We start from the raw sequence: 67,880 nt of genomic DNA, 5'->3' as shown, positions 1-67,880 counted from the left end.
TTATATGCAAAAAGAAACAGATACACACTTTTCATCACACGAGTGCTGTCAACCCAACACATGTGGACAATATCAGCCAGCAGGTGACTTCATGACACTGGTATTGTTTTGTTGTGCCTTGAAAGAAAGGGGATGTGGTCCAAGCTACGGTTCCAGGAGTAGTGAAGGAAACTCTTATTTCCCACTACAATATTTTTCCAAGACTCACAAATGTTATTAAGCTGTCGAAAATGTACAGATGGCCTTGAAAGCTTTATTGAAGGCAGCTGTGTTCCAAAATAAAGCAGACAAAAGTGGGTTTTGTGTACTGTATTTAAACATGAAGGTCATCTGATTAGTGATAATGATCATTTGTTGTTCTATATAGCAGGGGTTCTTAAACTTTCTGACCCAAGGGCCCAACTTTTCCACTACAGAGTGTCATGTCTGTGTTGATCATGTTTTTGTTTGGCCATGTGCTGTTTGTTTTTTGGACGCTTTTTAGTTCCTGGTTTCACTCTCTTGTTTTGTCACCGTAGCAACCATTAGTTTTCACCTGTCACGTCACGCACCTGTTTCACGTTTTGAGTCACGCACCTGTTTTCACTAATCATGTCACTATTATTTAAGCTTCGAGTTGCCTGGCTGTCTTGCTGGCAACATCACTCTTTATGATCACTCTTCTTCATGCCATGTTTACAGTCCCATGTCAAGTAAGTTTTTGTTTCATGTTTATAGCTTTTTGCCTTTGTGCAAGTCTTTTGTTTTCATTAGCCAAGTTTTGTACCTCCGCCCTTGTGCGCGCCTTTCGTTTGTTCTTTTTTGATAGTGTTTAATAAATCATGTACTCACATTCCCGTCTCGCCCGAGCCAACTTTCCGTTGCCTTCCAGAAAAACAAAACCCAAGGACCAAGTCTTGACACAGAGGGGCCCACTCCAATACTATCACCAAGATAGTCATCTTATTCTTGATTTTTATAAATATATAAACCATAGGCTTAGGTCGGGCTGATTAGAAAAATAAGTACTAACCAAATATACTGCATAAGATGGAACTCATAATAGTTGACCAAAAATAACTGTGCATACAATTTGTTGTGCTAAAATAAACTAAAACAATAATGAAAACCTAGCTTCACCACTTAGTCATATTTTTTGCGCCTTAGAAACTTCTATGACTTTAGCCCCAGAATGATTGTGTTTGTTTTAGATTGTCATTACTGCCACAAGTGGTGAAAATATGTATTACACACGGTACACACATCCACACGTACATTCACGGTACAAACATCCATATACACATACTGTACATATACGCATACATACATTCATGCATATAATCACGTTGCATGAAACATATATTAACGTTGTTCCCCTAGGGCAGGGGTCGGCAACCCGCGGCTCTCTTTAGCGCCGCCCTAGTGGCTCTCTGGAGCTTTTTCAAAAATGTATGAAAAATGAAAAAAGATGAGGGGAAAAAATATATTTTTTGTTTTAATATGGTTTCTGTAGGAGGACAAACATGACACAAACCTCCCTAATTGTTATAAATCACATTGTTTATATTAAACATTAGAGATGATAAATGCGTTAAAATGTAATATCGGAGATTATCGGTATCTTTTTTTTTTTTATTATCTGTATCGTTTTTTTAAATTTTTTTATTAAATCAACATAAAAAACACAAGATACACTTACAATTAGTGCACCAAACCAAAAAACCTCCCTCCCCCATTTACACTCATTCACACAAAAGGGTTGTTTCTTTCTGTTATTAATATTCTGGTTCCTACATTATATATCAATATATATCAATACAGTCTGCAAGGGATACAGTCCGTAAGCACACATGATTGTGCGTGCTGCTGGTCCACCAATAGTACTAACCTTTAACAGTTAATTTTACTCATTTTCATTCATTACTAGTTTCTATGTAACTGTTTTTATATTGTTTTACTTTCTTTTTTATTCAAGAAAATGTTTTTTATTTATTTATCTTATTTTATTTTATTACATTTTTTTTAAAGTACCCTATCTTCACCATACCTGGTTGTCCAAATTAGGCATAATTATGTGTTAATTCCACGACTGTATATATCGGTTGATATCGGTATCGGTATTTAAAGAGTTGGACAATATCGGAATATCGGATATCGGCAAAAAGCCATTATCGGACATCCCTATTAAACATGCTTCACTGATTCGAGTATTTGGTGAGCGCCGTTTTGTCCTACTAATTTTGGCGGTCCTTGAACTCACCGTAGTTTGTTTACATGTACAACTTTCTCCGACTTTCTAGGACGTGTTTTATGCCACTTCTTTTTCTGTCTCATTTTGTCCACCAAACTTTTAACGTTGTGCGTGAATGCACAAAGGTGAGTTTTGTTGATGTTATTGACTTGTGTGGAGTGCTAATCGGGCATATTTGGTCACTGCATTAATGCAAGCTAATCGATGCTAACATGCTATTTAGGCTAGCTATATGTACATTGCATCATTATGCCTCATTTGTAGCTATATTTGAGCTCATTTGGATTCCTTTAAGTCATCTTAATTCAATTTATATCTCATGACACACTATCTGTATGTAATATGGCTTTTAATTTTTTGCGGCTCCAGACAGATTTGTTTTTGTATTTTTGGTCCAGTATGGCTCTTTCAACATTTTGGGTTGCCGACCCCTGCCCTAGGGGAAACCGGGTAAAACATGGCACACTAACCTATGGTTAGTATAACAATCTACAAGGTTAATAAAGTTTGCTTCTCTTTTTTACCCTCCATTTATCTGCTTTCTTTTGTATTGCAAGTTATTACACTTATGTACTGTTGCATTTGCAACAATTGTATTGTTGATAATAGAGGTAATTGTTGTTATTATTCATTATCAATACTGCTATTTATATTGGTATCTGTATTGCTCCATTTTTAGTGTAATAATGTTCATTGTCATTTCTGTGTTATTAATATTTACTTTACGAAATGCTTCTTTGCTATCACTTTTCCTATCATATTTGTACATATCTTATCTGCTGATGTTGTTCTGTTGTTGTTGTGGTGGTTATTGTTGTTGTTGTCTCTTGTCACCGCAATTTCCCCCTCTGTCTTCATTTTTTTTCTCTTTCCATCCCCTCCTGCTCCGGTCCGTCTGCACCAAACAATAATATAAATCCATTTAATAAAGTCAAATACAAATAAGGCAACAAGAGAAGTATCCCACACTTCTCTTTTGTAAAGTAAATCTGTACAGCAGATATGGGCATCTACATCACCTATAAGATTTGCATGAGTAGCTGGACGGGCCCAAAAGTAAAATAAAAAAGTGTATTACTATACAACTGAGTACCTCTGCGACCCATACGAACCACAGCTGAAAAAACAAATATTTTTTGGCGGCTCTCTCGGGGACGCTCGTTATTTGGGCCGCGGCCCTATGGTTAAGATACACTGCTATACAACATATTGAGCTCAGCTACATATTTATATGACATCAGTAGAAACATTTAACAGTCAGTACATTTCTATGCACTAAATTAGTCTGATTTCTCAAATAATTTCTTCTATTTCCACATGTGGATGTAAAGTCCCACCTAACGTGCTATTTCTTTAATTTGACTGTTGACCATATGCTATGTGCCTCTCATACTCTAGGGGGCGATTGTGGTCATTACAGCTTATTTTGCTCTGTGGAAATGTAGGTGCAGGAAGAGAATGCTCCATGCTGATACAAACCCTGTTTCCATATGAGTTGGGAAATTGTGTTAGATGTAAATATAAACGGAATGCAATGATTTGCAAATCATTTTCAACCCATACTCAGTTGAATATGCTACAAAGACAACATATTTGATGTTCAAACTGATAAACATTTTTTTTTTTTTTTGCAAATAATCATTAACTTTAGAATTTGATGCCAGCAACACGTGACAAAGAAGTTGGCAATAAATACTGATAAAGTTGAGGAATGCGCATCAAACACTTATTTGGAACATCCCACAGGTGAACAGGCAAATTGGGAACAGGTGGGTGCCATGATTGGGTATAAAAGTAGATTCCATGAAATGCTCAGTCATTCACAAACAAGGATGGGGCGAGGGTCACCACTTTGTCAACAATTGTGTGAGCAAATTGTTGAACAGTTTAAGAAAAACCTTTCTCAACCAGCTATTGCAAGGAATTTAGGGATTTCACCATCTACGGTCCGTAATATCATCAAAGGGTTCAGAGAATCTGGAGAAATCACTGCACTTAAGCAGCTAAGCCCGTGACCTTCGATCCCTCAGGCTGTACTGCATCAACAATCGACATCAGTGTGTAAAGGATATCACCACTTAGTCTCAGGAACACTTCAGAAACCCACTGTCCGTAACTACAGTTGGTCGCTACATCTGTAAGTGCAAGTTAAAACTCTCCTATGCAAGGCGAAAACCGTTTATCAACAACACCCAGAAACGCCTTCGGCTTCGCTGGGCCTGAGCTCATCTAAGATGGACTGATACAAAGTGGAAAAGTGTTCTGTTGTCTGACGAGTCCACATTTCAAATTGTTTTGGAAACTGTGGACGTCGTGTCCTCCGGACCAAAGAGGAAAAGAACCATCCGGATTGTTATAGGCGCAAAGTTGAAAAGCCAGCATCTGTGATGGTATGGGGGTGTATTAGTGCCCAAGACATGGGTAACTTACACATCTGTGAAGGCGCCATTAATGCTGAAAGGTACATACAGGTTTTGGAGCAACATATGTTGCCATCCAAGCAATGTTACCATGGACGCCCCTGCTTATTTCAGCAAGACAATGACAAGCCACGTGTTACATCAACGTGGCTTCATCGTAAAAGAGTTCGGGTACTAGACTGGCCTGCCTGTAGTCCAGACCTGTCTCCCATTGAAAATGTGTGGCGCATTATGAAGCCTAAAATACCACAACGGAGACCCCCGGACTGTTGAACAACTTAAGCTGTACATCAAGCAAGAATGGGAAAGAATTCCACCTGAGAAGCTTAAAAAATGTGTCTCCTCAGTTCCCAAACGTTTACTGAGTGTTGTTAAAAGGAAAGGCCATGTAACACAGTGGTGAACATGCCCTTTCCCAACTACTTCGGCACGTGTTGCAGCCATGAAATTCTAAGTTAATTATTATTTGCAAAACATTTGAACATCAAATATCTTGTCTTCGTAGTGCATTCAACTGAATATGGGTTGAAAAGGATTTGCAAATCATTGTATTCCATTTATATTTACATCTAACACAATTTCCCAACTCATATGGAAACGGGGTTTGTAATATAACGCATAGCTGTCACTCGCAAGAGAGCTTGGATTTAACGGATAACTATAACTTTCGACAGCTATTTCGTGTTACCTCTGCCAGGAGGTCATGTAATTATTGCCGTTGGTTGTCTGTCAGGTAGTTCATTAATTAGTCAGTTAGCAAAACAACTCAAAAAGGTATGGGCTGATTTTCATGAAATTTCTAGGAGGAGGAACAGCTAATTAGATTTTGCGCCTGATCCAGTTAATTTCTCCTACGTTACATGACGTTTACGTTACAAGCTTCAACTTATGTGTGTGTACGCTAGCTTCCTCGCCTCCACCCGCAGAGACAAGGACAGTGGATGACTGACAAGAGGCTTCATTCACTCTGTTTATTTAATTCCAAGATACAGTCGTGGTCAAAAGTTTACATACACTTGTAAAGAACATACTATCATTGCTCTCTTGAGTTTACAATAATTTCTACTACTCTTATTTTTTTGTGATAGAGTGATTGGAGCACATACTTGTTGGTCACAAAAAACATTCATGAAGTTTGGTTCTTTTATGAATTTATTATGGGTCTACTGAAAATGTGAGCAAATCTGCTGGGTCAAAAGTATACATACAGCAATGTTAATATTTGGTTACATGTCCCTTGGCAAGTTTCACTGCAATAAGGCGCTTTTGGTAGCCATCCACAAACCTCTGCTTGAATTTTTGACCACTCCTCTTGACAAAATGGGTGCAGTTCAGCTAAATTTGTTGGTTTTCTGACATGGACTTGTTTCTTCAGCATTGTCCACATGTTTAAGTCAGGACTTTGGGAAGGCCATTCTAAAACCTTCATTCTAGCCTGATTTAGCCATTCCTTTACCACTTTTGACGTGTGTTTGGGGTTATTGTCCTGTTGGAACACCCAACTGTGCCCAAGACCCAACCTCTAGGCTGACGATTTTAGGTTGTCCTGAAGAATTTGGAGGTAATCCTCCTTTTTCATTGTCCCATTTATTCTCTGTAAAGCACCAGTTCCATTGGCAGAAAAACAGGCCCAGAGCATAATACTACCACCACCATGCTTGACGGTAGATATTGTGTTCCTGGGATTAAAGGCTTCACCTTTTGTCCTCCACACATATTGCTGGGTATTGTGGCCAAACAGCTCAATTTTTGTTTCATCTGACCACAGAACTTTGCTCCAGAAGGTATTATCTTTGTCCATGCGATGTCAGATGAAACAAACATGTAGTTGTTTGGCACCAACTTGGTCAAGAGGAGTGGTCAAAAATTCAACCAGAAGCTTGCCAGAAGCTTGTGGATGGCTACCAAAAGCGCCTTATTGCAGTGAAACTTGCCAAGGAACATGTAACCAAATATTAACATTGCTGTATGTATACTTTTGACCCAGCAGATTTGCTCACATTTTCAGTAGACCTATAATAAAATAGTAAAAGAACCAAACTTCATGAATGTTTTTTGTGACCAACAAGTATGTGCTCCAATTATTCTATCACAAAAAAATAAGACTTGTAGAAATTATTGGAAACTCAAGACAGCCATGACATTATGTGCTTTACAAGTGTATGTAAACTTTTGACCACAACTGTGGATAACTCAAAAGGTTATGGATTCAACTTGCAGAAAATGTCAGATGTTGTGGCTGATCTGGAACACAGTTTGGATTCAGGACTGTTTTACTATCAGGAGGTAGGCCCAGGTGAGGTCTGTCCTCTATAAGTGCTTTTCTAGTTGGTCATGTTTTAATTTACTGTATTTAAAAGTGCTTTGTTTCTTGTAAATATGCTGATCATCAGAGACATGGAAAAAGATCCCCACTAAATTTATGCAGTCATGTTGGTCTTCTGGTACGTACATACCTCGGTTTTAGGGTAATGGTTCGGTTTATTTCCGGTGCAGTAAGGTACCATAATGCAAAACATAAAACTGCTTAGCTTTTGTGCAAACTGCTTCAATTATTTTTTATATGACATATAAAAAAAATGCACAATTCTAGGAGGTGGTTACAGAATAAATACAAATACCGTATTTTTCGGACTATAAGTCGCAGTTTTTTTCATAGTTTGGCCGACTTATATATGTTTTTTTCCTTCTTTATCATGCATTTTCGGCAGGTGCGACTTATACTCTGGTGCGACTTATACTCCGAAAAATACGGTAGGTCCTCAAAACCAGGTGACAAGCAGAAAACCCAGGTGTGCAAGCAATCTCAGGGCATTCAATTGATCGCAGCAATTTATTTGGATGATTAAATGTTGTGATTAGTCAGCAAAAGTTGTGTCCACAGTCCAAGCATTGCGTTACCGTAAGCGAAGCATCTGATGCAAGCAGGATTGTTTTGTGTACAGTTTTTCTCTATCAGCAATAAGCCATTTACTGGAAGTTTATCCCTCCCAGTAAACAGGATGAGTAAGCAGTCAAGCAGATAAACACAAGAACCACTTCATGCAAGATTGTTGCCCATAAATGGAACACACATACAGATTGAATCGTACACAAATTAGACAAGGAGATAACTTATCAAATACAGGAATTAGAATCGTTCCTGTATTTTAAGACCCATCAAAGACTCATCAAAGCAATGAAATGGAACCAGTAAATAATTGATAACATGGTTATTAAAGTTATTTACTCCTTTTCTTTTGTTTTCTCAATGAGCAACTTACATGAACAGTGATTAGAGCTTATGAATTTAAGTGAAAAAAGAAAAACCTACAAATTCAGAAGGCTTTAATGCCTCACCTGGTGTAAACCACACCGCACGTCACGGACATACCGCAATCCCAGTTCAATATTCCTCACTGAAGTGATGGAGGAGAAAATAATGATATTGTGAAGAAATTTATAACATCAACTGATTGTAAGGGAAACCATACGGTTTTGTTAAAGGGGAACATTATCACCAGACCTATGTAAGCGTCAATATATACCTTGATGTTGCAGAAAAAAGACCATTTTTTTTTTTTAACCGATTTCCGAACTCTAAATGGGGGAATTTTGGCGAATTAAACACCTTTCTAATATTCGCTCTCGGAGCGATGACGTCACAACGTGGCGTCACATCGGGAAGCAATCCGCCATTTTCTCAAACACCGAGTCAAATCAGCTCTGTTATTTTCCCTTTTTTCGACTGTTCTCCGTACGTTGGAGACATCATGCCTCGTCGGTGTGTTGTCGGAGGGTGTAACAACACGAACAGGGACGGATTCAAGTTGCACCAGTGGCCCAAAGATGCGAAAGTGGCAAGAAATTGGACGTTTGTTCCGCACACTTTACCGACGAAAGCTATGCTACGACAGAGATGGCAAGAATGTGTGGATATCCTGCGACACTCAAAGCAGATGCATTTCCAACGATAAAGTCAAAGAAATCTGCCGCCAGACCCCCATTGAATCTGCCGGAGTGTGTGAGCAATTCAGGGACAAAGGACCTCGGTTGCACGGCAAGCAATGGCGGCAGTTTGTTCCCGCAGACGAGCGAGCTAAACCCCCTATCGACCCTAGCTTCCCTGGCCTGCTGACATCAACTCCAAAACTGGACAGATCAGCTTTCAGGAAAAGAGCGCAGATGCGGGTATGTCTGCAGAGTATATTAATTGATGAAAATTGGGCTGTCTGCACTCTCAAAGTGCATGTTGTTGCCAAATGTATTTCATATGCTGTAAACCTAGTTCATAGTTGTTAGTTTCCTTTAATGCCAAACAAACACATACCAATCGTTGGTTAGAAGGCGATCGCCGAATTCGTCCTCGCTTTCTCCCGTGTCGCTGGCTGTCGTGTCGTTTTCGTCGGTTTCGCTTGCATACGGTTCAAACCGATATGACTCAATAGCTTCAGTTTCTTCTTCAATTTCGTTTTCGCTACCTGCCTCCACACTACAACCATCCGTTTCAATACATGCGTAATCTGTTGAATCGCTTAAGCCGCTGAAATGCGAGTCTGAATCCGAGCTAATGTCGCTATATCTTGCTGTTCTTTCCGCCATGTTTGTTTGTGTTGGCTTCACTATGTGACGTCACAGGAAAATGGACGGGTGGTTAAAATCGGGCACTTCGAAGCTTTTTTTAGGGATATTGCGTGATGGGTAAAATTTTGAAAAAAACTTCGAAAAATATAATAAGCCACTGGGAACTGATTTTTAATTGTTTTAACCATTCTGAAATTGTGATAATGTTCCCCTTTAAAAAAAAGATTATCAAGAATATCTCAGTTCAATCAATGTACAGTCGTGGTCAAAAGTTTACATACACTTGTGAAGGACATAATGTCATGGCTGTCTTAAGTTTCCAATAATGTCTACAACTCTTATTTTTTTTGTGATTGGAGCACAAACTTGTTAGTCACAAAAAAAGTCATGAAGTTTGGTCCTATGTGAATATAATTATGGGTCTACTGAAAATGTGACCAAATCTGCTGGGTCAAAAGTATGGTAGGTATGTCAACTTTTGAGCACGACTGTACATCAGTCATTTATCATTTCAATCAGGTCAATTCCCACAGACAATAAAAAAAGGTAAACTAGTAAAGTAACCATTTAGCAATACACTACGACACTTGTAATCTATTGAAACAAAGCCGCATTCGTCTGTGCACATTTTTTATAAATATAACCCTTACGGACAGCAGTAATTAAACTTTAGAGGAACTGCATTCTCTTTGTTCCAGTTGCATAAACATTTATTTATGAGCTACAAGCAAAGAAGACATGTCAGCATAATTTAGTGGGATGTTGTGCGAAGAGTAATGATATAAAATGTGTACAAAATAAATCTTTTGAGGTTACTTGGGGTAAATAATGAACCGATTAAGTATAATTCATCAATCACATAACCTCTTTGAAACATAAGTGTGTTGCCCGAAAACAGTCCAATTTTCTTGTGGAATTCTTACCATGCAAACTTGGATAAAATACTTGTTGACTACTGCTGGTAAGTCAGCATTCCTTGTCAATCATGAGAGGATGCATGAAATATGCATTGACCTAATTATACATAAGCTAGACTGGATAGATGCTGGTTGAAATTAATCTGTAAATTAACTGGACCACGGTATGAAAACAGTCTCTCTATTTAATAAATGACCACAAAGAATAATAAACAGCATCTATTAATTGTATTGGATTAATGTGTGTATCGTTTTAGGTAATTTTTTTCCTTGGTGCCCTGCCTGCCTGAATGAGTGTCCCCCGCTTCATCTGCGACTTCCACTGTCACTATCGGACATTGAATCTCTTGCAATCGTCCACCAGCTTTCGCATTCTTTGAGCCCTTCTTTGAGCTCTTCTCTGAGAGTAAATCAGTTTCATCGCAGTTCTGAGAGGACTGTCCTGCGTGTCTCTTCAGGATCCCGGCGTCATCAAACAGCTCCTTGTGGCTTTTGACAGTCGCAGTCGGGACAACGGAACTAACGGTCGGACTGTTGCAGACGTTTGAAGCTCCGCCAGGCCTGCTGGTGGTCATGTCAAACACCTCCAGTCTGTTTTGCGACTCGTCCGTGAAACATTTAGGGGAATACTTGAAGGCGTTTCCCTGGTAAGCAAAGGGGGAGCTTGCGACTTGGCTGTGGTATTTGCCCTTCATCATTCCCAGCACCTCATAGCGGAAGCTGGAGATGTCCTGCTTGAGCTCCTGTTGATTAATAATCAAGTATGAGCAATTGCTGTGGTTACGAAGAACAAACTGCCCTACCTTGAAGTTCTCCTCAGTCAACCCTTCTTCCGTCTTTGCGTCTCTGATCTTCGCAGCTACATATCTTTTTACTAGGTTTCTCAAAACCCCCTGAAAAAATACACACCACTGATGTTGATGTTTTAGTAAAATACATTCCTGTGAACAATGGAGCCATCTAACCTGATACTGATGGTTTATTCGGACGTTGTCTGCTGCTCGTCTCTGAAATTAATAACACAAATTGCCCATCAATGATGTACTTTGTGTCTAGTATCAGTTTGTAACTGGTAGTGCTTGACCTCAAACTTCCCAAGAACTAGACTTATCTGATATAGCAATAAACGTTTTTAAAGGGGAACACTATCACAATTTCAGAAGGGTTAAAACCATTAAAAATCAGTTCCCAGTGGCTTATTTTATTTTTCGAAGTTTTTTTCAAAGTTTTACCCATCACGCAATATCCCTAAAAAAAGCTCCAAAGTGCCTGATTTTAACCATCGTTATATACACCCGTCCATTTTCCTGTGACGTCACATAGTGATGCCAATACAAACAAACATAGCGCATAGAACAGCAAGGTATAGCGACATTAGCTCGGATTCAGACTCGGATTTCAGCGGCTTAAGCGATTCAACAGATTACGCATGTATTGAAACGGATGGTTGTAGTGTGGAGGCAGGTAGCGAAAACGAAATTGAAGAAGAAACTGAAGCTATTGAGCCATATCGGTTTGAACCGTATGCAAGCAAAACCGACGAAAACGACGCAACAGGGGAGAAAGCGAGGACGAATTCGGCGATTGCCTTCTAACCAACGATTGGTATGTGTTTGTTTGGCATTAAAGGAAACTAACAACTATGAACTAGGTTTACAGCATATGAAATACATTTGGCAACAACATGCACTTTGAGAGTGCAGACAGCCCATTTCAGGCGCGCTAAGAACATATATTTTTCCACGATTTCAGCACTCAGGTTAACCATACCTAAATAGACACAAAATACTGCATTACACAAGACTACCCGAATGTACTCGAATGATTGAAAAAAAGAAATGTTTTTAAGCTAAATTATTGGTAAACACAGTTTATGTATAATAATTTACGTAAAACCGCGAGTAATGAATAAAGTTTTCATCAATTAATATATTCTGTAGACATACCCTCATCCGCTCTCTTTTCCTGAAAGCTGATCTGTCCAGTTTTGGAGTTGATGTCAGCATCTGCTTTGAGTGTCGCAGGATATCCACACATTCTTGCCATCTCTGTCGTAGCATAGCTTTCGTCGGTAAAGTGTGCGGAACAAACGACTGACCATTTCGTCGGCTTTCCCCACAGCCTCGTATTTTGAACAAATTTCGTCCAATTTCTTGCCACTTTCGCATCTTTGGGCCAATGGTGCAACTTGAATCCGTCCCTGTTCGTGTTGTTACACCCTCCGACAACACACCGACAAAAGTGAGAAAATGGCGAATTGCTTCCCGTCGCTCCGAGAGCGAATGATAGAAAGGCGTTTAATTCGCCAAAATTCACCCATTTAGAGTTCGGAAATCGGTTAAAAAAATATATGGTCTTTTTTCTGCAACATCAAGGTATATATTGACACTTACATAGGTCTGGTGATAATGTTCGCCTTTAATAATAATGGATTTGGTCTCAGTGCTTGACCTCAAACATCCCAAGAAATAGACTTCTCTAATGTAGCGATAAACTTTTGGAATCAGAAAGGATACGACCTTTTGAAAACTTTGAGACTTTGTTCACACTTGTAGTTTGGTACTGTGATCCGGACCAAAACATTAACAAAAGGTACTTGGCAGACACTTTGTTGTGGTTAGCTTTCACAAAGATACAAATGTTTGGCTGTCCAATACCCGAGACTGTAGACAAAAACTGGCACAACTGCCAACTGAATTATTTGAAAAGTTAGGTGTACAAAAATGGAAATGCCATTGAAACCATGGTTTCTTCTAACTGAACCAAACATGACAAATATAGATACCTCACTGCTAATACACCCTAAGAGTCAGAACAACTCTATGAAAATGAAACAAAGTAACTTACCCCTAAACTTTCGAAGGTTTCAAGTCTTTTTAGGCTTGGCCTTCTGAATAATCGTGCTTTTATCCACTCTGTCAGGTAATAAAAGGATTTAGGACTTGGTATTATATTGAACGGCGATGGCAAAGTCCCTCCCTCTTCAAAGTAGCTCATCCATAATTTAGTTCTGGCAAATTTCCACTCGATATCTGCGTGATCCTTGAAAGAAAACAACAGCAGAAATGTAAAAAACCCACAGAGACAAACAGATGTGGTTATACAATAGACCAGCTATACTCACTGCAATGTGCTGGTAGGAGTTGTTCATCATTGCAATGAGCATGTTGAGCAGCACTACCAAAGAGATTATGTTGTACGCGCCGAACATGGTGGTTCCGACAAACTCTGTGAACCTATGGTCCGGCTTCACTCGTGTCACGTAGAGGGAAATCAGGCCAAAGATAGACCAAAACAACGACTGCAGTGTATCAAATAACCTGGAAAATAAGTAAACGTTCATCTAATATGACCCGCTGATAAACAAGGGTGTTTATTTGCGTAATGCACTTGTACCGTACGTTGAGAAAGCGTTGTTTTGCCTACTACAGCGGATACCCCAGCAGTCTCTACCTTCGTCTGTTTTGTAGTAAAAGTAGAGTTGGTTGAGGCCATTGGCGAAAGCAAGCAGTACGAGGCAGTAGATGAAGAGGAACTTGAGGATGTCAAGAAGCATGCGGCCAAGCGAGATCTGCAGGGGGCCCAGGTGGGAGTTGGCGGTGAAAAGGCAAATGAGGCGCAGGGAGCTGAAGATGTTGGCGATGGCGAACAGCGCTTCGGCTATTAAGGTCGGGTGCAACATATGCCAGCTGCCTCGGGGTTTTTGCCCGCTATACTGGAAGATAAATCCAGGCTATCATCAATGATACTTGTAGTTAGATGCTCATACACACTGTGATCAAACACAGTCTTGTAGTCCTCCCTACCTTTGCATAGGCGACTATCTTCAGGGAAATGGTTGCAAGATACAATGAGTTCATGATGAAGTCCATTATGTTCCACCAGTCATCGATGTAGTCTTGGAAGCCGCTATCCCACATCTGCTTGATCTCCGTCCATATGAATCCTTGAAGACACGAGCAGAAACATGTTTCTATCGCTGCCATGAAGAAACCAAAAGGTGAACAGCTTAGACTATTTTGTTTACCAAGTACCCAGGGCAGGATCATCCACTCCACCCAGGTGGGCGCCGGACCCTGAAAGTCGTGTTCTGAGGCGGCAGTGTGCTGCGATGCCAAGAGGAGCAGCAAGAGGAACGTCAAGTAGGAAGCGGTGTGACAGATGAACTTGATGAAGGGCTTGCGGATCAATAGGCCGTAGCGGCTCTTGGGAGAGACCATGTAGAAGATGGAGAGCAACGGGAAGAGGAGCCCGATGAGGATGCACGTGATGAGCTTCATTGCCCAGTGACGCCTCCTCCAGCCCGGGAACTCGTCATACCACCGGGAGGCCAGCAGCTGCTGACAGTTGGGCTGGGCGACAAACTAAAACCAAGATTAGAAAATAGATAACTGGAAGTGTAATGGTTCTGTATGCGAAGACTGACTTTCTCCATGATGATCATTTTGACCTAGTTTTTGTTTATCATATCGGTTATCTGGAAGTCTCTGCAGAGAGTAGTGAGGACTAGGGATGTCCGATAATACTGGACTGCCGATATTATCGGCCGATAAATGCTTTAAAATGTAATATCGTAAATTAGCGGTATCTGTTTTAAAAAGTAAAATGTATGACTTTTTTAACGTCGCTGTGTACACGGACGTAGGGAGAAGCACTGAGCGCCAATAAACCTTAAAGGCACTGCCTTTGCGTGCCGGCCCAGTCACATAATATCTACGGCTTTTCACACACACAAGTGAATGCAAGGCATACAGGTCACACTGAGGGTGGCCGTATAAACAGCTTTAACACTGTTACAAATATGCGCCACACTGTGAACCCACACCAAACAAGAATGAAAAACACATTTTGGGAGAACCTTCCGCACCGTAACACAACAGAACAAATACTCGGAACCCCTTGCAGCACTAACTCTTCCGGGACGCTACAATATAGACCCCCGCTATCCCCTAAACCCAAACCCCGCCCACCTCAACCTCCTCATGCTCTCTCAGAGAGAGCATGTCCCAAATTCCAAGCTGCTGTTTTGAGGCATGTTAAAAAAAAGAATGCACTTTGTGACTTCAATAATAAATATGGCAGTGCCATGTTGGCATTTTTTTTCCATAACTTGAGTTGATTTATTTTGGAAAACCTTGTTACATTGTTTAATGCATCCAGCGGGGCATCACAACAAAATTAGGCATAATAATGTGTTAATTCCACGACTGTATATATCGGTATCGGTTGATATCGGAATCGGTAATCAAGAGTTGGACAATATCGGCAAAAAAGCCATTATCCGACATCTCTAGTGAGGACGGCAAAAAAGATCATCAGGACTCCACTTCCTCCTATCCGGGAAATCGCAAAAAGCCGCTGCCTGACCAGGGCTCAGAAAATCTGTAGGGACTCCTCCCACCCCCACCAAGGACTGTTCTCACTGCTGGACTCTAGAAAGAGGTTCCTTAGCCTGCGTAGCAGAACCTCCAGGTTTTGTAACAGCTTCTTCCCTCAGGCCATAAGGGTCTTGAACGCATCATAATAATCCCCTCAATTCCCCCCCTAAAAACGGATTAACTCGCTGGATTATAAAGACAATATAACATACATCCATAAACGTGGATGCATATGCAAAAGTGCAATACATTTATCTGGACAGTAATCTATTTATTTATATCTGCACCTTATTGCTCTTTTATCCTGCACTACAACGAGCTAATGCAACAAAATGTCGTTCTTATCTGTACTGTAAAGTTCAAATTTGAATGACAATAAAGGAAGTCTAAGTCTTATCGCATGACCAAACATTGCGTGTCATTTGTTTTATGATGTGCGACTGCCAAATAACCCGCCATCAGGCCAAAGATGTTGTTTTCCTGTGTGTAGTGTTTTAGTTCTTGTCTTGCGCTCCTATTTTCGTGGCTTTTTCTCTTTTTTTGGTATTTTCCTGTAGCAGTTTCACGTCTTCCTTTGAGCGATATTTCCCGCATCTACTTTGTTTTAGCAATCAAGAATAATTCAGTTGTTTTTATCCTTCTTTGTGGGGACATTGTTGATTGTCATGTCATGTTCGGATGTACTTTGCGCCACAGTAAGTCTTTGCTGTCGTCCAGCATTCTGTTTTTGTTTACTTTGTAGCCAGTTCAGTTTTAGTTTCGTTCTGCATAGCCTTCCCTAAGCTTCAATGCCTTTTCTTAGGGGCACTCACCTTTTGTTCATTACTTGGTATAACATATTGTCAGTTCTAAAGTTAAACTTAAAGTACCACTGATAGTCACACACACACACTAGGTGTGGTGAAATTACCCTCTACATTTGACCCATCCCCTTGTTCCACCCCCTGGGAGGTGAGGGGAGCATTAAGCAGCAGCGGTGGCCGTGCTCGGGAATCATTTTGGTGATTTAACTCCCAATTCCAAACCTATAATTTCTTTAATATTTCTATAATATTCTAGAACCTATTAAAGCGAGGGTTCTTAACCTTTTTGACCTCACGGCACAACTTTTCCACTACCAAGGGGCCCAAAGTCCACCTAAATATTAACACTGAATTAGTAACCTTATTCTTGATTATATTCATATTCAATAATTATTTCCAACCTACTTACAGTTTACAACCTTGTCAAATGATATGAAACCATGTGTTAATCACAAAAAATATTATTTTTTTAACACAAAAACCTGAGGCTAAGGTCAGGTTGATCAGAAAAATAAGTACTAACTCGAGATGTCTGATAATATCGGCCGATAAATGCTTTAAAATGTAGTATCGGAAATTATCGGTATCGTTTTTTTTTTTATCGGTATCGTTTTTTTTAAATTTTTTTAATTTGTATTAAATCAACATAAAAAACACAAGATACACTTACAATTAGTGCACCAACCCAAAAAACCTCCCTCCCCCATTTTCACACAAAAGGGTTGTTTCTTTCTGTTATTAATATTCTGGTTCCTACATTATATATCAATATATATCAATACAGTCTGCAAGGGATACAGTCCGTAAGCACACATGATTGTGCATGCTGCTGGTCTACTAATAGTACTAACCTTTAACAGTTAATTTTACTCATTTTCATTAAATACTAGTTTCTATGTAACTGTTTTTATATTTTTTTACTTTCTTTTTTTATTCAAGAAAATGTTTTTAATTTATTTATCTTATTTTATTTTATGAATTTTTAAAAAAAGGACCTTATCTTCACCATACCTGGTTGTCCAAATTAGGCATAATAATGTGTTAATTCCACGACTGTATATATTGGTTGATATCGGTATCGGTAATTAAAGAGTTGGACAATATCGGATATCGGCAAAAAGCCATTATCGGACATCCCTAGTACTAACCAAATGTACTGTATAAGAAAGGACTCATAAATAACTGCCAAACATTGTTTTACATATAATCATGTTGTGTTAAAATAAACACAATTAATACTGAATATGTTTCTGAACTAAACTGTCAATAAAATGAAAGTGTGAATAATAATACAGCTTTACCACTTTATTCATAATTTTTGCGCTTAAGAAACTTCTCTGACTATCTCCTGACTTCTTCTGTTTGTTTGATATTGTCATTACTGCCACAAGTGGTGGGAATGTGTATTACAATTGAGTACCGCTGCGGCCCATACGGACCACAGCTGAGACACAGATATTTATGGAGGCATTCTAGGGGGCCCAACAATGGTCCCCTATGGTTAAGATACACTGTATACAGTATGGAATCAGGACTCAAAATCAGATCAGCTCTGAGGCAAGGAAAATGGATCGGGATAGGAGGCCAAAAATGTTGATCGGGACATCCTTAAAAAAAGTGCTTTGTGTTATTTATTTTTAGGCATACTTGCCAACCCTCCCGGATTTTCCGGGAGACTCCCGAAATTCAGCGCCTCTCCCGAAAACCTCCCGGGACAAATTTTCTCCCGAAAATCTCCCGAAATTCAGGCAGACTCAGGTCCTCCACAATATAAAAAAGCGTACCTGCCCAATCACGTTATAACTATAGAATGATGGAGGGCGAGTTCTTGGTTTCTTATGTGGGTTTATTGTTAGGCAGTTTCATTAACGTCCTCCCAGCGTGGCAACAACACACAACAACAGCAGTCACTTTTTTGTATACCGTAAAGCAGTTCGTCTGCGTAAACAGCAATGTTGTGACACTCTTAAACAGGACAATACTGCCATCTAGTGCATTTGATGAAAGCACTTTTGTGCGTGCCACACATCAATGCATCATCAGAGAGGGTGTTCAGCATGGTTAGAAAAATAGTGACAGAGAATAGAACAAGGATGGACAATTCAACCCTTAACTCAACAATGAGTAGATGAGTGTTATGTGTGTGTATATGTGTAAATAAATGAACACTGAAATTCAAGTATTTATTTTATATATATATATATATATATATATATATATATATATATATATAATAAAAAAATAAAAAAATAAATATATATATATATATATATATATATATATATATATATATATATATATATATATGAAATACTTGACTTGGTGAATTCTAGCTGTGAATATACTCCTCCCCTTTTAGCCACGCCCCCGTCCCACCCCGACCACGCCCACCCCCACACCCTCCCCCTACCTCCCGAAATCGGAGGTCTCAAGGTTGGCAAGTATGTTTTTAGGAATGGATTAATGGGATTTACATGATTTCTTATGGGAAAATTGCTTCAGTTTGTATACTATTCAGTGTTTGGCAGACCTTTTGGAATGGATTATTACTAAAATTCCTAAAACATAGAGAAGGGGAAGGATTAAATTCAGTTTTGGTTGTGTTGAATTGGGCAAGTGTAAACGTGGTTTACTTAATGTACGTTTGTAACTTGTTAAGCATGTGCGGATAAAAATGAACCACACCATAAACATGCGCAACTGTTCGTCGTCTCTTTTATTTCTTAAAATGCGGTTTTTCATCCCCTGCTTTCTGACATTTCATAAAAGCATCTTCAAGACATAGTTTGGTGCTGACGGGAGTTCAATTCAACATAACCTCGTTAGAGCTAAGTGGATCCACATAATGGGGTGGACCATGAGGTCTTCTTTCCACGCCATGCTTCCTATCAGACGTCGGGAGCAGCCAAATTGCATGTTGCGGAACACTGTACACTGTACAGTCTGTGACGCCAAGCGTAGGATTTTTTTGGATTAGGATTTATATCTGTTCTTTGCAGCATTTGTTTAAAAGTAATTCTTGATAGCAGGATGTGAGAATGAAAAATGGAAACATACAATGATGTGGATCACCACTAAGTGCTTGTAATGGTCTGTAACCACCTGCCACGTCCCAGAGAACCACACTAGCAACCTGTAAAAAGTATGTGGTTATCATTAGTACTGCACTAAACATCATCCGTAGTACGAACAGGAAACTTTTAATGTACTGGTTTGCTGTTAGCTTACTTTTTTTTTGATGAATTGTACCCAATTTTTTGTCTGCTTTTCCTATCAAGAGTCGCCTTGTTTTGTTCTTTTACGCGGCATACTATTTCACCCCGAGTACAACAGGTACTTCGGGATATGAAGTTGGAATGGATTAATGGGATTTACATGATTTCTTATGATTTCTTCTGTGATGCAGCTCGTACCTTAACATGCATCGTGCATTGAAATGAATTGAAATCGGCCCTTGCCGGAGTTGCCCCCACCCCTAAAAAAAAACCAATAACCGCACATTAACATGTAACATGCCTTTTAAATTGGGATACAAATAAACTTTTAGATACATATTGTTTATTAAACAAGGAAAGTCACCTGTAAAGCAGTTTTTTCAAGACGATAATCTTGACTTTGAACACACTGGAACTCTCCTGAAGGAATCAATAAAGTACTATCTATCCATCTATCTATCTATCTATCTATCTATCTATCTATCTATCTATCTATCCCTCCATCTATCCATCCCTCCATCTATCCATCTATCTATCTACACACGAGTGAATAAAGTTCATACTTAGTCAACAGCCATACATGTCACACTAAGGGTGGCCGTATGAACAACGCCAACACTGTCATAAACCTGTGTCATATAGTGAAACCACACTAAAGAACAACGACAAACACATTTTGGGAGAATATTTGCACCGCAACACAACATAAACACTACAGAACAAATTCCCTGCAGCACCAACTCTTCCAGGTCGCTACAATATAACAAACACCATTGGTGGATGTACATCTAACATCCACTATAATGATACCAAGTACAGGAGCGTATCTAGTGGGGTGTGGGAAAAAATCGATTCGAATTCGAATCGCGATCCGCACGTTGTGCGATTCAGAATCGATTCTCATTTTAAAAGAATTGATTTTCTTTGAATTTTTTTTAATTGTTTTAAATTACCGTATTTTTCGGAGTATAAGTCGCACCGGAGTATAAGTCGCACCTGCCGAAAATGCATAATAAAAAAGGAAAAAAACATATATAAGTCGCACTGGAGCCCGGCCAAATTATGAAAAAAAACTGCGACTTAGAGTACGAAAAATAAGATACAGGTGCGTATATAGTAGGGGTGTGGGAAAAAATCGATTCGAATTCGAATCGCGATTCTCACGTTGTGCGATTCAGAATCGATTCTCATTTAAAAAAAAATCTATTTTCTTTTCATTTTAAATTTTTTTTTTTAAATTACCGTATTTTTCGGAGTATAAGTCGCACCGGAGTATAACTCGCACCTGCCGAAAATGCATAATAAAAAAGGAAAAAAACATATATAAGTCGCACTGGAGCCCGGCCAAACTATGAAAAAAACTGCGACTTAAAGTCCGAAAAATACGGTACAGGTGCGTATCTAGTAGGGGTGTGGGAAAAAATCGATTCGAATTCGAATCGCAATTCTCACGTTGTGCGATTCAGAATCAATTCTCATTTTTTAAAAATCGTTTTTCTTTGAATTTTTTTAAATTTTTTTAAATTATTGTATTTTTCGGAGTATAAGTCGCACCGGAGTATAAGTCGCACCTGCCGAAAATGCATAATAAAAAAAGCAAAAAAACATATATAAGTCTCACTGGAGCCCGGCCAAACTATGAAAAAAACTGCGACTTAGAGTCCGAAAAATCAATTCAACAAAACAATACACAGCAATTCCATAACAATGCAATCCAATTCCAAAACCAAACCCGACCCAGCAACACTCTGAACTGCAATAAACAGAGCAATTGAGAGGAGACACAAACACGACACAGAACAAACCAAAAGTAGTGAAACAAAAATGAATATTATCAACAACAGTATCAACATTAGTTACGATTTCAACATAGCAGTGATTAAAAATCCCTCATTGACATTATCATTAGACATTTATAAAAAAAATAAAAATAAAAGAACAATAGTGTCACAGTGGCTTACACTTGCATCGCATCTCATAAGCTTGACAGCAAACTGTGTCCAATCTGTGTCCAATATTCTCACAAAGATAAAATAAGTCATATTTTTGGTTCATTTAATAGTTAAAACAATTTTACATTATTGCAATCAGTTGATAAAACATTGTCCTTTACAATTATAAAAGCTTTTTACAAAAATCTACTACTCTGCTTGCATGTCAGCAGACTGGGGTAGATCCTGCTGAAATCCTATGTATTGAATGAATAGAGAATCTTTTTGAATCGGGAAAAAAATCGGTTTTGAATCAAGAATCGTGTTGAATTGAAAATAAATCGATTTTGAATCGAATCGTGACCCCAAGAATCGATATTGAATCGAGTCGTGGGACACCCAAAGATTCACAGCCCTAGTATCTAGTTGATACTACGATGGATATTCTTTAGCATCACAACATTTTCCTGGCACTGAACCTGCAAAAAATAGTTCCTCTCAGGTTTCTCAGTGTTTCCATTTTCACACTTAGCACTATTTTGTAACACTGTGTTGGGCGTTTCTTACATATTCCTTATTTTAGCACCGTCATTTTAAGAGGTTATTGGTAAGTGTTCAATGTGATTTTAGTGTTGTTTTTTTTTATGGATGTGTTGACAAGTCATTAAAAATATAAATAATTGTCAACATCAACCAATATAAAACACTTATATCGTGATACAGTTTTCTATATTGCCCAGCTCTAATTACTACATACCTGGGTTCAATTGTATCACTTTCTGCGGGTGTAATTGCCAAGCATGAGCATTTTTGTCCATATATAAACCATGAACAACATATTTTATTAACTACAAATGGTTCTTTATTAGGCCAATCCAAAAAAAAACAAAAAACGATTCTTGTAAATAATATAATGTTCTCCGAGTCATTAAAATATTATGAGTTTCATCACTTATTTGTCATTACCCCCAATTATCCAATCGCCATGGGGACTGGGTTGGCGGGTGTAATGCATGACATTCAGAACCCGCCTGGCAATTACATGTCCCTCAGGACACCTCAGCCCATTAAGGCCCATTTGTGGCTCATCTTGACGCCGTTCTTCTCCTCAAGGCCACATTGTTGTTCTTCAGTGCATCACTTTTATGTTTCTGTCCCTTTCAGGAGCAATAGCTAATGTTTTACAGCATTTTGCTCATAAAAACGTAGCGAGAATAATGGCTAATTGAGGCTAATGCCACATTTATTCACCTGACTTTGACTTGCATCTTCGTAAAGTGGATATACAAGTTGTTTTTTTTTATAGCAGTGTTCCTTAACCATAGGGCCAGGCCCCATTGTTGGGCCGCCAAAAATATCTGTTTCTCAGCAGCGGTACTCAGTTGTAATTAGAGATTTACGATATTATCGGCCTGCCGATATTATCGGCCGATAAATGCGTTAAAATTTAATATCGGAAATTATCAGTATCGTTTTTTTTATTATCGGTATCGTTTTTTTGTTGTTTTTTTAAATTAAATCAACATAAAAAACACAAGATACTCTTACAATTAGTGCACCAACCCAAAAAAAAAAACCCTCCCCCGTTTACACTCATTCACACAAAAGGGTTGTTTCTTTGTGTTATTAATATTCTGGTTCCTACATTATATATCAATATATATCAATACAGTCTGCAAGGGATACAGTCCGTAAGCACACATGATTGTGCGTGCTGCTGGTCCACTAATAGTACTAACCTTTAACAGTTAATTTTACTCATTTTCATTAATTACTAGTTTCTATGTAACTGTTTTTATATTGTTTTACTTTCTTTTTTATTCAAGAAAATGTTTTTAATTTATTTATCTTATTTTATTTTTTTTAATTTTTTAAAGTACCTTATCTTCACCATACCTGGTTGTCCAAATTAGGCATAATAATGTGTTACTTCCACGACTGTATATATCGGTTGATATCGGTATCGGTTGCTATCGGTATCGGTAATTAAAGAGTTGGACAATATCGGAATATCGGATATCGGCCAAAAGCCATTATCGGACATCCCTAGTTGTAATACACTTTTACACCACTTATGGCAGTAATGACTATTTCAAAAGAGCTAAAGTCATAGCGAAGTTTCTTAAGTGCAAAAATTATGACTAAAGCAACAAAGCTGTATTTTCATCCATCCATCCATTTTCTACCGCTTATTCCCTTTGGGGTCGCGGGGGCGCTGGAGCCTATCTCAGCTACAATCGGGCGGAAGGCGGGGTACACCCTGGACAAGTCGCCACCTCATCGCAGGGCCAACACAGATAGACAGGCAACATTCACACTCACATCCACACACTAGGGCCAATTTAGTGTTGCCAATCAACTTATCCCCAGGTGCATGTCTTTGGAAGTGGGAGGAAGCCGGAGTACCCGGAGGGAACCCACGCAGTCACGGGGAGAACATGCAAACTCCACACAGAAAGATCCCGAGCCCGGGATTGAACCCAAGACTACTCAGGGTTCAATCCCGGGCTCGGGATCTTTCTGTGTGGAGTCTGTATTTTCATTTGCACTTAAATTTTATTGACAGTTTAGTTCAGAAACATATTCATGAATAATTTTGTTTATTTATTTTAGCACAACATAAATAAATGTATGTACATTTGTTTTCCGTCAGTTATTTATAAATCACCTCACATTTATTTTTATTTTTATTGTCTGCATTTTAATTTTGCTTTTATTTTCTTTCATTTCACTTTGTTGTCTGTGAAGCACTTTGAGTCTGCCTTGTGTATGAAAAGCGCTATACAAATAAAGTTGTCTTGCCTTGCCTTGTGCAGTTTGTTTGGTCAGTACTTATTTTTCTAATCAGCCTGACCTAAGCTTAAGAATTATGTGATAGATAAATAATAATCTTTGTAATTAACACAAGGTTTCATATCATCTGACAAGGTTGTAAACCAGGGGTGTCAAACGTACGGCCCGAGGGCCGGATCAGGCCCGTGAACAGGTTTAATCCGGCCCGCGGGATGAGTTTGGTAAGTATAAAAATTAACTTGACATTTTTGAATGAAAGAAAGAGCTGTTCTCAATGTGTCCACTGGATGTCGCCATAACAATACTTTGTATCTGTCACGAAGGCGTGAAGGTAGGATTTGATTTATTTAAAATAAATCACCCAACTACCAAAATACAGGCAAACAACAAAAAGGCAAGCGTGCCTATCACACGGGAAGCTAGGACTTAGCATAGGCTATGGCATGGAACAAACAAAACTTACTTGGCATAAGTGTGACGCAAACAATGAAGCCAGGACGAGTGATCAACAAAGGCAGGCTTAAAAAGTGGTCTCTTGATTACAAACAGGTGTGTCCCGAACGCAAAAGGCAGGTGAAAATCATAAGTCGCCATGGAAACTAAAACAAACAAGGGTGCACAAAAACAGGAACTAGTGGAGTCTTAAAACTAACAGAAAATAACAAAAACATGTTCCAGACCACAGATCATGACAGTATCTTTGTAGACGATGCTACATATGTACAAAATAAACCACATGATGTTAGTCGAGGAAAATGATTACACTACATAAATAACATAATGTAATTTGATTCTGATTAGAGATGCCTGATAAATGCGTTAAAATGTAATATCGGAAATTATCGGTATCGTTTTTTTTATTATCGGTATTGTTATTTTTTTGTTTTGTTTTTTTGTTTTTGTTTTTTTTATTAAATCAACATAAAAAACACAAGATACACTTACAATTAGTGCACCAACCCAAAAAAACCTCCCTCCCCCATATATATATATATTCACACAAAAGGGTTGTTTCTTTCTGTTATTAATATTCTAGTTCCTACATTATATATCAATATATATCAATACAGTCTGCAAGGGATACAGTCCGTAAGCACACATGATTGTGCGTGCTGCCGGTCCACTAATAGTACTAACCTTTAACAGTTAATTTTACTCATTTTCATTAATTACTAGTTTCTATGTAACTGTTTTTATATTGTTTTACTTTCTTTTTTATTCAAGAAAATGTTTTTAATTTATTTATCCTATTTTATTTTATGAATTTTTTAAAAGTACCTTATATTCACCATACGTGGTTGTCCAAATTAGGCATAGTGATGTGTTAATTCCACGACTGTATATATCGGTTGATATCGGTATCGGTAATTAAAGAGTTGGACAATATCGGACATGCCTAATTTTGATATTATCTGTTTTAGCTTGATAGATTGAAAATGAACACCAATGAGTTAACGACAAATAAAGACAGAATACAATTAGCCGCAACATGTAAGTGTAAATGAAACAACAACTTTATGATTCGTACAATTTCAGAATGTGCTTGTTCTATTTTTAAACAAAGAAAACAATCTGAAGTGGTCTTTATTTTTAAGTTATCGTGCCGTGATTTTACCAGGGAGTAGACTTTTCTCCATGTGGCCCCCGATCTAAAATGAGTTTGACACCCCTGTTGTAAACTGTAAGTAGTTTAGGGTAACACTTTAGTATGGGGAACACATATTCACCATTAATTAGTTGCATGTTAACATGCAATTTAGTAACATATCGGCTCTTAATTAGTCATTATTAAGTACTTATTAATGCCTTATTCTGCATGGCCTTATTTAGCCATTAACTAAGAGTCTTCCCTCAATAACCTCAGAATTATTGCTTATTAGTAACCCGAACCCGTATATGTTCCCCTAGTGCGGGGGTCGGCAACCCGCGGTTCTAGAGCCGCATGCGGCTCTTTAGCGCCGCCGTAGTGGCTCTCTGGAGCTTTTTCAAAAATGTATGAAAAATGGAAAAAGATGAGGGGAAAAAAATATATTTTTCGTGTTAATATGGTTTCTGTAGGGAGGACAAACATGACACAAACCTCCCTAAGTGTTATAAAGCACACTGTTTGTATTAAACAAGCTTCACTGATTCGAGTATTTGGCGAGCGCCGTTTTGTCCTACTAATTTTGGCGGTCCTTGAACTCACCGCAGTTTGTTTACATGTATAACTTTCTCCGACTTTCTCGGACGTGTTTTATGCCACTTCTTTTTCTGTCTCATTTTGTCCACCAAACTTTTAACGTTGTGCATGAAAGGTGAGTTTTGTTGATGTTATTGACTTGTGTGGAGTGCTAATCAGGCATATTTGGTCACTGCATGACTGCAAGCTAATCGATGCTAACATGCTATTTAGGCTAGCTATATGTACATATTGGATCATTATGCCTCATTTGTGGGTATATTTGAGGTCATTTAGTTTCCTTTAAGTCATATTAATTCAATTTATATCTCATGACACACTGTCTGTATGTAATATGGCTTTTAATTTTTTGAGGCTCCAGACAGATTTGTTTTTGTATTTTTGGTCCAATATGGCTCTTTCAACATTTTGGGTTGCCGACCCCTGTCCTAGTGTCCAAATAACTCTAAATTACCTAGTTTAGATATAATTATTGAATATGATTAAAATCAAGAGTATGTCTCCGCCACTGTGCGCGCTTTTCGTTTGTACTTTTTTAATGTCAAGACTTGATCCTTGGGTTTTGTTTTTCTAGAAGGCAACGGAAAGTTGGCTCGGGCGAGACGGGAATGTGAGTACATAATTCTTTATTACTATCAAAAAAGTTCAAACGAAAAGCGCACACAGTGGCGGAGAACAAACTATGAAACCACAATGACTATAGCACAAAGGCAATTAACTAAGAACACGGTACAAAACACTTACTGTGGCATGGTACTGTGAACATGGCTTGAGAGGATAAATAGTGTGCAGAGCATAAATGCGGATGTCGCCAGGCTGACCAACAGAAAAAGAAAAGCTTAAATAACAGACATGATTAACGAAAACAGGTGCGTGACGTGACAGGTGAAAACTAATGGGTTGCTATGGAAACAAAACAAGGGAGTGAACAACCAGAAACTAAAGAGTCCAATAACTAAACAAAACAAAACATGACTAAAACAAAAACATGATCAACACAGACATGACAAAAACTAAATTATTTACAATTGCAGACACAAGGTTTCGTGCAGCTTCACTCATTGTAAAGGAATACGGAAGTCCACGCAGGAGAAAAATGACTACAAAGATGGTGTCTGGGTTTTTCTTATATATATATATAAATACTTATTAAGTCTTTCATACATATATATATGCTGTATATATATACTGTGTGTATATATATATATATATGTATATATATATATATATATATATATATATATATATATATATATATATATATATATATATATATATATATATATATAAGGTCGCAGAGAAAATGCGGACTGGATTTTGAGTGATGTCGGCATTTTCTATATGAACAAGTGGAATGGATTGGATACTGACGCACTAAAGGGGCTCTCTACCTTACGCTAGGAAGTGAGGGGAAACTGAGTGAATAATGACAGGTTATATGATTATTTATTTAAACTCGTATTCGGGCAACTTTATAATGAATATGTCGGCATGTATTTGTAAACATTTTTTTTTTTTTTTTTTTTAACACCAAATTATTTAGGGGGGCTGAAGAATATTTTAGGGGGGCTTGACCCCTCCTAAAATAGGCCTAGCAACGCCAATGGTATGATTATTAATTCAGTGTATTTAAGTGGGCCCCTCCGTAGTGGCAATAATGTTAAGAACCCCTGCTTGAAAGCATCTTCTTACCTCTTTCTGGGAGTATTTGATAGCTAACTTCACCCTGGCCAGATCGTTGCCGTTCTCATCCAGCAGGGGGTTGATGTCGTCACGGTGGTTGAGGATGATTTCCAGCTCTTTGGAGCTCCTGGTTTGGTCCAGGAGGGCCTTGGCAAACTGCTCACACAATTGCGACAGCTCTTCGTACTCGGACTTGAACTCGTTCTCCACCCTGCTGAGCTCCTTCAGCTCCCAGCTGAGCTGAAAGGACGTGAGGAAAGGGTCCTCGCTGGAGAGTGCGATCAGGGACGGGCTGGCCAGCGCCTTGTAAACGTTGAGGCGGGAGTGCGAGTGGCGCAAGCCGTCCACGTCCGGGCTGGACCCGCACTCCAGGCAGTTGCAGAGCACGGCGTGCGGCTGCGGTATGGACACGCCTCGCTGCACCAGCAGTTTGATGATCTCGTAGTTGTTGGTGTGGGCTGCCAGGATGATGGGAGTGATGTCTGGGGTGAAGTTTGAAAACTGTTTGTCCAGCAGGATTGGGGGGACCTTTACAGAAGACACAGAAACATTAGTGGGGTCAGAGTTCACTGATGTTTGGGCTAGATCCTAGTGGCTCCTTGGACCTCTTTCAGAGATGTGTGAAAAAGGCAAAAGATGAAGAAAAAAATATATTTTTTGTTTAAAGGGGAACATTATCACAATTTCAGAAGGGTTAAAACCATTAAAAATCAGTTCCCAGTGGCTTATTTTATTTTTCGAAGTTTTTTTCAAAATTTTACCCATCACGCAATATCCCTAAAAAAAAGCTTCAAAGTGTCTGATTTTAACCATCGTTATATACACCCGTCCATTTTCCTGTGACGTCACACAGTGATGCCAATACAAACAAACATGGCGCATAGAACAGCAAAGTATAGCGACATTAGCTCGGATTCAGACTCGGATTTCAGCGGCTTAAGCGATTCAACAGATTACGCATGTATTGAAACGGATGGTTGTAGTGTGGAGGCAGGTAGCGAAAATGAAATTGAAGAAGAAACTGAAGCTATTGAGCCATATCGGTTTGAACCGTATGCAAGCGAAACCGACAAACGACACGACAGCCAGCGACACGGGAGAAAGCGAGGACGAATTCGGCGATCGCCTTCTAACCAACGATTGGTATGTGTTTGTTTGGCATTAAAGGAAACTAACAACTATGAACTAGGTTTACAGCACTTTGAGAGTGCAGACAGCCCAATTTTCATCAATTAATATATTCTGTAGACATACCCTCATCCGCTCTCTTTTCCTGAAAGCTGATCTGTCCAGTTTTGGAGTTGATGTCAGCAGGCCAGGGAAGCTAGGGTCGATATTCTTCTCTTGATCATCTTCGGTGGCATAAGGGGCGGTGTGAGCCAAGACATCCAGGGGGTTTAGCTCGCTCGTCTGCGGGAACAAACTGCCGCCATTGCTTGCCGTGCTACCGAGGTCCTTTGTCCCTGAATTGCTCACACACTCCGGCAGATTCAATGGGGGTCTGGCGGAAGATTTCTTTGACTTTATCGTTGGAAATGCATCTGCTTTGAGTGTCGCAGGATATCCACACATTCTTGCCATCTCTGTCGTAGCATAGCTTTCGTCGGTAAAGTGTGCGGAACAAACGTCCAATTTCTTGCCACTTTCGCATCTTTGGGCCACTGGTGCAACTTGAATCCGTCTCTGTTCGTGTTTTTACACCCTCCGACAACACACCGACGAGGCATGATGTCTCTAAGGTATGGAAAACAGTCGAAAAAACGGAAAATAACAGAGCTGATTTGACTCGATGTTTGTAATGTGTTTGAGAAAATGGCGGATTGCTTCCCGATCGCTCCGAGAGTAAATAATAGAAAGGCGTTTAATTCGCCAAAATTCACCCATTTAGAGTTTGGAAATCGGTTAAAAAAATATATGGTCTTTTTTCTGCAACATCAAGGTATATATTGACGCTTACATAGGTCTGGTGATAATGTTCCCCTTTAATATATTTTCTGTAGGAGAACAAACATGACACAAACCTTCCTAGTTGGTAGAAATCCCACTGTTTATGTCATATACGCTTCACCGATGAGAGCATTTGGCAAGCACCGTTTTGTCCTAATAATGTCAGCGATCCTTGAACTCATCGCAGTTTGTTTACATGTGCAACTTTCTCTGATGCTGCCACAGAAAGACTCGTTCTTTGTGTCATTTTGTCCACCAAACATTTTATGCTGTGAGTTGGATACGCAGACATGGTACCGTGAGTACGCTTCCAAACATTCGATCGCTTGCCCGTACGTGCGTGCCGCTATGTGCATGTCACGTACGTAACTTTGGGGACTTTGGGGAAATATATGTGCTGTATGAACTTTGGGGAGGTGAACGGTACTTTGGGCTGTGGGATTGAGTGTGTTGTGCAGGTGTTTGAGTTGTATTGGCGGGTTATATGGACGGGAGGGGGGAGGTGTTTGTTATGCGGGATTAATTTGTGGCATATTAAATATAAGCATGGTTGTGTTGTGGCTAATAGAGTATATATATGTCTTGTGTTTATTTACTGTTTTAGTCATTCCCAGCTGAATATCAGGTCCCACCCGCCTCTCACAGCATCTTCCCTATCTGAATCGCTCCCACTGACCTCTAGTTCTTCGCTCTCACTTTCCTCATCCACGAATCTTTCATCCTCGCTCAAATTAATGGGGAAATCGTCGCTCTCTCGGTCCGAATCGCTCTCGCTGCTGGTGGCCATGATTGTAAACAATGTGCGGATGTGAGGAGCTCCACAACCTGTGATGTCACGCGCATATTGTCTGCTACTTCCGGTACAGGCAAGGCTTTTTTATCAGCGACCAAAAGTTGCGAACTTTATCGTCGATCGGGGCGGTATAGCTCGGTTGGTAGAGCGGCCGTGCCAGCAACTTGAGGGTTGCAGGTTCGATCCCCGCTTCCGCCATCCTAGTCACTGCTGTTGTGTCCTTGGGCAAGACACTTTACCCACCTACTCCCAGTGCCACCCACACTGGTTTAAATGTAACTTAGATATTGGGTTTCACTATGTAAAGCGCTTTGAGTCACTAGAGAAAAGCGCTATATAAATATAATTCACTTCACTTCACGATGTTCTCTACTAAATCCTTTCAGCAAAAATATGGCAATATCACGAAATGATCAAGTATGACACATAGAATGGACCTGCTATCCCCGTTTAAATAAGAAAATTGCATTTCAGTAGGCCTTTAATGATATTGTCTTGTAGTGTTTGCGTTTGTTGTGACCTTTCTAAGCCACCTTAGCTCTCCGCCATTCTTGTTTTAATGACTGATGGCGTCGGGCAGACAGACTTAAGTAGCGTTTAAATTCTTTATCAATAACAGTGCTGAACTTCATATAAAGTCTGCCGTTCTTAAATCCAATGTTTTCTTTTTTTTAGTATCGATAAAATCGATTAAATGCCTTTTAAAATAATTTTAGATCGATACACAGTTTACGGAAGGCCAACTTGCCGAGCACATGATGTAGTTGAATTTAGGAATATAAATCGATCCATCAATGAATCATTACACCCCTACTATCTAGGCTGCGATTCTTTGTGATTGAAAACCGTACCGTTTCCATCATCCAGCCTGAAATTGTTTATCTTAAAAAGTGTTCTGGTCTTGGTCCATTTGCAAACAATGTGCAGATTTCCAAACCCTTCCCTTGAAATGTGGTTTGAAAGTGTCTAATTTCCATGCCTTTTGTCTTTGACCATCTTGTCAAACATCAAGCTTGCAGCTAATGACTTGCGGTTCATCCAGCCTCATTACACGCCCCCACCCCCCCGGGTGCAAACAACTCCCTTTTTCGCAGACCCATTACAAGCTGCAAGATTCATACAGAAATAAAATCATTTGAAGGCGGAAGTAGAAGCTAAGTGGCGAAGAAAGCGCTTTAAAGTGTACTATCGGGGTATTCCAAAATGTGTGGAGAAGAGAATGATCCTGAAAGAAGCAATTCCAACTTAAAATAACAGCATAGTAAATAGACTAATGTTTGTTTTTGTCATGGTGATTCTGGATCACATTTCTCATGTTGCGTTACAATCCACATTATTGTGCAGTAATTGTACAAACTTTAATAGGAGGTTAAGCTAGGGTAGACTGTATTTATCCTACAATGGGGAAATGATTTATTATTCATGTATTATAATTATTTATTGAGTCATTAATTATTATGTACATGTCATATATATATATAAATATATAGTAGTGTATAGTACTAGTATGTATGTATGTGTATATATGTATATATATACTACTATATACACTTTATATACTACTATATATATATATATATATATATATATATATATATATATATATATATATATATAGTAGTATATGTATATATATATATAGTAGTATATACTAGTACCACTATATACCATGATCTATATCCACGTATTAAGCACTGTCTTACAGAAATCAATCCTACGCTGTATATACCTGTGTGCGTGTGTGCGTGTGTATATATATATATATATATATATATATATGTCTTAATAAGGTTATCCAAAAAATAGTGCTCGATACCGTATACATATATATATATATATATATATATATATATATATATATATATATATATATATATACAGTATATATCATACTTGCCAACCTTGAGACCTGCGATTTCGGGAGGTGGCGGGGGAGGGGCGTGGTCGGGGGCGTGGTTGGGGTGGGGGCATGGTTGGGGGCGTGGTTAAGAGGGGAGGAGTATATTTACAGCTAGAATTCACCAAGTCAAGTATTTTTTATAAATATATATATATGTATATATATATATATATATATATATATATATATATATATATATATATATATATATATATATATAAGAAATACTTGACTTTCAGTTAATTCTAGCTATATATATATTTTTTTATTTTATTTATTATATATATACTGTATATATATATATATATATATATATATATATACATATATATATATATATATATATATATATATATATATATATACATATATAAATAAGAGAAATACTTGAATTTCAGTGTTCATTTATTTACACATATACACACACATAACACTCATCTACTCATTGTTGAGTTAAGGGTTGAATTGTCCATCCTTGTTCTATTCTCTGTCACTATTTTTCTAACGATGCTGAACACCCTCTCTGATGATGCATTCTGCTTCGTCTCCGTGTTGTGTGCGCAGTTGTGTCTCTAAAAGCCCTAGATGTTATTGTCACATATGCATGTACAGTAGATGGCAGTATTGTCCTGTTAAAGAGTGTCACAACATTGCTGTTTACGGCAGACGAACTGCTTTACGGTAGACGAAAACGTGACTGCTGTTGTTGTGTGTTGTTACCACGCTGGGAGGACGTTAATGAAACTGCCTAACAATAAACCCACATAAGAAACCAAGACTCACCCTTGATCATTACACAGTTATAACGTGATTGGGCAGGCACACTGTTTATATTGTGGGAAAGCAGACATGAGAACAGGCTGTCGACACGTCACTCAGGTCCGCATGGAGCTGGAGGGGGCGTGGCATCCAGCTCCGCCTGAATTTCGGGAGATTTTCAATAATAATTGATCAGATTTACTTAGTGCTTTTTCAGAAACTCAAAGCGCTGCCCAGAGAACTGAGAACCCATCGTTCATTCACTTCACATTCACACATTGTTTGATTGATTGATTGATTGAAACTTTTATTAGTAGGTTGCACAGTGAAGTACATATTCCGTACAATTGACCACTAAATGGTAACACCCGAATAAGTTTTTCAACTTGTTTAAGTCGGGGTCCACTTAAATTGATTCATGATACAGATATATACTATCAGATATATACTAACATCATAATGTTGATGGTGGTAAGCTACATTTATAGCCACAGCTGCCCTAGAGTGGACTGACGCAAACGTGACTGCCAACGTGCGCCCACAACCCCTCCGGCCACCAGCAAATATTAACATTAACATTAACCAGGAACCCCCAAATTGATCTACCATCTGAGCCACGCCATCCTATTTAGCAAATGACCAAGTGGTCTTCTGGTACTCCTATTCCACTGCAGCAGTTCAAGAGCTTTCGTTTTCCATTGTCAAGGCACACTTCAGAGGGTTTTTTTAAGTTAAATTCTCACTCTAAAAGCTGGCTACAGACCACAGGCCAAACAAAATACCCCAACACAAGTCTGCCCACCAGGACTCCCCTAACTTGTATTTGTTTAAATGAATAATGTTTACTGCATAGATTTGGGTGCACCAGTCAAGGAAAATGATCAAACTACATAAATAACATCCTGTAATTTGATTTTGATATTATTTTTTTATCTTGATAGATTGAAAATTAACACCAATGAGTCGACTGATGAACATGATCACACAATTTATTAAGAAAGTACAAATAACGACAAATAAAGATAGAATACTATTAACCGCAACATGTAAGTGTAAAAAAACAAAACAACAACATTATGATTTGTACATTTTCAATATGTGCGTGTTCTATTTTTAAACAAAGAAAACAATCTGAAGTTGTCTTTATTTTTAAGTTATCATGCCGTGATTTTACCAGTCCGGCCCACTTGGGAGTAGATTTTTCTCAATGTGGCCCACGATCTAAAATTAGTTTGTAGCTTTATCAAGCTATCATTCTGTAGTGGAATTATTATCGAATTATTAGTCAGTGTTTACCGATTCAGGTGACATATTTTGATAGCTTTTGTTGCACGTGAAGTCACGCCCGTTTGCAGACTCGGCACCGCCTCAAGCTCTTAACGGGTAAACAAGACGGAATTCCTTGAGATAATGTTGCAATTTTCCATTCCAAAAGTAGCCCCACTTTTTAAAAAGTGCTCGCTTGATGCTAATTTATATTGGATTTGCCATAGAAAGGGTTAGCATTAGCACTTTTACATGGCGATTTCAACACCTCCAAATTCGGTAATGGAAACTACAACAAAGATGCACGGTATAATCAAACAGCTTGTGTGGAATAAGTGCAATACTTACAGTATAAACACTTTTTAGGGCTCAACAAAAGGCACGACTGGGGCATTGAACTTAATTGCAAAGACTACGTCCTAACTACAGTAACGTTAATGCCATCTAATGTCTAGGAATTGCAACTGCAAGGAAAGTCTACTATATACTATTTGCAAATGGCACCCAGAAGAGTACGAAAACAAGATGTAACAACTGAACCACACAGTTAAATACAAACCCCGTTTCCATAGGAGTTGGGAAATTGTGTTAGATGTAAATATAAACGGAATACAATGATTTGCAAATCCTTTTCAACCCATATTCAGTTGAATATGCTACAAAGACAACATATTTGATGTTTAAACTGATAAACATTTTTTTTTGTGCAAATAATCATTAACTTTAGAATTTGATGCCAGCAACACGTGACAAAGAAGTTGGGAAAGGTGGCAATAAATACTGATAAAGTTGAGGAATGCTCATCAAACACTTATTTGGAACATCCCACAGGTGAACAGGCAAATTGGGAACAGGTGGGTGCCATGATTGGGTATAAAAGTAGATTCCATGAAATGCTCAGTCATTCACAAACAAGGATGGGGCGAGGGTCACCACTTTGTCAACAAATGCGTGAGCAAATTGTTGAACAGTTTAAGAAAAACCTTTCTCAACCAGCTATCGCAAGGAATTTAGGGATTTCAACATCTACGGTCCGTAATATCATCAAAGGGTTCAGAGAATCTGGAGAAATCACTGCACGTAAGCAGCTCAGCCCGTGACTTTCGATCCCTCAGGCTGTACTGCATCAACAAGCGACATCAGTGTGTAAAGGATATCACCACATGGGCTCAGGAACATTTCAGAAACCCACTGTCAGTAACTACAGTTGGTCGCTACATCTGTAAGTGCAAGTTAAAACTCTTCTATGCAAGGCGAAAACCGTTTATCAACAACACCCAGAAACGCCGTAGGCTTTGCTGGGCCTAAACTCATCTAAGATGGACTGACACAAAGTGGAAAAGTGTTCTGTGGTCTGACGAGTCCACATTTCAAATTGTTTTTGGAAACTGTGGATGTCGTGTCCTCCGGACCAAAGAGGAAAACAACCCGGATTGTCATAGGCGCAAAGTTGAAAAGCCAGCATCTGTGATGGTATGGGGGTGTATTACTGCCCAAGACATGGGTAACTTACACATCTGTGAAGGCGCCATTAATGCTGAAAGGTACATACAGGTTTTGGAGCAACATATGTTGCCATCCAAGCAACGTTACCATGGACGCCCCTGCTTATTTCAGCAAAACAATGCCAAGCCACGTGTTACATCAACGTGGCTTCATAGTAAAAGAGTGCGGGTACTAGACCGGCCTGCCTGTAGTCCAGACCTGTCTCCCATTGAAAATGTGTGGCACATTATGAAGCCTAAAATACCACAACGGAGACCCCGAACTGTAAAACAACTTAAGCTGTACATCAAGCAAGAATGGGAAAGAATTCCACCTGAAAAGCTTAAAAAATGTGTCTCCTCAGTGTTGTTAAAAGGAAAGGCCATGTAACACACTGGTGAACATGCCCTTTCTCAACTACTTTGTCACGTGTTGCAGCCATGAAATTCTAAGTTAATTATTATTTGCAAAAAAAAAAAAAAAGTTTGAACATCAAATATGTTGTCTTTGTAGTGCATTCAATTGAATATGGGTTGAAAAGGATTTGCAAATCATTGTATTCCGTTTATATTTACATCTAACACAATTTCCCAACTCAAATGGAAACGGGGTTTGTATATCAGCTTAGTGTTTAATGTTAAATCAAAGAAATAGATTGTATTGATTAATAAATATTTATTACCACACAAAAGTACCAATATTTGTACCGTGAGTACCAGTATCGATTCCCACGCACCGGGAGTATCGGTTCAAATATGACAGGTACCCATCCCTAGTTGTGTTGCGCAATATACCTGTTCAGAAATGACCATGTAGTCCAATATGTGGCATGGGATGCACGTCTCTCCATAGTACCTGTTTCTCACCACTAGGCTTCTTGTGGTTGAGCAGCAGCTCCACGGCGCCGACCACCTCCTTGCGGATGGCGTGCAGCAGGGCGTCGCCCACGTGCACGTCGTAGCTGAGGAGCAGCTCCAGGATCTCCAGGTTCTCGTTTTCGATGGCGATGAGCAGGGCCGTGCGTCCCAGCGAGTCCACGCAGTTGATGTTGATGCGGAAGTAGATTTTGGCGTCCTCCAGGGCCTCCTTCACGGTGGCGTAGTCGCCTTTCTCCACCGCCCCGAGGTAGACCTTCTCCAGAGCCGAGAGCTCGGACTCCGCCCGCACGACATGGAGGGGGATGCGGTCGCTATACGAAGAGTTGTCAGTCTTCTTGTAGTACAACTGGGACATTGCTGCATCTAATTGGAAACATGTGTTACATACTGTACTACTGGTGTAACGGTACATATAGTCCTGGTCAAAAGTTTACATACACTTGTAAAGAACATAATATCATGGCTTAAAAAGACCTCAACGGCGGAGTGGGCGGATGATGGTTGCATAGAAGGTCACAAAGGCAGAAGAAGGCTGCAGCAAAGATGGGCCCCCAATTGTCTTGGTCTCCATGCCTTTGGACCCTGACCTCTTTGCCAAGGACAGTGTGGTGGCTGTCTGTGCACCAGTCTCCCCACTTTAAAAGATTTCATGCACAGGCGTTCTCCTGAAGGCAATCCCACCATACTCGTTTCGAGTGATCGCCGACGATCATGGCTGTCTTGAGTTACCAATATTTTCTACAACTCTTATTTTTTTGTGATAGAGTGATTGGAGCACATACTTGTTGGTCACAAAAAACTGTCATGAAGTTTGGCTCTTTTATTAATTTTTTATGGGTCTACTGTAGGGATGTCCGATAATGACTTTTTGCCGATATTCCGATATTGTCCAACTCTTTAATTACCGATACCGATATCAACTGATACTGATATATACAGTCATGGAATTAACACATTATTATGCCTAATTTGGACAACCAGGTATGGTGAAGACAAGGTCCTTTTTTAAAATATTAATAAAATAAAATAAGATAAATAAATTAAAAACATTTTCTTGAATAAAAAATAAAGTAAAACAATATAAAAACAGTTACATAAAAACTAGTAATTAATGAAAATTAGTAAAATTAACTGTTACAGGTTAGTACTATTAGTGGACCAGCAGCACACACAATCATGTGTGCTTACGGACTGTATCCCTTGCAGACTGTATTGATATATATTGATATATAATGTAGGAACCAGAATATTAATAACAGAAAGAAACAACCCTTTTGTGTGAATGAGTGTAAATGGGGGAGGAAGGTTTTTTGGGTTGGTGCACTAATTGGAAGTGTATCTTGTGTTTTTTATGTTGATTTAATAAAAAAAAAAAACCAAAAAACCCACCGATAATAAAAAAACAGATACCGATAATTTCCAATATTACATTTTAAAGCCTTTATCGGCCGATAATATCGGCAGGCCGATATCGGACATCTCTAGTCTACTGAAAATGTGACCAAATCTGCTGGGTCAAAAGTATACATACAGCAATGTTAATATTTGCTTACATGTCCCTTGGCAAGTTTCACTGCAATAAGGCGCTTTTGGTAGTCATCCACAAGCTTCTAGCAAGCTTCTGGTTGAATTTTTGACCACTCCTCTTGACAAAATTGGTGCAGTTCAGCTCAATGTGTTGGTTTTCTGACATGGACTTGTTTCTTCAGCATTGTCCACACGTTTAAGTCAGGACTTTGGGAAGGCCATTCTAAAACCTTCATTCTAGCCTGATTTAGCCATTCCTTTACCACTTTTGACGTGTGTTTGGGGTCATTGTCCTGTTGGAACACCCAACTGCGCCCAAGACCCAACCTCTGGGCTGATGATTTTAGGTTGTCCTGAAGAATTTAGAGGTAATCCTCCTTTTTCATTGTCCCATTTACTCTCTGTAAAGCACCAGTTCCATTGGCAGCAAAACAGGTCCAGAGCATAATACTACCACCACCATGCTTGATGGTAGGAATGGTGTTCCTGGGATTAAAGACCTCACCTTTTCTCCTCCAAACATATTGCTGGGTATTGTGGCCAAAAAGCTCAATTTTTGTTTCATTTGACCACATAACTTTCCTCCAGAAAGTCTACTCTTTGTCAAGGTCAAGGTCAAGGTTCAACTTTATTGTCCCCGCGGGGAAATTTGTCTTGGGCACAGTGCATCATTGCTTTCTTAACATACCCAAAAACAACAGAACAAAAACACAAGCACAGACACAACCACAACCATACAACTAACATTTAAACATCAGAACATGGAGCTTGATAGACATAGGTGGCACTTTGATGTAGGCATAAAATCTACAGTATGGAGATAAAGATAAAGTACCAATGTGCATTGCACTAGAGCTCATGGATAAAGTGCTGTGTGCTAAAGTGCTTAGTTCTAAAGTGCTATGTGCTAAAGTGCTATGTGCTAAAAAAGTGCTAACCTATGTATTAAAATTCTATTGCACATTGTTGGTCAGCTTAATGGAGGCTGGAACAAATGATAATTTAAGGCGGTTAGATTTGCATAGTGGGACCCGGGGTCTTCTCCCTGATGGCAGGGTTCCATATTCAGGAAAGAGTGGGTGTTGTGAGTTGGAAATAATTTTCTTAGCTTTTTTCCTAACTGCCTGCTCATAGATGCTCTGTATAGGCTCATATTCTTTCCTCCCAACGATTTTCATTGCTGTTTTATGCATGCCGGCCAGTTTGCTTTTTAGCTTAACGGTTAGGTTGCCAAACCATGAGGTGATCCCGTATCTAATGATGCTCTCTACAATGGCACGGTAGAAAATCATCATGATATGGCTGCTTACGCCGTACAATCTTAATCTTCGCAAAAAATATAGCCTCTGTTGCAGTCTATTGCACAGTTTGTCAATATGTGTCTTCCAGCAGAGAAGATTATCAATATGAACCCCTAAATATTTATATGAGGATACCTGGGTGATTTCCTGATTTTTGATGACCACTGGCTCATGGTCAGTCACTTTCCTCGGATCCAAAACCATTTCCTGTGTCTTGGTCACATTTAAAATAAGATGGTTAGTGTCACATTGTCCATGTGATGTACAAGTGTATGTAAACTTTTGACCACGACTGTGCATTTATACAGTAGTACCTCAATTTAGGAGTACATTGGGATACCAGCTGTGTTTCAGCTTTTTGTTATTCTTTAAGTTGCAAGCATAATTTCAGCATTTTTACCGTCAGTTTAAGTAATATCTTTGCCATTTAACACAAGAAACAAGGTTTTGATAAGACCAGTGACAAGCGCATTTAAGCATCGCTCGGAGATCGACACAATCCTGACCATTGGAACTGAGTGCGAAGGAAAGGACGCGGAAAACCGAATCAAAGAAATTAAACTTTAAAAATAAGCCTTATCGGTTAGCAACCGACCTGGGTGTAGCATCAGTCCGCAATAAATAAGCTGCAGCCAGACACGTCCAAACAATGAACATGTACCCATAAAAATATCGACAAGCTGCAATTTTCTGTGTTTGACATGTTTCAGTTTGTTCCGTCTGGTCCTGACTCAACAAACTGGCCGAGCATTACCTTAGGTACACAAACATACCTGTACATATCGCTTGTTGTCAACTTTGACTGCTCCGGTCCCTCACTCAAATACGTCCGTGTGGAACATAAACAGTGATTTCCTAGTTCTTAGCAGGTTGCAGGAGATGTCTTCTCCCTAAGGTAAATGATGGACAATCTTAATCTTGTGGTTAGAGTGTCCGCCCTGAGACTGGAAGGTCGTGAGTTCAAACCCCGGCCGAGTCATACCAAAGACTATAAAAATGGGACCCATTACCTCCCTGCTTGGCACTCCGCATTAAGGGTTGGAATTAAAGTTAAACTCCCAAACGATTGTCACACACACACTGGGTGTGGTGAAATTTGTCCTCTGCCTTTGACCCTTCCCCATGTTCACCTCCTGGGAGGTGAGGGGAGCAGTGAGCAGCAGCATGCGCCACGCTCGGGAATACTTTTTCCTGTGATTTAACCCCCAACTCCAACCAAATTTCCCCACACCCAGTGTGTGTGTGACAACCGTTCGGGACTTTAACTTTAACTTTAATTCCAACTGTTGCGTTTTGGACCAGTTGTTCCTCCCAGGGAATTCAAGTCACAAGTCGCTCCCAAGCTCTTTACGACACTTAAAGCTGAGTAGAAAAACCACCAGAGACAGAATAGGTATTTTGTAATATATTTGCAAAGCTTTGCATATACATTGAGATCAGTCCAGCATAGAAGATTCAATCGCGCCGCCAAGATGGTCTGCCCCCCCCGAAAAACCCTCTCCCCTCTTAAGTCTCTCTTCCTCCCACCCTGGCAGTCATGTCTCTCCAGCCAAAACACATGCCCATTATCTCTCTTTCTTACATTCCTCACTCAAGGTTAAGCACACAGTTTTGCAGACAACCAAAAGACCACAATTGGAAGAAAAACACTAGCTGTTTTGTAATATGATTATGAAATAAAAGAAGTAACACTTAAATTTGGATATATGTAAATATCTGCCTCCGACACAACCCTTGATGCTGTGTGCCAAGCAGGGAGGCAATGGGTCCCATTTTTTTGTAGTCTTTGGTATGAACTCACAACCTCCCAGTCTCAGGGCGGGCCTCTAACCACAAGGCCACTGAGCTGAATTGGGGGTTAAATCATCAAAAAAAAAAAAGATTCCTGAGCGCAGCCACCGCTGCTGCTCACTGCTCCCCTCACCTCCCAGTGGGTGGAACAAGGATATGGGTCAAATGCAGAGGGTAATTTCACCACACCTAGTGTGTGTGTGTGTGTGTGACTATCAGTGGTACTTTAACTTTATTACAATATTTCATAAAGTAGTTGTTTGTAGTACATGCTATTGTAATGTTTTCCGAACATTTTTTATCGGAAAGTTTGTTTTTCTTTTCAAAAGGCATGTTCATGTTAAAATCGGGGCCTTTTAGGGGGGCCAAGCACAGATTTCATTTCATTTCAATGGGCGAGGCTGATTTGAGATACAGGTGTTTTACATTTACGAGCTCGTAAATTGAGGTACGACTGATTTTTTGGTATCACTCAAGCTATTTACACAAAACCGAAGCAATTTTATGCTTTGCGTTTTCTTCCCTTACCGTACTAAAAATGAACTATATTGTATTCATCGTTGGGTAAAATCAATGCTAAACCATGTTTATATGCAATAATTAGGGGGTTTATTTAGACTTAGACTTAGACAAACTTTAATGATCCACAAGGGAAATAGTTCAACACAGTAGCTCAGTTACAATGATGGAAAGTGTAAGGATGGAAAGGACAATGCAGGTATAAATAGACTAATATAGCGATTAAAAATCTAACATATATACGAATATATACATAATATGTGTACAGAATAATATATATACAGATATATTATATTATGTCAATAACATATATTTCCAAAATATACCAATGACCATGTACAATATTACAGTATATGTGACAGCAGCAGCATAAAATAGAGAGTAAATCCAGCAGGAAATAGAAAATAGACATTATAAACATTATAAACAAAGAGAAGTAGCTAACATGTCAGGTGTCAGGTAATAGGCAGATGTCATCTATTGCTGTATGGCGAGTGATTTCAATGTGTTTTTAATTTATAAAATGACCTGTGACCTTGACCAGGACATGTGGTCGAAAATGAATTAAGTGTAAGTGCTTAATTTTGAACATCCAGCAGCACTACACTCTAAATCAGGGGTGTCAAACGTACAGCCGGCCCGCGAACAGGTTTTATCCGGCCCGCGGGGTGAGTTTGCGAAGTATAAAAATGAGCCGAAATTTTTTAAATGAAAGAAACCGCTGTTTTAAATGTGCCCACTAGATGTCGCAATAGCAATTCTTTGTATCTTTGTGGATTATTCTACATATGTAATACAAATGTGTGTATGTGTGTGTGTGTGTGTGTGTGTGTGTGTGTGTTTTTTGTCTCGTCTTGTCTTGTCTCATAGTAACAGTGGTACTATTTTATTGTTAGTGTACAGGAGCTTTTCTTGTTTTTGTTTGTATAGTATTGTTCTTGTATTACATTGTTTATGTTAAATGTGGAATGCATACTTGCCAACCTTGAGACCTCCGATTTCGGGAGGTGGGTGGCGGGGGGCGTGGTCAGGGGTGGGGCGGAGCGTGGTTAAGAGGGGAGGAGTATATTGACAGCTAGAATTCACCATGTCAAGTATTTCATACATATATATATATATATATATCTACATCCTGAAAATATGCAAACGACACTGTGTTTAGATAATTGATACTTCAAACTTGCATAAATAAATACTAAGGAATATAACATAACTTGGCTTCTGAGAGCTTCAAAATGTAATGAATAAAATGCTAAAGTTGTTGATAAACAAGCAATTATTTTAATAATTAAATAAGGTAATTTTAAATGAATTATTATGATAATATAAAATTAATTATTTCAAATATGTTTATTTTAATGTATAATTCTATGGCTGGATGTAATAAGGAGTCAGAAAAAATACAAATAAAAATACAATTAATTTTGATGTTTTTAGCAAAATATAGTAAAAATGTATTTCGTTTTTTTTTTTTTTTTTTATTAATAAATATATTTATTTTTAGGTAAGATAAACATAATAATACAATTTATCTCTAGTCTGGATGATTTAGTACTTGTCACCCTGTTGTCCTCCCGTCGTGAAAAAAGGCTGTCCTCACTCAGGTCTGCATGGAGCTGGAGGGGGCGTGGCCTCCAGCTCCGGCTGAAAATCGGGAGATTTTCGGGAGAATATTTGTCCCGGGAGGTTTTCGGGAGAGGCGCTGAATTTCGGGAGTCTCCCGGAAAATTCGGGAGGGTTGGCAAGTATGGTGGAATGAGTGAGAGGGGTTGGGATATTATAAGCATTTGCTTCATCCAAACCCTTTTCAAGCCTTGCATAAATGTCTCTGCCAAAATGTAAAAAAAAAAAAAAAATGTGTGTTGTTGTACTGTGCAGGTTTGAAATAAATAATTCAATCATTTTTCATGAGATAGGCTCCAGCGCCCCCCGCGACCCCAAAGGGAATAAGCGGTAGAAAATGGATGGATGGATCAATCAATCAAATAAACCACATGATGTTAGTGCAGCAGTCGAGGAAAATGAGCAAACTACATAAATAACATCCTGTAATTTGATTTTGATATTATTTTTTTATCTTGAAAGAGTGGAAATTAACACCAATGAGTTGACTGATGAACATTATCACACAATTTAGTCAGAAAGTATAAATAACGACAAATAAAGATGGAATACTATTAACCGCAACATGTAAGTGTAAAAAAAACAACAACAACATTATGATTTGTACATTTTCAGAATGTGCTTGTTCTATTTTTAAACAAAGAAAACAATCTGAAGTTGTCTTTATTTTTAAGTTATCGTGCCGTGATTTTACCAGTCCGGCCCACTTGGGAGTGACACCCTTAGTCTAAATCAGACCTGGGCAAACTAAGGCCCGCCGAACATTCTCAATTCATTTTTTTAGATCTTAAGATGGAAAGTGTAGCTGCCATTATGATGTGCAGTGATGTTTTCTAATGACCGTAAGTCTTGAACTATACAAAGTATTTCAATGGTTGGAATCTGCGCTTTTGCATGATATACTAGTTACTATGGTAATCCAATTAGTTACTATGGTAATCTAATTAGTTACTATGGTAATCTAAGTCACAGGAGCTCAGACGAGGCACCAAGTAGTGTGGGTGGGGAGCGTTTCCACATAGTGTTTCAAGAGCGTCCAGCCTGAAATGCGGGTGTCAGGGACAGACGTAGAAGGAGATTTTTACAACAAAGTTGGAAAGTTTAGTGATATATCAGATGCATGAGAATGTAGGTGGGTTTATTTTTTTATTACCCTTCGCTGTGTTTGTTGCATTTTCTTTGCGTTTCGCTTGATTGTAAAATATGTAGATCGAGAGGGGGTGTGACGTTCATATGTTGTCAATATTCAGTGTTTGATTGTTCATAGTTAATATTGGAAATCCCACATTATTTATTTTCATGTACATTCTAGGTGTCTCATTCTTTATTTTAAAAAAATCTGTTTTTTTAAAGGGGAACATTATCACAATTTCAGAAGGGTTAAAACCATTAAAAATCCGTTCCCAGTGGCTTATTTTATTTTTCGACGTTTTTTTCAAAATTTTACCCATTTTACCCTAAAAAAAAGCTTCAAAGTGCCTGATTTTAACCATCGTTATATACACCCGTCCATTTTCCTGTGACGTCACATAGTGATGCCGATACAAACAAACATGGCGCATAGAACAGCATGATATAGCGACATTAGCTCGGATTCAGACTCGGATTTCAGTGGCTTAAGCGATTCAACAGATTACGCATGTATTGAAACGGATGGTTGTAGTGTGGAGGCAGGTAGCGAAAACGAAATTGAAGAAGAAACTGAAGCTATTGAGCCAAATCGGTTTGAACCGTATGCAAGCGAAACCGACGAAAACGACACGACAGAGAAAGCGAGGACGAATTCGGCGATCGCCTTCTAACCAACGATTGGTATGTGTTTGTTTGGCATTAAAGGAAACTAACAACTATGAACTAGGTTTACAGCATATGAAATACATTTGGCAACAACATGCACTTTGAAAGTGCAGACAGCCCATTTCAGGCGCGCTAAGAACATATATTTTTCCACGATTTCAGCACTCAGGTTAACCATACCTAAATAGACACAAAATACTGCATTACACAAGACTACCCGAATGTACTCGAATGATTGAAAAAAATGAATGTTTCAAGCTAAATTATTGGTAAACACAGTTTATGTATAATAATTTACGTAAAACCGCGAGTAATGAATAAAGTTTTCATCAATTAATATATTCTGTAGACATACCCTCATCCGCTCTCTTTTCCTGAAAGCTGATCTGTCCAGTTTTGGAGTTGATGTCAGCATCTGCTTTGAGTGTCGCAGGATATCCACACATTCTTGCCATCTCTGTCGTAGCATAGCTTTCGTCGGTAAAGTGTGCGGAACAAACGACTGACCATTTCGTCGGCTTTCCCCACAGCCTCGTATTTTGAACAAATTTCGTCCAATTTCTTGCCACTTTCGCATCTTTGGGCCACTGGTGCAACTTGAATCCGTCCCTGTTCGTGTTGTTACACCCTCCGACAACACACCGACGAAAGTGAGAAAATGGCGGATTGCTTCCCGATGTGACGTCACGTTGTGCCGAGCGAATAATAGAAAGGCGTTTAATTCGCCAAAATTCACCCATTTAGAGTTCGGAAATCGGTTCAAAAAATATATGGTCTTTTTTCTGCAACATCAAGGTATATATTGATGCTTACATAGGTCTGGTGATAATGTTCCCCTTTAAAGGCGGTCTGTCATAACGGTTTTAGCTTTCAATCAGACATTATTGTGTGGTTTTAGATTAGTGTTCCTAAAAATCAGATATACCGGCCCCCAGACACATCTTTTTCCTCCATATTTGACCCCTCGAGTCATTGCCCAGGCCTGCTCTAAATACTGCAAAAGTTCACCGATTTGATGGTGTTGAAAGCCTCACCTTGATGAATCTTGATAAAGGATCCATCCATTCTTTTTCTACCGCTTGTCCCTTTTGGGGTCGCGGGGGGTGATGGAGCCTATCTCAGCTGCATTCGGGCGGAAGGCGGTGTACACCCTGGACAAGTCGCCACCTCATCGCAGATAGACAGACAACATTCACACACTAGGGCCAATTTAGTGTTGCCAATCAACCTATCAGTTAATTAATTATTTAATATTAGGAATGTATTTCCGTAAATAACCCCTTTCCAATCCCTACCCATGTTACTAGTCTTTAAACTGTGTGCGGTGCAATAGCCGGCTCAAATAGACACAAACACAATTTTGAGTTATAAAAATGGCAGCAAAATTGCATCCCTTTTTTTAAGAAGCACATGCACTTTTTTCATTTCCTGTAAAAAAAAAGAAACAAACCCAAACTTTACCGTCCCGGCGTTGTCGCGCAGTTTGACCCGATCCTCTGCCAACGGAGAACCCGAAAAAATGGCGAGAAATGAGACAACCAGACGGGCTGGTGAGAAGCAAGTCCTCCACCTCTGAAGACACAATAAGTCAATGACATGTCACGCAGTCAGCTTGCCGCCTCCCCTCCCAGCACACACATCCTGTCAACACACCCACTGACTTGCGTGCGTTCTTTTCTTGCTTTTGCCCTCTTCGGATCATCTTCAGATGATTAATAAAAAAAGGAGGTTGTTGTGATTTTTGAGGAAGTGATGCTGTTTCTCACTGACAGTCCTCATGATCCTCACTGCAGCTGTCACCATTCACAACACACTTTGGTGTCCTCACAGTGGTGTGCGCTCCGGAAAGGCTTTAAAAACTACTGAACTGTGTTCTTATTCTGTTTCCTGTATGATCTGATGATCGTTTGCAAAATTTTCTTAAGGAAAGATGGCCAAATTTGCCACATTTCCTAATCAAATACAAGGCAGAGACTTGAGATGATGCTGCGCGTGCGCGTGCCGAGGCTACCCTCTGATTGCGCAATGCTTCATAACTGGATTGGATGCGTGTCGCCCAATACAGTTTGCAGAAACATTTATTATTAGAGATGTACGATAATATCGGCCATGTAATATCGGAAATTATCGGTATCGTTTTTTTAGTATTGGTATCGTTTTTTGTATTTTTATTTTTTTATTAAATCAACATAAAAAACACAAGATACACTTACAATTAGTGCACCAACCCAAAAAACCTCCCTCCCCCATTTACACTCATTCACACAATGTTTCTTTCTGTTATTAATATTCTGGTTCCTACATTATATATCAATATATATCAATACAGTCTGCAGGAATACAGTCCGTAAGCACACATGATTGTGCGTGCTGCTGGTCCACTAATAGTACTAACCTTTAACAGTTAATTTTACTCATTTTCATTAATTACTAGTTTCTATGTAACTGTTTTTATATTGTTTTACATTTTTTTTTATTCAAGAATTTTTTTTAAATTTATTTATCCATCCATCCATCCATCTTCTTCCGCTTATCCGAGGTCGGGTCGCGGGGGCAGCAGCCTAAGCAGGGAAGCCCAGACTTCCCTCTCCCCAGCCACTTCTTCCAGCTCTCCCTGTGGGACCCCGAAGCGTTCCCAGGCCAGCCGGGGGACATAGTCTTCCCAACGTGTCCTGGGTCTTCCCCGTGGCCTCCTACCGGTCGGACGTGCCCTAAACACCTCCCTAGGGAGGCGTTCGGGTGGCATCCTGACCAGATGCCCGAACCACCTCATCTGGCTCCTCTCGATGTATTTATCTTATTTTTTTTTTTTTTTTTTTTTTTTTTAAAAAGGACCTTATCTGCACCGTACCTGGTTGTCCAAATTAGGCATAATAATGTGTTAATTCCACGACTTTATATATCGGTATCGGTTGATATTGGTATCGGTAATTAAGAGTTGGGCAATATCGGATATCGGCAAAAAAGCCGTTATCGGACATCCCTATTTATTATACACCAATACTTTCTACAGCCTGTGTAATGTACACTTTATTGCCAAAAGTATTTGGCCACCCATTCAAATGATCAGAATCAGGTGTCCTAATCACTTGGCCCGGCCACAGGTGTATAAAATCAAGCACTTAGGCATGGAGACTGTTTCTACAAACATTTGTGAAAGAATGGGCCGCTCTCAGGAGCTCAGTGATTTCCAGCGTGGAACTGTCATAGGATGCCACCTGTGCAACAAATCCAGTCGTGTCGGCTTTATTATGAGAAAAGTGAAGAGTTTGGGAACAACAGCAACTCAGCCACCAAGTGGTAGGCCACGTAAACTGACAGAGAGGGGTCAGCGGATGCTGAAGCGCATAGTGCAAAGACTTTCTGCACAGTCAGTTGCTACAGAGCTCCAAACTTCATTTGACCTTCCAATTAGCCCACGTACAGTACGCAGAGAACTTCATGTAATGGGTTTCCATGGCCGAGCAGCTGCATCTAAGCCATACATCACAAAGTCCAATGGAAAGGATGGGATGCAGTAGTGTAAAGCACGTCACCACTGGACTCCAGAGCAGTGGAGACGCGTTCTCTGGAGTGACGAATCTGGCAGTCTGATGGATGAGTTTGGGTTTGGAGGTTGCCAGGAGAACGGTACATTTCGGACTGCATTGTGCCGAGTGTGAAATTTGGTGGAGGAGGAATTGTGGTGTGGGGTTGTTTTTCAGGAGTTGGGCTTGGCCCCTTAGTTCCAGTGAAAGGAACTTTGAATGCTCCAGGATACCAAAACACTTTGGACAATTCCATGCTCCCAACCTTGTGGGAACAGTTTGGAGCGGGCCCCTTCCTTTTCTAACATGACTGTGCACCAGTGCACAAAGCAAGGTCCATAAAGACATGGATGACAGAGTCTGGTGTGGATGAACTTGACTGGCCTGCACAGAGTCCTGACCTGAACCTGATAGAACACCTTTGGGATGAATTAGAACGGAGACTGCGAGCCAGGCCTTCTCGACCAACATCAGTGTGTGACCTCACCAATGCGCTTTTGGAAGAATGGTCGAAAATTCCTTTAAACACACTCCGCAACCTTGTGGACAGCCTTCCCAGAAGAGTTGAAGCTGTAATAGCTGCAAAAGGCGGACAGACATCATATTGAACCCTATGGGTTAGGAATGGGATCAAGTTCACATGTGAGTCAAGGCAGGTGACCAAATACTTTTGGCAATATAGTGTATTTAATGTAAGTGGGACATTCATATTCTTGCTAATGAACCATTAAGGGTGGCATATGTGAGCAAGCAGGTGTTCGTCCCTGGTTTCCTTTTTCGGAGAGGCAAAGCGCGTCAATGTGTGTGAAGTGAAGTGAATTATATTTATATAGCGCTTTACATAGTGAAACCCATTATCTAAGTTACATTTAAACCAGTGTGGGTGGCACTGGGAGCAGGTGGGTGAAGTGTCTTGCCCAAGGACACAACAGCAGTGACTAGGATGGCAGAAGCGGGGATCGAACCCAGAACCCTCAAGTTGCTGGAACGGCCGCTCTACCAAACGAGCTACACCGCCCAGTGTGTCAATGACTAAATTGACACTGCAGGTCAAAGTGACTTTTTTTGGGATCTGATTTTTTTTTCCAGCCGACTTTTTACACTGCAAGTAAAAAGTGATTTTTAGCAGACTCCAGTGTAAACGCGCACCGGCCCCAATGTGGCCTCGACGTCACTTGCATGCGCACTTCGATAAAGTGAAAACAAAGGAAGTCGCTACTACAAACCCTGTTTCCATATGAGTTGGGAAATTGTGTTAGATGTAAATATAAACGCAATACAATCATTTGCAAATCATTTTCAACCCATATTCAGTTGAATATGCTACAAAGACAACATATTTGATGTTCAAACTGATAAACATTTGTTTTTTGCAAATAATCATTAACTTTAGAATTTGATGCCAGCAACACGTGACAAAGAAGTTGGGAAAGGTGGCAATAAATACTGATAAAGTTGAGGAATGCTCATCAAACACTTATTTGGAACATCCCACAGGTGAACAGGCAAATTGGGAACAGGTGGGTGCCATGATTGGGTATAAAAGTAGATTCCATGAAATGCTCAGTCATTCACAAACAAGGATGGGGCGAGGGTCACCACTTCGTCAACAAATGCGTGAGCAAATTGTTGAACAGTTTAAGAAAAACCTTTCTCAACCAGCTATTGCAAGGAATTTAGGGATTTCACCATCTACGGTCCGTAATATCATCAAAGGGTTCAGAGAATCTGGAGAAATCACAGCACGTATGCAGCTAAGCCCGTGACCTTCCATCCCTCAGGCTGTACTGCATCAACAAGCGACATCAGTGTGTAAAGGATATCACCACATGGGCTCAGGAACACTTCAGAAACCCACTGTCAGTAACTACAGTTGGTCGCTACATCTGTAAGTGCAAATTAAAACTCTCCTATGCAAGGCGAAAACCGTTTATCAACAACACCCAGAAACGCTGTCGGCTTTGCTGGGCCTGAGCTCATCTAAGATGGACTGATACAAAGTGGAAAAGTCTTCTGTGGTCTGACGAGTCCACATTTCAAATTGTTTTTGGAAACTGTGGACGTCGTGTCCTCCGGACCAAAGAGGAAAAGAACCATCCGGATTGTTATAGGCGCAAAGTTGAAAAGCCAGTATCTGTGATGGTATGGGGGCGTATTAGTGCCCAAGACATGGGTAACTTACACATCTGTGAAGGCGCCATTAATGCTGAAAGGTACATACAGGTTTTGGAGAAACATATGTTGCCATCCAAGCAACGTTACCATGGACGCTTATTTCAGCAAGACAATGCCAAGCCACGTGTTACATCAACGTGGCTTCATAGTAAGAATTCTACCTGAGAAGCTTAAAAAATGTGTCTCCTCAGTTCCCAAACGTTTACTGAGTGTTGTTAAAAGGAAAGGCCATGTAACACAGTGGTGAACATGCCCTTTCCCAACTACTTTGTCACGTGTTGCAGCCATGAAATTTAAAAGTTAATTATTATTTGCAAAAAAAAAATAAAGTTTATGAGTTTGAACATCAAATATGTTGTCTTTGTAGCATATTCAATTGAATATGGGTTGACAATGATTTGCAAATCATTGTATTCCGTTTATATTTACATCTAACACAATTTCCCAACTCCTATGGAAACGAGGTTTGTACAACAAAATAAAATAAAAGTCTTAAAAATTAGTATTTTTTTTACATGAAAGTAATACAATGTATCAATAAATGTATCTAGTATAATATATTTGTGAGGGTTGTAATCTTTTTATGGCTGTTAAGTAGAGGAGACACGGGAGCTTTATATTTCAACTCACGTGCTATTTCTTCTGAATCAAAATATATATTCATATATTACATATAGCCTATTATTTGCGCACTATTGACAATTGATGCACCGGAAATTTGGTCGTCTTAAATAGACTCTGCTCACCTAAACCGGACGTTGTGATGCAATATCCACTTCCGCTGGCGACTGCGTCTTTCCGGCGCACACGAGTGCCGTAGCTCGCCCAAAGCTGACGAAAAAGTCACATTCAGGTCAAATTGCGTTGAGACTTAAGTAGTGTTGTCCCGGTAGCAAAATAATGTTGATGCTTTTCGGTGCTTTTCGGTACTTTTCTAAATAAAGGGGACCACAACAAATTGCATTATTGGCTTTATTGTAACACAAAATCTCACGGTATATTAAACATATGTTTCTTATTGCAAGTTTGTCCTTAAATAAAATAGTGAACATACAAGACAACTTGACTTTTAGTAGTAAGTAAACAAACAAAGGCTCCTAATTTAGCTGCTGACATATGCAGTAACATATTGTGTCATTTTCCATTCTATTATTTTGTCAAAATTATTAAGGACAAGCTGTAGAAAATGAATTATTAATCTACTTGTTCATTTTCTGTTAATATCTGCTTACTTTCTCTTTTAACATGTTCTATCTACACTTCTGTTAAAATGTAATAATCACTTATTCTTCTGTTGTTTGATACTTTACATTAGTTTTGGATGATACCACACATTTTGGTATCAATCCGATACCAAGTAGTTACAGGATCATACATTGGTCATATTCAAAGTCCTCATGTGTCCAGGGACATATTTCCCGAGTTTATAAACATAATATACATTTTTAAAAAACGAAAGAAGATGTTGTGATGCCAAAAAATATCGACTTGTAAGAAACTTACTTTATTTGTCGCCATGGAGGCGAGGATTAGTGATTTAGAAGTAGCTAAAACACTGCCGACCGGTACTTTTCAGAGGCGGTATAGTACTGAATATGATGAATTAGTATCAAGGTACTATACTAATACCGGTATACCGCACAACCCTAGACTGAAGTCACATTTGAAAAGATCAGATTCTGATCGGATTCAGAACCACCTCCTGATGTGGCCTGAATCTGATGCCAAAAGATCAGATTTGAAGCACGTTGGAGTGAAAAAAAATCTGATCTGTGTCACTTGAGGGTAAAAAAATCAGATTTGGTGTGCAGTGTAAACGGGGCCAATGTGTTGGCGAGAGTCAGCAGTGTAATTCAAGTTAGGGCTGCACAATTAATCAAATTTTAATCCCGATCACGATTTGGGCTTCAGTGATTAAATAAGGATGATTTCTGGTGGTATTAACATTTAAAAGACAGGCTCTGCCGCATATCAAATCAAGCACATTCACAGCCCGTGGCAGCAGGAAAACAACAACTGTTCGTCTCGAAGCTCACAGCTCCATTGACGAGGCCGGCCGGCATGATCAAACTTTTCCCGGGTCGCTGCTGCCGGTTACCTCATTTAATTTGTTTTACTTCCATGGAGTCTAACGACATGCGTTAAAAAATGTTATTATGTCCCTAAAAAGCCCCCATCAAAAATGGATAAATCGACCTAAGGGCATTATGTAATGAGAAAAAGATGAGATGTTAATACTAATAATGAACAAAAACACAAATATTTGTCTTTACATATATAGGTAACGTTTATTTAGCCTTTTTATCAGACTATTTCATTACAAATGACATGACATCAGGTTCACGTGCTGTTTGGGAATAAAAGCTCTCTCGCTTGCTGTGTGTGGCTGGTAAAAATAGCAATATTAAAAAAATAAAAAATATTCAACCCAATACAGTGCTTTATTCATAACAAAGATGTGTGGCAATGTATTTTTTTTTACATGGTTAAAAAACAAAGACGTGGGAATTAAATGAAATACTTTACTTAAGAGAAAGATGTATGTGAAGCTAAAAAAAAAGTACTTTATTTCATACTTGCCAACCTTGAGACCTCCGATTTCGGGAGGTGGGGGGTGGGGGGAGTGGTCGGGGTGGGGCGGGGGCGTGGCTGGGGGCGGGGCTAAGAGGGGAGGAGTATATTTAAAGCTAGAATTCACCAAGTCAAGTATTTCATACACATATATATAAATATATATATATAAATATATATATATATATATATATATATATATATATATATATATATATATATATATATATAAATATATATATATATATATATAAAAGAAATACTTGAATTTCAGTGTTCATTTATTTACACATATACACACACATAACACTCATCTACTCATTGTTGAGTTAAGGGTTGAATTGTCCATCCTTGTTCTATTCTCTGTCACTATTTTTCTAACCATGCTGAACACCCTTTCGCAGGTACCCAGAAAGGTTTCGAGTACCACCAAAAAAACTGAATCTCTGAAGACAGTATAAAAATCTGTGTTAAAGGTGTACAAATACTGTTTGTATAATAAGCATGTTATTTTTTTTTTTACAAATGAGGGTTAAGAGTTCAGTACTAAAAAAAAAGAAAAAAAAAGAATGTGGCTTAAGTACAGTTTTTTAATTGAGCTGCTGCATTTTTTGGTTGGGTTGTTTATTTATTTTGAGTAACTTCTATACATTTCTAAAAGGGGAATAATGTAATAGAGTGATCTATGTTTTTCTGTTGTCATCTCCTGGTGAATGTTGGCTATAGCGTACTGGGGTTACTTTTTGGTTGGCCAACGATTTACGTGGTGTTGCGCACCTGACGTCACTCAGGTCCGCATGGAGCTGGAGGGGGCGTGGCTTCCAGCTCCGCCTGAATTTCGGGAGAAAATTTGTCCCGGGAGGTTTTCGGGAGAGGCGCTGAATTTCGGGAGTCTCCCGGAAAATCCGGGAAGGTTGGCAAGTATGCTTTATTTGGAGAAAAAAAAATGTGTGGGACTGTAAAAAAATTAACTATCAGGGGGCCGTTTGCAACAGTGAATAGTGTATGAATGTAAAAGTATGGATTCACTCCGTGTTACACAATTACTTATTAATATATTACATAATTACCTATTATTATGATTACAGTATTGTACATATTGTTTACACTGTAAAAACTAATCTGGAGACTTTGCTGGTTGCTCAGTCGCTGGAATTTTCACATAAAATTTGCAGTGTTTTTTCAGCATTTACCGTATTTTTCAGAGTATAAGTCGCACCTGCCGAAAATGCATAATAAAGAAGGAAAAAAAACATATATAAGTCGCTTTGGAGCCTGGCCAAACTATGAAAAAAACTGCGACTTATAGTCCGAAAAATACGGTACTGTAAATCAGGGGTCCCCAAACTTTTTGACTTGGGGGCCGCATTGGGTTAAAACAATTTGGCCGGGGGCCGGGCTGTATATATCAGAATCAGAATCACAATCAGAATACCTTTATTGTCATTGCATGGAAACAACGAAATTGAACAGCAATCCAGCTCAGTGCTTTTAAAACAACCTACATAAAATACTCTTAAGACAACAAACAATAATAAACATTTTAAAAACATAATAACATTTTTTAAAACATATTGCACAGCAGATCTCTATCAGAGTTATGCAAGTTAATAAAGTGGTGAGTGTTCAGGTAAGTGCGGAGTTTAGGGCAATAACAGCTCTCGGATAGAAACTGTTTTTCAGTCTATTTGTCCTTGCTTTGATGGTCTTATAGCGCCTCCCTGAGGGCAAGAGTTCAAGCCAATGGTGACCTGGGTGGGATGAGTCCCTGAGGATGCTGTTTGCTCTCCTGCTGCAGTGTGTCTTATACAGGTCCTCTAGAGATAAAGTTAAAAGTTAAAGTTAAAGTACCAATGATTGTCACACACACACTAGGTGTGGCGAGATTATTCTCTGCATTTGACCCATCACCCTTGATCACCCCCTGGGAGGTGAGGGGAGCAGTGGGCAGCAGCGGTGGCCGCGCCCGGGAATCATTTTGGTGATTTAACCCCCAATTCCAACCCTTGATGCTGAGTGCCAAGCAGGGAGGTAATGGGTCCCATTTTTATAGTCTTTGGTATGACTCGGCCGGGGTTTGAACTCACAACCTACCGATCTCAGGGCGGACACTCTAACCACTAGGCCACTGAGTAGGGCTAAGTAGATGTAGATGTAGAGGACATGCAGTGATTCTCTGGGCCGCGTTTATGACCCCCTGTAATTTATTCCACTCTGCCACCGTGCAGCTAGAAAACCACACGGAGATACCGTAGGTCAGTATTGACTCAACGAAGCAGCGATAGAAGGACAGGAGCAAGTTATCAGCCAGATCCATTTTCCTTAGCCTTCTCAGAAAATACAGCCTTTGCTGACCTTTTTTCTGGAGTGCAGTGGTGTTGCTTTTCCAGGTCATGTTGCTTGAGATGTTCATGCCCAGGAACTCAACAACCAGCTCCTTGGTCTTTGTGGGGTTGAGAATGAGGTTGTTTTTCGCATAGTGGTCTGACAGTGCCTTCACCTCTTCTCTGTAGTCAGACTCGTCCCCTTCTGTGATGAGCCCCACCACTGTAGTATCATCCGCACAATTGATGATGGAATTGCTCGGATGGATGGGAATACAGTCATAGGTGTAAAGACTGAAGAGCAAGGGGTTCAAAACACAGCCCTGTGGGGAAACGGTGCTGACGCTGAGTGTTGAGGAAAGACCTTCACACTCTGAGGGCGGTCTGTTAGAAAGTCCTTGATCCAGTAACAGCTCTGTTGCGACAGGTCTAACTCCAGCAGCTTGGTAATCGGTCTGCTCGACAGAATCGTGTTAAAGGCACTACTGAAGTCAATGAAGAGCATCCTGACATAGCTCATTGGCTTTTCCAGATGTGTAAGTGTGGAATGGAGAATTGTTGCTATGGCATCCTCTGTAGATCGGTTTGCTCTATATGCAAACTGGTGAGGGTCGAGTGTAGGTGGTATGATAGCGGTGATATGGCTTCGGACCATATATACTGTATGTTTGTATCCATCCATCCATCCATCCATCCATCCATCCATTAATTACTCACGCACTAATTGACAATATGATTTGCCTGAGCGGGTAGGAGACATCAAGAGTAACACGCGGTAGAAAATGGATTACAAAGTACAAAATTTTTTTTTTTAAATAATAACAAAATGGAAAAACGTACCACAGTTTTAAGGTAAAATTTTGCCATCCGGCCTGCCAGTTCTCTACCATACAAATCTATTGACATTTTTACAGTGTACAATTGGACGGATAACCTGTTTTAAAATCATATTGCAAGCAAATATTTGAGTATTTATTTTTATTTGAACAAAAAAAGCTTGGAATATATTTACATTATAATAAAGTTTAAAATATATACAATTGAATGCAGTACAGTGTATGGCAGTGGTTCTCAAATGGGGGTACTTGAAGGTATGCCAAGGGGTACGTGAGATTTTTTTTTAAATATTCTAAAAATATGGACAGAATTTCTAGGCGCAGTCAAGGCGTTGAGGGGATCTGGTTTGGTGGCTGCAGGATTAGGTCTCTGCTTTTTGCAGATGATGTGGTCCTGATGGCTTCATCTGGCCAGGATCTTCAGCTCTCACTGGATCGGTTCGCAGCTGAGTGTGAAGCGACTGGGATGAGAATCAGCACCTCCAAGTCCGAGTCCATGGTTCTCGCCCGGAAAAGGGTGGAGTGCCATCTCCGGGTTGGGGAGGAGATCTTGCCCCAAGTGGAGGAGTTCAAGTACCTCGGAGTCTTGTTCACGAGTGGGGGAAGAGTGGATCGTGAGATCGACAGGCGGATCGGTGCGGCGTCTTCAGTAATGCGGACGCTGTATCGATCCGTTGTGGTGAAGAAGGAGCTGAGCCGGAAGGCAAAGCTCTCAATTTACCGGTCGATCTACGTTCCCATCCTCACCTATGGTCATGAGCTTTGGGTTATGACCGAAAGGACAAGATCACGGGTACAAGCGGCCGAAATGAGTTTCCTCCGCCGGGTGGCGGGGCTCTCCCTTAGAGATAGGGTGAGAAGCTCTGCCATCCGGGAGGAGCTCAAAGTAAAGCCGCTGCTCCTCCACATCGAGAGGAGCCAGATGAGGTGGTTCGGGCATCTGGTCAGGATGCCACCCGAACGCCTCCCTAGGGAGGTGTTTAGGGCACGTCCGACCGGTAGGAGGCCGCGGGGAAGACCCAGGACACGTTGGGAAGACTATGTCTCCCGGCTGGCCTGGGAACGCCTCGGGGTCCCACAGGAAAAGCTGGACGAAGTGGCTGGAGAGAGGGAAGTCTGGGCTTCCCTGCTTAGGCTGCTGCCCCCGCGACCCGACCTCGGATAAGCGGAAGAAGATGGATGGATGGATGGATGGTTCACAGGGGGTACATCACTGAAAAAAGGTTGAGAACCACTGGTGTATGGTATTTTGGTTTGGAATATTTGAGTTACACGTCAGTTAGGAATCAGTGCAAAGCTTATTTTCAGTTCAGTTTCAGTTTTATTTATATATTTTTGTGCCTTACAGTGTTGTCAAATTGAAAGCTCTTCCTCATATGGAAACAGTTACAGTATTTAATTAATAATAATAATAATAATAATGCGTTGGCCTTGTTGTCCACTAGAGGGCATACTACACTTCCCTCTATACCAAATGTGTTGATTTTTATTTAGCTCCACCAGACATTGAAGTGTCTGTGTGACTTATGGCTGCGGCTCCATTTCAGACTTCAAAGAATATTTATTCTCTCCTTAGGGGGGAAACATTCCCAGAGTGAATCCTTCCTGACTCAGGTGTCTAAATAACACTTAAGATAAAAGGTTGGGCCAAAATTAGTTCTCTGCAAGTTGTTGACTTTTCTCACTAAGTTAATAACCTCTTTGATTAATCCGGTTAAGAAGAAGCAGCATTATTTGATAATAATCAGCTGGTTTACTGCCGATCCAAGCCATGTTTACCGACATGAACACTAAAGCATGTAGTTGAATTACACTCCATTAGATGTCCAACACGACTTTGTTCGCTGAAAAGGAACCCTGATGCAATAGTCAGAAATCCAAACGTCGTTAGAAGCACATGAAAGTCATTAGGAGTGCCTGCCAGACCCTCTTCAGTACTTGACTGGCATGTGGATGCAACCTGAACATCACGTACTGTACATGACATGCTGGCTACCTCACAGGAGCTTCAGGTCAATCCGACTACTACCATGTAACCCACTTACTTCCAATGGAGGACTGTTGTCAACATCCTCTTGAGCAGGGGATCTCGGGGCCCTTTCCACTACAGAAGGGCCCGGATCCCACTCAAATATCAACACTGAATTAGTAATCTGACTCTTGATTTTAATGGTAGTCAATAATTATATGTAACCTACTTACTGTTTGCAACCTTGTCAAACGATGTGAAACCATGTGTTAATCATAAATATTATTAATTTAACACATAAACCTTAAGTATGAGTACAAACCAAATATACTGCATAAGAATCAATCAATCAATCAATCAATGTTTATTTATATAGCCCTAAATCACAAAAGTCTCAAAGGGCTGTACAAGCCACAACGACATCCTCGGTACAGAGCCCACATAAGGGACGTCGATGTGAATGACTATGAGAAACCGCATATGTGGGTAACCCCCCCTCTCTAGGGGAGACAGAAAGCAATGGATGATAATATTGTGAAAGAACAGTCCTTAGTGGATCCAACAAAGTAGTGAGAGTCCAGTCCATAGTGGGGCCAGCAGGAGACCATCCTGAGCGGAGACGGGTCAGCAGCACAGAGATGTCCCCAACCGATGCACAGGCGAGGGGTCCACCCCGGGTCCCAACTCTGGACAGCCAGTACTTCATCCATGGTCACCGGAACCGGAATAACCCGGCGAGGAGGCAGAGGAGAAAAGAAAAGAAACGCAGATCAACTGGTCTAAAAAGGGGGTTCTATTTAAAGGCTAGAGTATACAAATGAGTTTTAAGATGGGACTTAAATGCTTCTACTGAGTTTAGTGATGGGATCGGCAGTTCTTTTGACTGTACTGAATCACTAGAATCAGTTCCTTAAATTGAGTCGTTCAAAAAATTTGTTCACTGAATCTCCCCCCCCCCCAAAAAAAAAGATGGGGGGGGGGCGTGCGTAGTACAGTACAGTGTAGACATTCGCGGGAGAAGCAGCAAATAGGGTGAACGCGAGTCCCTACACAGCTCTGTGCATGCAGTGAGTGACTGACACAGCGCCACAGTCAGCACAGTTCAGTACGTGAACCTGAATCACTTCTGCAGCAGCAGTTCTGTGTGCAGGTCGGCGAATCATGAGTCAGTCAGTAACAGCTTCCCCAGCAGCAGATCTCGGTGTGTGTCAGTTCGCGAACGACACAAGCCCTCAGCACCCAATGAATGACGCGCACAGTGACTGAACGAGAGCCTCAATGTGACGTCCTCCTCCGCGACGCAGTCAGTTCTCTGTGTCAGTAGGTTCGTGAGTCCTGATTCTGTCGTTCACTGAGTGATTCATGTCGTTAATCCGCGGTGAACGAATCATTCGCTCAGTCCCTCACCCCGCCCCCATGATGGCTGCGTCGTTCGCCGACGTCGAGGGTTCAGTGAGTCACAGAATGCACCAGTTCCACTCATACCGGCATGGTCGCGGCGGAGCTCAACTGAACTGAGAAAGGAACGAATCAGTTCATGAAGTGATTCAGTTCAGTACGTTCACTCAAAAGATTTGTTCGTTCGAACGAATCGTTCGCGAACGACACAACATTAACTGAGGTAGCATCTCTAACTGTTACCGGGAGGGCGTTCCAGAGTACTGGAGCCCGAATGGAAAACGTTCTGTAGCCCGCAGACTTTTTTTGGGCTCTGGGAATCACTAATAAGCCGGAGTTCTTTGAACGCAGGTTTCTTGCCGGGACATATGGTACAATACAATCGGCAAGATAGGATGGAGCTAGACCGTGTAGTATTTTATACGTAAGTAGTAAAACCTTAAAGTCGCATCTTAAGTGCACAGGAAGCCAGTGCAGGTGAGCCAGTATAGGCGTAATATGATCAAACTTTCTTGTTCTTGTCAAAAGTCTAGCAGCCGCATTTTGTACCAACTGTAATCTTTTAATGCTAGACATAGGGAGACCCGAAAATAATACGTTACAGTAATCGAGACGAGACGTAACAAACGCATGAATAATAATCTCAGCGTCGCTAGTGGACAAAATGGAACGCATTTTAGCGATATTACGGAGATGAAAGAAGGCCGTTTTAGTAACACTCTAAATAACTGACCCAATATAAATAAAATCCATAATATTAAAGTGCAAATGGAAATACAGCTTCACCACTTTAGTCATGATTTTTGCACTCAAGAAACTTCTCTATGACTCGAGCTCCAGACGTCTTCTGTTTGTCTGATGTTGTCATTACTGCCACAAGTGGTGGAAAAGTGTATTACAGGTGAGTACCGCTGCGGCCCAAAGCTGAGAAACACTTTTTTTGGTGGGCTTGTAGGGGGCCCTCACAGCACAATAATGAAAGTGATAATGCAGGAAGATTGTGAGGTTTTAGGTGGATTAGACTTATCTATCCATCTATCTATCTATCTATCTATCTATCTATCTATCTATCTATCTATCTATCTATCTATCTACCGGTATCTATCCATCTATATATATATATATATATATATATATATATATATATATATATATATATATATATATATATGTGTGTGTATATATATATATATATATATATATATATATATATATATATATATATATATATATATATATATATATATATATATATATATATATATATATATATATATATATATATACACATATATATATATGGGGCGGCATGGCGTAGTGGGTAGAGCAACCGTGCCAGAAACCTGAGGGTTGCAGGTTCGCTCCCCGCCTCTTACCATCCAAAAATCGCTGCCGTTGTGTCCTTGGGCGGGACACTTCACCCTTTGCCCCCGGTGCCACTCACACCGGTGAATTGAATGATGAATGACAGGTGGTGGTCGGAGGGGCCGTTGGCGCAAATTGCAGCCACGCTTCCGTCAGTCTACCCCAGGGCAGCTGTGGCTATGAAAGTAGCTTACCATCACCAGGTGTGAATGATTGATGGGTTCTACATGTAAAGCGACTTTGGGTACTTAGAAAAGCGCTATATAAATCCCAGTTATTATTATTATATATATATATATATATATATATATATATATATATATATATATATATATATATATATATATATATATATATATGTATGTATGTATGTATGTATGTATGTATGTATATATATATATATATATATATATATATATATATATATATATACATATATATATATATATATATACATATATGTATATATATATATATATATATATATATATATATATATATATACATATATGTATATATATATATATATATATATATATGTATATATATATATATATATATATATATATACATATATGTATATATATATATATATATATATATATATATATATATATATATATATACATATATGTATATATATATATATATATATATATATATATATATATATATATATATATATACATTACATACATACATACATACATACAGTCGTGGTCAAAAGTTTACATACACTTGTAAAGAACATAATGTCATGGCTGTCTTGAGTTTCCAATAATTTCTACTACTCTTATTTTTGATAGAGTGATTGGAGCACATACTTGTTGGTCACAAAAAACATTCATGAAGTTTGTTTATTTTATGAATTTATTATGGGTCTACTGAAAATGTGAGCAAATGTGCTGTGTCAAAAGTATACATACAGCAATGTTAATATTTGCATACATGTCCCTTGGCAAGTTTCACTGCAATAAGGCGCTTTTGGTAGCCATCCACAAGCTTCTGGTTGAATATTTGACCACTCTTCTTGACAAAATTGGTGCAGTTCAGCTAAATTTGTTGGTTTTCTGACATGGACTTCTTTCCTCAGCATTGTCCACAGGTTTAAGTCAGGACTTTGGGAAGGCCATTCTAAAACCTTAAATCTCGCCTGATTTAGCCATTCCTTTACCACTTTTGACGTGTGTTTGGGGTCATTGTCCTGTTGGAGCACCCAACTGCGCCCAAGACCCAACCTCCGGGCTGATGAATTTAGGTTGTCCTGAAGAATTTGGAGGCAATCCTCCTTTTTCATTGTCCAATTTACTCTCTGTAAAGCACCAGTTCCATTGGCAGCAAAACGGGCCTTGAGCCTAATACTACCACCGCCATGCTTGACGGTAGGCTTGGTGTTCCTTAGATTAAAGGCCTCACCTTTTCTCCTCCAAACATATTGCTGGGTATTGTGGCCAAACAGTTCAATTGTTGTTTCATCTAACATCACATGGACAAAGATAAGACCTTATGGAGGAAAGTTCTGTGGTCAGAAGTGTATGTAAACTTTTGACCACGACTGTATGTATATATATATATATATATATATATATATATATATATATATATATATTAGTACAGGCCAACATTTTGGACACACCTTCTCATTCAATGTGTTTTCTTTATCTTCATGACTATTTACATTGTAGATTGTCACAGTAGGCATGAAAACTATGAATAAACACATGTGGAGTTATGTACTTAACAGAAAAAGGGTGAAACAACTGAAAACATGTTTTATATTCTAGTTTCTTCAAAATAGCCACCCTTTGCTCTGATTACTGCTTTACACACTCGTGGCATTCTCTCAATGAGCTTCAAGAGGTAGTCACCTGAAAGGATTTTCACTTCACAGGTGTGCTTAAAGCTCATCGGGAAAATGCCAAGAGTGTGCAAAGCAGTAATCAGAGCAAAAGGTGGCTATTTTGAAGAAACTAGAATATAAAATATGTTTTCAGTTATTTCACCTTTTTTTGTTAAGTACATAACTCCACATGTGTTCATTCATAGTGTTGATGCCTTCAGTGACAATCTACAATGTAAAATAGTCATGAAAATAAAGAAAACGCATTGAATGAGAAGGTGTCCAAACTCTTGTGATGCCAAAAAATATCGACGTAATCATAGTAGTATCGACTAGATACGCTACTCTATTTGGTACAGTGACGTGCGGTGAAGTTGATGGCTGGTGAGGCACTGACTTCATCACAGTCAGATTTACAAACATATGAACCCTAAAGAGTATCTTATTCACCATTTGATTGGCAGCAGTTAACGGGTTATGTTTAAAAGCTCATACCAGCATTCTTCCCTGCTTGGCACTCAGCATCAAGGGTTGGAATTGGGGGTTAAATCACCAAAAATGATTCCCAGGCGCGGCGCCGCTGCTGCCCACTGCTCCCCTCACCTCCCAGGGGGTGAACAAGGGGATGGGTCAAATACAGACGACAAATTTCATTACACCTAGTGTGTGTGTGACAATCATTGGTACTTTAACTTAACTTTAACTTTACACATACAAACTGTAGCACACAAAAAAGCACATTTAATAAAAAAACTTTATTATGGTCTTACCTTTACTTAGAAATTAAGTCCATGCGCCGCAACTAAAGCCCTCACTTAAACTTTCCACGTGCAAGATTTAATCTATTTAAAAAAGTGTAACCGAGGGTTTATAAATGTCGCCTATACTGTATGAAACTACAAAATAACAAACACGGAGGCTCCAGTTTACATGAGGACCACTTTATTTACCTTCTTTCAAAAACCTCCGCAACGTGACATCACTTCCGCTCTTAGCGCCTTCAAAATAAGAGCTCAAGGCATATACTGTATAACAGCGCATAACAGGAACTTAACATCACAAAGAGGAAAGCCCATGAAAATAGGTTACAAAAGTTATTTAATAAGAAGCCAAAAAGTGCAAAAACAATAATGTTCGTGTTGGAGGAGTTGTGAATTAGATACACCTGCAGTCTGCAGGTGTACCTAATGTTGTGGCCCTGCATTCATTCACAACTCCTCCAACACGAACATTATTGTTTTTGCACTTTTTGGCTTCTTATGAAATAATTTTTTTAAATAGATTCAATCTTGCACGTGGAAAGTTTAAGTGTGGGCTTTAGTTGATATAACAATTCTATGGCGGGGGTGCAGGAGGATTACTGGAGCCTCAGCCAGTGCGTCTTTTGCAGCCGTTTTATGATCGCTCAGCACAAGAAATACGTTACACACATACAGTTGTTGACAAAATACACTGTACATTATATACCTCAGCAAACTAAACTATGGAAATGTATAATATAGTTCATATAGCAATACAGTCTCACTGCACAGCAGGCCAGCAGTTAGCCGAGTCCGGAATCCATGTTGAGGCACTGAGTGACGTGCCTCAACTGGCTGCTGTTCACCGCACCGTCTCTTCTCAGTATTTGAACGGCAAATGTGAAAATTCAGCGATTTTGAATAAAAATAATGTAAAACTAGTGAAGTTAAATGGAAAATAACGTTATAGTATAATCACTGGATACATATAACAATTTATTTTCTTTTTTTTCTTTTTACATTTTTTTTCTTTCCATGATGGCAGGTGAGGCGGGGCCTCACCTGCCTCTAGTGACTGCACGTCACTGATTTGGTATCATTACAGTGGATGTCAGGTGTAGATCCACCAATGGCGTTTGTTTACATTTTGACGCTAGTGAGCTACGGTGTGTAGTGAAGCATGTTTAGCTATTCCTCGTCCTGCAGGGATGATACTTGTAAGAAACGTACTTTATTTGTCGCCATTGAGGCGAGGATTAGTGATTTAGAAGTAGCTAAAACACTGCGGCTGGACTTTAGCCGCTAGCTAGCTAGCCATGTCTAAAAGCACCTCTTCTTGAGGGTGTTTCAGTGTTATAATTTCACAATAATGGGCATTAAATCAGACTTGCTGTTATCTGTAGAAACCTTGGTACTACAAAACGTAAATAAAACCAATAAGGTGCATGATTAAATTGTATGACCTCCGCCGGCTTGTATGCACTCCCTACTAAATCTGACCATGCTCCTCGTGAGTTGACTTCTTTATTTTCTAGGTTAGTTTATAGCGTCCGCCCTACTCGCAGATACAACGCAGCGCTTTTGGGTTTCGAGGTCGTGTTCGCAGGTATTTGCTGGCTCATCAAACAGCGCCATCACCTGCCAAGAATGAGCAAGAGTTTGTCCGTCGGTGCGTCAGTTCACATTTAAGCTGTCAGTTGTGTGTATTGGGGTGTGTGTTTATGTACGTGTGGAGGGCTAGCGAGGGCAGGGGGTAATAAATCACGCTCAAGGCCCATAACTAAAGCCCACATCTATCAGGAAGCATAAATTACAGGAGTTAGCAGATGACAGAGGACTCTCCGAGGGGCAGATTAAGTCCATTACAGCACGGCAGGGACGCTGCGCCGAAATATTTGAAATATTCCTCCGCCCCCTTCTCCCAATGTTGGCCACAACCAACCCTCAAACAGACGCTCTTATTTACTGATGATAATTATCGTTTTCAATGCCATCTATAAGCAGAAAATAGGATGTTTGTTATTAAAAGGTTAAATAATAATAATGAAAGTGATGACTGGGTTTTTTCTGAAGATTTTTGACATTTTTGGTAACAGATGATAAAAGGCTGATAAAACGATCTTGGATCGATAAATTGGAATATGGGACCCATTATTTAAATGTGATTTCACTATTAAATGAACCTAAAATATGACTTATTTGTATCCTTGTGGTACATATTGGATACAATGTTAAAGTTAAAAGTTAAAGTCCCAATTAGGGATGTCCCGATCCAGGTTTTTGGACTTCCGATCCGATACCGATATTGTTTTTGCATTTCCGATCCGATACCGATACTGACCGATACCGATACTGGCCTATCCGAGCATGTATTAAAGTTTAAAGTTATTTAGCCTACTTAGTTGTCAGAATCATGTTGAAAAGGGTTTTAGTACTCTTGATAACAACTAGCCAGCTGAATTAGGGGAGTTTGAATAATACACAATGGTTGGTAACAAGAAACTGACCTGTTTATTCAAGGATAAACACAAAATAGACAAAATTATACATGACAAACAGAAATGGCATCATTGAAACTAGGGCTGGGCGATATGGCCTTTTTTTAATATTGCGATATTTTAAGGCCATATTGCGATACACAATATATATCTCGATATTTTGCCTTAGCCTTGAATGAACACTTGATGCATATAATCACAGCAGTATGATGATTCTATGTGTTTTGATTGATTGATTGAGACTTTTATTAGTAGATTGTACAGTGAAGTAATTATTCCGTACAATTGACCACTAAATGGTAACACCCCAATAAGTTTTTCAACTTGTTTAAGTCGGGGTCCACTTAAATTGATTCATGATACAGATATATACTATCAGATATATACTATCACATTGAATTATTTACATTATTTATAATCCAGGGTGTGGAGGGGGGCGCCGGATGTAAGTGTCAGAGTTTGATATGAGAATAAATCTAAAGTTAAAATATAGGGTAGAAATGCACCCATTTGCAGGAAATGTAGTCTTGATTTTCAAAATTTTCTTTCAAGGCTTGCATGTCTACATTAAAACATTCTTCTTCATACTGCATTAATATATGCTACTTTTAAACTTTCATGCAGAGAAGGAAATCACAACTAAAAAAATCACTAATTTTTTCATACGGTGTTGATGTGGAAATTTTTGCCTCAGCATTTTGATGGTGTGGACGTGTGGCACCGAATGGAGATAAGCGTCTCGACAGATGTTATAATATTTGAACAATGATGACGAAAACTGTTTTCTCTGTCGTGTCCGTGTGTCGAAAATTGTTATGCGCTTATTTTTTTATTAGATTTTGTGCGTGGCATAGATTTGCTATGCGCAGAGGACGCTAAAACAGTGCGTAATTGCACAGGCGCGCACCTTAGAGGGAGCGTTGCTCGCACGGCTGC

The 67,880-nt window shown here is 39.5% G+C and overlaps 1 protein-coding gene across 1 annotated transcript; it reads right to left on the bottom strand.

The window, feature by feature from the left end:
• Window positions 1–10,366: 10,366 nt before the first annotated feature.
• Window positions 10,367–47,245, bottom strand: LOC133614904 (short transient receptor potential channel 4-like). The gene is made up of 11 exons (XM_061973267.1): window positions 47,163–47,245; window positions 37,121–37,506; window positions 28,125–28,643; window positions 14,158–14,494; window positions 13,937–14,076; window positions 13,532–13,845; window positions 13,255–13,450; window positions 12,978–13,172; window positions 11,096–11,137; window positions 10,934–11,023; window positions 10,367–10,873 (listed from the first exon to the last, which is right to left on the bottom strand). The coding sequence occupies exons 2-11, from the start codon at window positions 37,496–37,498 to the stop codon at window positions 10,367–10,369; spliced, it is 2,718 nt and encodes a 905-aa protein (XP_061829251.1). The 5' UTR covers window positions 37,499–37,506; window positions 47,163–47,245.
• Between the last annotated feature and the right edge of the window lie 20,635 nt (window positions 47,246–67,880).

This window comes from Nerophis lumbriciformis, linkage group LG17 (assembly GCF_033978685.3).
Source record: "Nerophis lumbriciformis linkage group LG17, RoL_Nlum_v2.1, whole genome shotgun sequence".
Taxonomy (NCBI): Eukaryota; Metazoa; Chordata; class Actinopteri; order Syngnathiformes; family Syngnathidae; genus Nerophis; species Nerophis lumbriciformis.
This window is presented reverse-complemented; position numbering and strand designations above follow the sequence as displayed.

Bases quoted from the DNA above. Each gene is read 5' to 3' on its own strand.
- LOC133614904 (XM_061973267.1), bottom strand. From the start codon at position 37,498: ATGTCCCAGTTGTACTACAAGAAGACTGACAACTCTTCGTATAGCGAC. The intron at 14,077-14,157 runs GTAAACAAAATA...CGTGTCTTCAAG, and splicing joins GATCCTGCCCTGGGTACTTG to GATTCATATGGACGGAGATC. The intron at 11,024-11,095 runs GTTAGATGGCTC...GTATTTTTTCAG, and splicing joins GAATAAACCATCAGTATCAG to GGGGTTTTGAGAAACCTAGT.